The sequence below is a fragment of the Tursiops truncatus genome, chromosome 20 (assembly GCF_011762595.2).
Source record: "Tursiops truncatus isolate mTurTru1 chromosome 20, mTurTru1.mat.Y, whole genome shotgun sequence".
NCBI lineage: Eukaryota > Metazoa > Chordata > Mammalia > Artiodactyla > Delphinidae > Tursiops > Tursiops truncatus.
In genome coordinates, this window is record NC_047053.1 from 35,203,200 (window position 1) to 35,268,295 (window position 65,096).

Genomic DNA, 65,096 nt, shown 5'->3' on the forward strand with positions numbered 1-65,096 from the left:
ATTTATCTCGACAAACACTGGCCACCATTAGGAAAGTATCCACAGGGTTTCATTCCCATGTTTAACCACCTTAATTATTCCTGGTTTTGTTTTTCGGCCACACCTCAAGTGGCTTGCAGGATCTTAGTTCCCCGACCAGGGATCGAACCTGGGCCCCGGCAGTGAAAGCACTGAACCACCAGGGAATTCCCTAAGCTGCTTTTTTTTCCACCTTAATTATTCCTAAAAAAAAAGTCAGGGACACAATAAATATTAATCTCCTATATAAAGCTTAAACTAAGACTTGAAAATCATGTCCCAACATTTATCCAATTATTTGGGAAGGCACTATAACAGCAACACTAAATCTAGCCCAGTGACCTTCCCCCATCCAGTCACTTTGCAGAGGAAGAGGGTTAAGTATGGGATCACCATACTTAGCAAATATCCCTCACTGTCCCCTGTGGAAGTCAAGTTTTCACTGATCTGCTCAACATCCAGGGCTGCTAAAAAGCCTAAGTGGGAGGGACAGTCCTTAGTGTGTTCCTTCTACACCAGATTTCTGGGGGTAGCCGCATCTATTCACTCAAAAGATAACCTGGAATGTTTCTTTCAGTGTGGCGTTGCCCAGTACCATCATGTCATCTTTTAAGGAAGGGTGATAGAGTGGCAAAGGCTGGACCGAGAATCAGGAGAGCCAAGTTCGGGTCCAGGTTGTCACACAAGGCTGTCCCTCAACCAATCTGGGCTTCAAAAAAGGAAAAAAAAATAAGGGAGGGCAGGGTCACAGTAGATGATGACCAAGCTCCCTTCCAGGAAACCCCCCCAAAAAGCCATTGGCACCGTTTTTCTTAGGGCAGGTGTCAGGAACAGCAACTGCAACTCCTCTGCAGACGTTATCCAACATCTTCTTTAACGGTGGAGGCCTTACTCCAATATGCAAAGTAAATTAGGAGCAAGGCCATTTAAAAGCCACTCCTTTCTTGCTATCCTGTAAATATAAGGAAAACCGCCTACTTTGCATCTGAGTGGCTCTGGTCCCTGGAGACCAGAGCTCAGCCCCCCAGAAGTCTGAGCATCTCAGCTACCAGATCTCCCAAACCCTCCCTGAAACACAGACACAGTTCACAGCTTTCAATATGTTTCCTTTTATTTTGAAATTGAAACAGCGGAATGAAGTGATTTGTAGCTGAAACAACCTTCACAGGAAAGAAAACGGGAGCGCGCTCACCCAGCAAAAGAACAAACCCCAAGAGTCGGAGGCAGCCGCCCCACCTCCCCAGACCAAGCGCAGAGCAGGTTAAAGGGTGGAAGGAAGGGTACAATCAAAACCCGGTGGCGACGGGCCGGCAGATTCCCAGCCAAGTACAGTTTTCAAAGTGGCCGCAGTTACAGAATACGGTTACACATATCACAGGCGTGAGTCCCCCCTCCAGCCCCCACCCATGTTTCGCATTTATAAAAATACATTTTTCACTCTCCCACGTGAGTGATGTCTCAGGACCAGACACCAATTCACTTCGCCTCAGGGGAGGGAACTCTTTTATTCTGGTTTCTGGCACCAGGATCGAGATGCTGGAGAAAGGGGGAGACCTCAAACGGTGGCAGAGGGTTTTTATTCCTCCTGCTAACTCATTATCGGCTGAAATTCGTCTCGAACACCTTTGCACTGCGGCAGGTTACAGAAACTTTGCATGGAAGTGTTACAGGTGCTCCCCCAACCCCCGGAGGTTGAAATGGTGAGACCAGACTTCAGCACCCCAACATACACAAGCCTTGGTTCTTGGTGGGGGTGAGTGAAGTCACCTGGCTGAGAAGCAACAGGGAGAGCACAGGTAGGAACTCACTGGCAGGAATGGCGTCTGGGGTGGGGCAAGCCGGGGGGCAGATTGTGAAAGCTGAACCTGTTAGAAGAGCACATCATCTTAAACAAGTGGAGAAAATCGCCGAAGAGTGAAACTTATTTGCGGGGGAAAAAAAGAGAAAAGTTTGGGGAATTAAAACACTCCAGCAGTCACTGGAAAATGTCTCCCTCTTAAAATTTTTTTTTTTTTGGTTTTTTTGTTTTTTTTTTAAATTTTTTGGAAAGTATTTTTAAGGTAATATTTTTCTTTTCCTTTGGAAAAAGAAATCTTTTTCCCCCCCTAATCTAAGCAAGTGGAGTTGCCACTACCTAATTTATCTCTATTGTCTTGCTAAGAGGTAGATAAAACAAAAGTGAAATGGGGCTTCTATGAGGAGGTCCATTAGAGGGTGGGGAGGGGCTGGGATCGCCCAGTGGAACTCCCCGACTACAAAGACTCCTGAGTGACCAGAGGACCAGGCCCTCGGACTCTCAGGATAAGGGGTCCTGCACCACCTGTCCTTCTAGAGCCAACCGTCCCTGTGAAGACTGGGAAGGGGTACAGAGGAGGTGGAACATCTCCAAGAAACCCTGTTGAAGAGGTCTTAGCTCCGGCTTCCCCAGGCTTCCTGGCTTTGGGGCTGAGTAGCGGGTTCCAGGATGAGCCCCGCATCTCACCTCCAGGCAGCCCCCTCTGCAGGAAGAGAGGAGGCAAGTCCTCTCCTCACCCTCTGGTCCAATAAGATACAGCAGGTGAGGGAGGGACAGGCTGAGGGGAACAAGGTGAAGCATAGGACCCCGGGGGCAAGGAAGGCAGAGGGGGGGGCCTAATGGCCAGTCCTCCCAACCCAACCGATGAGTATCTAGCAGGCATGCCTGTTCCTCAAGGACAAACCTTTCGTGGCACAAGCCTCAGCTCACTCCTCCTGACTGGGATCCAAACCCTTACTCGCCAGTCCCAGCCCTTGGTTCTAATCTCTCTGTGAGGATTGAGGTAGTTAATGCGTTTATACTCCTAGCATCCGTCACCTGTGGTTACTCAGAACACATGCCCCGAGGAGGTTCCTGCTATTTCATTTAAGGAAAGAAATTCTCTTTTGTCTTGTCCATCCAGATGCAACCAGACTACGGCACCAGGAATGGTGCCCCCAAGGAGCTGCACGGGGCCGAGGGCCAGGGCTGGGGCTCCCGCCCTCACCCTCTAAATCCACCTTCGGTCATGAGGCCCCCTCCCTGTTCTGTACCCCGACAGAAAAGCCTTATGTATCCAAAGGAAAGAAACTGAAGTTTTTAGCTGGTGTTCCTCTAAGTCTGAACACAAGAGAAAAGTCCCGCATCTAAATCACCAAGAGTTTGGAGAGGAAATGGCTTTATGTCCCCTGGCATCGAGGATTCTCCTATCTTCCTGCAGCTACGGTGGCAGGCTGTGCTGTTTTCCTCCTACCAGTTTTCAACAAATAGGCAAAAGTTGGCAGGATCTGAACATCAAAAGCCACTAGGATCTCCCCACCCACACTTCAGGGGGGAAAGGGGACTCCCCACCCCTGAGCCAGGAGGAGGAGGGAAGGCTGGACTGGAGGCAGAAGCTCGGGCAGTCCCTCTGGGGCTCTGTGAGGTAGTTACGTAGTACTGCTGTTCCCAGTTTGGCAGAGGGTATGTCTGGGGTGGGAGGAGGGGAAGGCACCCTTGAGAGCTAACTGAGGCCCCTCCTCGTTGCCAGTCTGCCAGGCCTGAAGAGAACTCGCAGTGCTGCCTCTGCAGTGGGGTCAGGGGACAGAGCACAGCCCCACTCGGAGGAGCCCCGAACTTCCCCTCCTTCTCCAAAGTGCAACCAGGAGCCATCGGACCCCCTTCTCAGCTCCCGCCCCCTGGCACGTACCGCCCCCAATCCCCCAGGAGCCTCAGAAGGGAAGGGGCGGGTCTCCAAGCCCACGCTGCGTCCGGGAGCCCTCCCCCACTCAGACAGCCCAGGTCTACGTCAAAAGATGGTTATTGCTTCGATTCAGAAATGGCGTCTCTCAGCCTCTGTCTGTCTGTCTTTGGCACAGAGGAAAACGGACACACAGAACCAACTGGAGTGTTCCCCTCCAGTGTTCTCTGGGTTTTACACAGGGTCTTTTCTGCCAATCGTGAGGCATAACTTAACAGCCCCCAACCGCCCCCCAGAAGTGGAGAGCTCAGGGTAAAGGGAAAAAGACTGAGAAGGACCAGGTGAAGGGGAGGAAAGAGAAGGTGATGAAACTCCCTGTCCCTAAAAACAGCTCTCTCCTCCCCAGACCCCTCCCTAAGAGCCAAGTCCACAACCCAAACTGCAAAAGGCAAGCAGACCCTCGAGGGGATTCAAGCCATTGGGTGTCACTGTCAGATGCAGCTTCAAAGTCAGGGAATCAAAACCATTTTGGTTTTTTACGTGTTCCACAGAATTAAACAATATATCCCAAAGTGATGGTCCTTTCTTCAAAATATATATGTAGCTCACACACATATCAGAGCACAGAAGCTGTTTTTTCCTCAAAGTCGTTTTTCTCAAATCAACCAAACCTCCCAAGTGCGTTTCACGTTATCTCACCAAGGATGGGGAAATGGAGGTGATGTGCAGGCGGGCATGAGGTGCCCAAAGCCCTCGTCTATAGGTCAAAGGCAGACCCACCAAGACAGGCCTTTTATCCTGCTAAACCTTAACCACCAAACCATATTCCTTTGCTTTCTGGTAGCGTAACTTCCACCATTTTCCTGCTGGGCGAGTATCAGCCGTGCCTAATCCAGGTCAAGTCTGACAGTCCCTTGCCACACTCCTGGTCTCTTCTGGGAGCTGAGTCAGCGAAAGGGAAAGGAAGTGGGCTTCAGGTGTGAAGGGAGCCGGATCCCAAGGAAACTGAACACTGCAACAATCACATTTCAGGTACTGTGGGGATTTTATTCCGATGGTAGCGTTTGAACCGGATATCAAAGCATGCTTGCTGCCGGAAATTCACCTTACATCACTAAACGGCCGACGTCTGAACGTTATCTGCTTCATCTTGGAATAAAGCGTATAGAGCCAGAAAGAGAAGTTGGGAGACCCTTTTTTTTTTGTGGTTTGGACAGGTGGGAAGCTTAATTATACTGGCCTGATAGCATCCCTAAATGCTTTCCTGCCTCCTCCTCTTTGGGGTAGACAGTTCTGGGGGCTATCCAGGAATGTCATGGGGAGAGAGTGACAAGACACAAATGAGGCAGGAACGTGTCCCCAGTCACATTCCCGAATCCCCTGCCCCTCCTTGCCACCCACCACCCTAAATCAAGAATTTGGTAAGTTTGGGTCCACGGTTAAGAGTCCATCAGATCAATCGAAAGAAGACGGGGAGACAGAGGGGGCGGTTAACTGTTTGCCCCGTGGTCTGTTGATAAAAGACCGAGAATAGCAAGACGGGATTGAAATGAAATAACAAGAACAAAAAGTGAAAAGCACTGCAACAACAAATCAGGCGGACCTCTCTGAGGGCGAGAGGATGGCTTTGTCTCTTCCACTAATGGAATCTTGGCTCCCATATTTTTAGACAGAGAAGTATAGATTTTTTAAAGGGTATCTTTTTTTAGTTATTATTTCTCTCCTCGATAAAACGGAGGCAATATTTTTAAATATCTCAACAGCACCACTGGTGGGAAAAACCGACTGGGGTGCCCTTTAACCAAAGCAGGGAGGGGAGACCACAGGCCGGCCGTTGGAGGGGCTGTTGTTTCGCCCTTGGGGCCACAGTTCTGCTGGGCCTGTTAATCTCATCAGGCAGGATTTTCCTGGGAGAGGCTGGTGGCTTAGGAGATCAGAGCCTGGCCCTGGGCTCTCTCACACGCGTGGGCCTTCCCCCACTCGGCCCAGCCTCCGTCCAAGGGGCAGCTCCAGCTGCCTTTCCCACAGGGCCTGTTCTCCATAGAGAGTTGCTAAAGGGTTACACTGGCTCATGTTGTAAGAAATTATGAAACATAACTTTCTCGTTTTTTTTTCTTTTCATTAAAAAAATAAAATATTCAAGACTATCAGCTTCTCTTTTGCTTCTTTTCTTTTTTATATAAAATATCAGCAAGCCGCAAAGAAAAAAAAAAGATTAAAAAAAAAGAGGTGGGGGAACAAAGAGGAAAGTAATTGCTGAGGTAACTTCATACCTTGAGGTAGTTTACTTCGCGCACAGCATTACCTGACTGACTCCGCCCACATGTCAAGGTTGTCTGGTTGTTACTGTCGTTGTTGCAATGTCGGAAGGAGGGGAGTCCAGAGCATGGGCTCGTCCACATGCGGGAGGCCTTCCTCCCTTCCCAGCACACTTGATAGCATTGTCCAAGGTAGCTAAAGTGCACCACCTGGCTAACATGCACTGACGGTCAGTACGTCTGGAGGGGAGGCCTAACCTCATTTAACTGATGGCTGCTAAGTCTTCCACAAGGGCTGAACTGAAAACGGGATCTTGCTGAGCCTGGAAAATTAATAAATTAAGCTTGTTTACCCCTTTGTGCACAACGTTGCTGGTATTTTGAATTTTGTTTTTTTAGGCACACGTAACGTCATGCCAACGACTCGTGGAGGCAGAAGCCATCAGTTCAATAGGCCTCTAGGATAGAAACAGAAGCAAATTTTCTCTCCAATTTACTGAACAGTCATGAAAGATGCCAAATGATGGACTTCAGCTTTATCAGGAGCCGAGGGTCGGGTTCCACGTCCCACCACCACCAAGGGAACAGTGCCGTGGGGGGGAGTGCCCCGCAACCCCTGCTTCTGGGAACCAGCCCTTATGGGAGCACATGGGCTGGCGTGAGGGCACAGTGGCAGCCTTTGGGGCCACTCAAGTCCTCCATGGAACTGAGACTTTATCAAGGGGCGTTAGTGTCCCCTTCCCAGTGCTCGTATCCAATCATTAAAATAGACTTTAAAAAAATATAAAATCTGCCTGAGAATGATAGGAATCAGGGACAGTACAGTGGTCAGCCCCTATCCCGCTGAGCAGTCAGTACCACCCATGTGCACCTGGACATGACGTGGGACTTACATGGTTAGAGGGACATGAACGGGGCGGGAATCCTAGTGGGGAAGCCCCAACAGAGCGGGAAATTTGAACTGTGCCAATTTTTCAAGGTGGTGATCTGGAATCAATCAGCCACAAGGGCACTCCTTTTAAACGTGGATTACTGTATAGTTCAATCACCTTTCTCCCCATTTCTCCCCCATTCCTTGCCATTCCTACTGGCTGGTTAGGAAGGGATTGGAATTAATCTACAGATGCCAATGTGTCTTCTCCCTTCGAGTCAATAACGTAAGCAAAGCAATGGACTGGTTCTCACTTTTGCCAGTAGCAGAAAGGTAACATAACCAGCGTGAATATACGAAAAGGCTACGTCAGGGCACAAGAATAGAGGTATTTTCATCAATAAACCAAGTAGAAGGTTGGAAGGATCTTAGGGTCAAGAAGTAAACCATCCTTTGAGGTTGATTAAAACACCCCTCTGCGTGTTTTAAAAGCCTGAAGGAAATTTTCTTTCTCTTCCCACTGGGGTCTGACCCACCCTCTCGGTGGGACCTAGAGAACTTAAACGATCCACGTTTAAAAGCACCCTGAGCTAGAATTTCCATGGTGACACCCTCAGGGGTGGGCAGTGTTGGGCCAATCGGTTGGGTGTTTAGGGCTGAGAGATCAGGGTTCCTCACTGGAACAACTTCCTCAAGCAAGTGGGCAAACCTGATCTACATCCCGGCCCAAGTGTCCCTGATTCCCGCTCATTCTCAGGCCTGCTGGGGAGAACGTGCTCTCGATTTCGGCCTGTTGTCCTTGAGCCGACGTGATGGGTAGGGGCCGGTCACTTCCTCCGGGCCTGGGCCTGGTTACTCTGTCCCTTTTGGTGCAGCTGTTTGACTTGGGCCAAGATGTCTCGTATCTTCCGCTGAGCCATCTGCAGACAGAACAAACGAGAGTGAGGGTCTCCGAAGGCAAGGAGTTACAGCCTTACGTGCGGAGAGAAGCCATCGGGGTCTGGACACCAGCGGCAACCACGGGTCATGTTGGACTTGTAAGAAAGGTAAGAGAAGACTGAGGATTAGAGTGACCATAAGTTTCTTTGCCTCCGAGCAGACCCTGAGCACCCACTGGATTCATACAGAGGAAGGGAGGATAAACAGTAGTATAAACTCATTCATCAGAATTTAAAACATGACCAAGTTGACACACGTTACTGAACTCGAGGGGGAACTCCCAGAGTTTCCAGGAGCATGTGTCGTCAGAAGGTCGAAAAGCAGGAGACCTCGTCACCAATCCCAACTCCACTACGCATGTAAACATCCCAGGAAAGGGGATGAACTGGGATAACCAAAAGGCAGTGAAAGAAGCCCCACTGTAGAAATGGACAGAACACCGAAGGACCGGCATCTCTACTCTCTCCTTCTTAAACGTGTCTTCCCTATGAACAAAGTTGTCTAAGGGAAATCAACTGTAGAATGTGATTCTCTTGACAGAAATTTACCAGAATGTCTCCTTTCCATAAATTGAGTGCTTGACTTCTCGGTTGAAGAAAAAGTTGGTCTAGGTTGGGGAAAGAACGTGGAGTCGATGTTTACACATTAATTCTTACTCTGTCAGCCCTGTGCTTGATGTTTTACTAGTTTTTCACTGAGTTCTCATTTTAACCAATGAAAAATGTCACCACTTTGGTATTTAATACACCCTGGTTCTCTGCATCCCTGGATACATCATTTAAATCTCACATTCCTCACTTGTACGATGAGGTTGTTATGAGGGTTACACGAGTTAATAGAGACCACATAGAATGCTTGGTGTAGCAGCAGAACCCACAAATCTTAACTATTTCTGTGGCTATTAATGGCTCCCAAAGGGCTGTCAGAGAAAGTTGTCACGCTACGCTGGGGTCTGGGTTCCTGTCTTGCCCTTGACTGCGTGAGCAGCCTCAGGTGGGCCACAAGCCTGATGTGACGTGCTTATCCTCTGTGAGTGGAAGGGACCGTATCCAGTAGTCTCCACACCCCTTCTAGCTCCAACACTAAGGGGTTTTAGGAAAACCCCACTAGCTTCCAATCATCCTATAATTCGAACCCGATACCTGCCCTCCTTTCTAGACTCTGGGGTCAGTCCCAAAGCTGGGCACTGACTGGCTTTACTGGAAGCAGTGCAGGGATAGATGGTGAGTTCCAGGAAGAGAACAGGAGGGTGGAAGAACTGGAAGCAAGGACGGAGCAGTGGTTCTGGGAAAGGTGAAGGAACTGCACTGCAAACGGGCAACCCAGGATGTTATTCCATGAACAAGGCTGGGTGGTAGATAAGATCCACTTCTCTCCTTATCCAGTGCAAAAGAGAAGGACTAAGGTTAGACGACAGGGAAGACTATTAACATATAACGTGATACACCATAGTTATTACATAATGTAGACTACCTATGAAAACGGTCAAATCACTGTCCCTACAGCCTTCAGAGGGAAAAGAACATCTACACCTCACACCCTTACACCTGGAAGCAAAGAATGACCCAGCCCAGAGGCGGGCAGAGTGCACGGGATTTGTCGAGGTCATGCTCCCGGAGCCCTGCCGCCCTCCCGCGATGGGGGAGTGACATACGTACCTGGCTGGCATAGAAATGCCCAATGATCTTGACAATGACCTGGTCGTTCTCATCAGGGGTCTGGTCTCTCGGCACCACCACCTCAGCTGCTGTCAAATTTTGCAGCTCATTCACCTGGGGGCAGGGGCAGGGAGGACGGGTCAGAGAGGAGCTCAGGGCGCTGCCATGTCCAACAGGGATGGGACTGGAGGCTCAAGAGCGTGGTCACTAGCAGCTAGAACCTGGAGGAGTCAGGAGCTGGGCTTGGGAAGTGGAATCAAGTAAACGGGCAAATCGGGAGTACCCAGGCTGAGCCGGGCGGAGGAGCTGGGGGCCAGGGAAGAGCTGTTGGGTTTGGGGACTAGTGTCCAGAGCTTTCAACCTGACCCTCACGGCTCACCGTTTTGCCACCTTTGCCAATGACCCGGCCAGCTGCCGACGCTGGCACCCGGATGTGGGTCTCCAGCTTTACTTCCTCCTTGGGACCAAAGAAGTTCTCCTCCTTGAGTTTTCCATAAATTCTTCCCTGAGCCTGAGAAGAGGAGGTCATTGTTGTGTCAGCGGGCCACATGCATATGACGAAAGGGAAGCTCCCCAAGCCCCACCCCTTCCTCCTCTGGCCCACAGGCCCACGCCCGCTCGGGGTGGGTCACCATCTAGGCCAGGTGATAACAAAAGGTGCACAGGACTGACCTGCTCACTTGTAACACTGGGGAGCCCGGGCAGAGTAACTGAGTATGAGTACGTAGCTCCCCAGAGGAACACAGCACCTAAGCTACAAACCAGACCTATGGGGTCTGGGATGCTTGCGTGGATTTGGACAAGCTGTGGCTGGCAAGTCAAGGCCCTGAGTGGCAGCTGGTGGAAGTCACCCACTCAGAGGGCGGGCTCTTGGTCACTCCACACAGTCTAGAGAGTTGTCCCCGCTCTCCACCCCTCCCTAGGTCAGAATAAGCTATCAGCTCTTTGACTGTCTGCCCGGAAGTTCGAGAACCTCGGCACGTCATAGGGACATAAAGGAGAGAAGCGCCTTCCTTAGTCACTAAGGCAGAGGGCGAGGAAGAAGCCCTCAGACTGCCTTCTTTCCCACGTGCCTATTCACTCTCAGGAGGCAAAGAGGGAGAGCAACAGAGTTCCCGCCTGACGGCAATTTGAAAGCAGCCTTGCAGCCCTGTTTTGCAGGGAAGCTTAAAAACAGGACGCAGATTTGCGCTCCCATCCAAACTCGATTCCTCTGGGTCCTACTTGGAAAGACAATAAAGATCGGAACCTTGAATTGGGCCTCTGGGGGTCCAGTGATGATGACCATACGAAGTTTGGAGTCCGGAGTTTCAGGAGGAGCAATCTACAAAGCAAACGCCCGTCAGAGGTGCCCTCTACCTCCACCTCCTCCAGACCTCTACCTCCACCTCCTCCCACTCCCCACCTGGGACGGCCAGGGGAGGGGAGAACAGAGACCCCGAACCCCAAGGCTATTGCACCTGCATCAGAACTCTTATAGGAGGGCGTGGGTGCGTTCGTTTCTTGACGTATTCTAAGTTGGGGCGCCCCGCCCACACCCCATCTCCCCCACTCCCCAGCAGGTTTCAGCAGAGTCCTGCCAAGAGGGAGGGGCACAGAAATTTAACAAAACATCTGTTCACTGTGACAGGTTCTCCATGGCCAGGGAAGGTGGAAAGACGGCTGACATGTACTGAGCAACCACTGGGCACCAGGCACTGAGCCAGGGGCTTTGGCTGCATCGCCTCAGAGTATCATCATCCCTACTGTACTGATGAGGAATCCAAGGCTCAGGACCTAGAGCTCAGAAGCTGCGATCTGAACCCGGTCGGTCTTGTCTGAACTGAAGTTCTCTTCTGTGCTACAATACCACCTCCTCCCTTAGCCTGAAAGCCCAGGAGCCCTGGAAGGCATCCCCCGGAGGACTAAGCGAGGTCAAAAGCAAAGCGTCTGCCCAACGCTGGGCAGACGGGGTGTCTGAGAACAAAAGCGGAGGGTGATGGGAGCAGAGCGCTCTCCCAGCCCGGGCACCGGAAGGAGACAGGGCAGGTCACCTTGATGGAAGCGCTGGCGAAACGGGAGAGCTGTTTGATGTGCTGCCCCTTCTTGCCGATGATGGCGCCCACTGCCTGGGCAGGAATGAACACCTGCACCATCTCCTGCTCTGGAGCCTGCTGCCAAGACAGGACGTGTTATTAACGCAGGTCAATGGACACAGCCCGGAAGCCCTCCGTGGCCCTGCCCTGCATCCTCGAGGAGGGAAGGGTGCAGGCACCCAGCGGCCACCCTGGGCTACGTGCTCTGTAGCTCTTTGCAGCAGGGACAAAGGGAAGAAGCCGGGCCAGACAAACAGGAAGAGTGCTGCCAGCATCTGAGGCTGCCGTGCACAGGGCTGGTGCTCCAGAGGGTTGGCGCCAGTGGCTGGGAGCCCTTCCCTCTCCCCGCAAATCCCCAAGCGTCAGGCTGCCACAGAGTTGGACCCTGCAGCCGCATGGTCCCCTGTAATAAGACCCTGCACCTACCATAAAGGAGCTGTAGGGGGCAGCTCCGGTGACGCTGCTGGGAGGTGGTGGGACTGCACTGGAGGAGGCTGGAAAAAGGCCTACAGCAGCCAAGTTCAGGCCGGGGATGAGGTGAGACTGCAGCTGGGGAAGGAAGGTGAAGAGAGGGAGGTCGGCTCATTCTGACAGGACCTGGTGGCCCTTGTACGTGGCCCCGGCTGAACAAGAGGGTGAGTGGGCCTCAACAGCGGAATGACGTGCTTTTGCCCCAAACCTGCCTGCCCTTCTGGTTTTTACACACACTCACATGTACACCGAGGGTTCTCGCTGGACTAAGAACCGGCAGCTCTGAGGAGAAGGCCCAGCGTTAGACCCTCAGACGTCCTTCCTCTCTAGTGGTTTACAGCGCTCTGACAGAGACATACGTCGGACTCAGCCGATGACAAGGAAGAGACACATCTCTGACTTTCAGGACTCACCTTTTTGGTCACGTGCCCCACATCCTCACTCCCCTTTAAAAACCAGATGAAAATTATGGGCCCTCTCCCCACTAAAGTGCACGTAAACACAAACTTTACAGGAGGATCACAGACCCCAAAGCCCAAGACTGGACTCCCACTTGCACCCCAGGAATCAAATGAAGAATCCCTACTAATTTAATTTAAAAAGGATTCTGATGAATCGAGGTCCAAAAAGCAAAGCAAAAGCTCCAAGGCCCGGGCTTCCCTGGTGGCGCAGTGGCTGAGAGTCCGCCTGCCGATGCAGGGGACGCGGGTTCGTGCCCCGGTCCGGGAGGATCCCACGTGCCGCGGAGCGGCTGCGCCCGTGAGCCATGGCCGCTGAGCCTGCGCTCCGCAACGGGAGAGGCCACAACAGTGAGAGGCCTGCGTACCACAAAGGCCCCCCAGCCTGTGAATGCCCACCTCACTGGAGACCCACTTCTGCCATGGCTCAGGCTCACAGAAGGGCAAGCAGAGGCACCCGACACTCACACTCATGGCAGCCACGTCATTCTCATAGGCTTCCCGAACTTTCTTCATGATCTCCTGCTCGGCCCGGCAGCAGTTCTCGATGGCGCCCTTCACGGTGATGGTCCTCTCGGGGTTATAGAGGGTGAGGTCCTGTAGCCTGGGGCGGGGAGCAGAGCAGTGTCAACCTTCCACTGACAGGCCAGGACCGGGACACAGGTCCTGGCTGGGGCCGAGACACAACGATGCCATTTCTGCAGGCTGTTTAGTTTTGGGCAAATAGCTCTCTGCTTCTGGCCTTCGGTTTGTAACCGGGGCAAGGATTCCCCACAGGGAGGTGAGGATACTCAGAGCAGACTGGTAGGGCAAGGAGGATGCTCATAAGTGGAAGCTGGTCCCCAATGGTGCCGAGCACTCCACTTCCTGTGCCCTCAGGAACAGAGCAGTTACTTTGCCCACGGGTAAGTCTCTGACGACATCAAGAGGCACAGTGCTCACGGAGTTGCCAGTCCAGCTGCATGACTTTGGTTCCCCCCGCAGTGAGGCAAACCACCACGCACAGCAGGTGCTCAGGGCTCAGAAAAGGATCTGGGTCTGTCCACATCCCATGGCCTGGCAAATGCTCCCGAAACCCCAAAGCCCTGGCTCCTGGCCACAGGTTCTCTCCTCCAGATGCAGAGCAAGAGAGACAGGATGTGGCAGCAAAGGACTGAAGAGGCAGCAGGCTAACAGCAGCCCAGAGCGGTGACGGGCGCTATAATAAACGCTCCAGCCCTTACGGATAAACGCTCTTTACCGCTGCTTTGATTCTTCTTCTTCAACAAGCAGAAACTGCATCCAACTTAAGGGGCAGATATTAAGGCTCAGCGATGAGATACTGCCACCCCAGGTGCCCAGGCATCCCACTCGTAGAGGGAAATGAGAGAGTGCCTTACGAAGAGATGGTGATTTTCGTCTCTGTGTCCTGCTCCACCTTCTTCAGGTTGCGCCCCTCCTTGCCAATGAGACGCCCCACGAAATTATTATGGGCCAGGATCTTCAGGGGAACCTCGTCAGCCCTTGGGAAGAAGCGAGGGACAAGAGCTTCTTAGATGGTGGGCCACCGCAGACGAGGGGTTTCCAAGGTAAACCCCGAGACAAAATGACGTTTTCAAAGAAAACCAGCAGATCAGTGGTTGTTTAGGGAGAGAAATGGGAAGCAGGGATGGGTGGCCAAGGGCACAAGGTCAATAAGGGCGATGGGTATGTTCCTTATCCTAACTGTGGTGATGGTTTTATAGATGGAAAGAAGCGAACTGTAGGACAGCGTGTTCATTATGTCCTATTTGTGCTAAAATACACGCACATACACACACGTGCACACACCTGTGAGGGCACAGCGTTGCTAGGATACACAAGGCGTTATTTACATGGAGGATTCATTTTCTCAGCTTTTATCCTTTCGTACAATTTCTGTGTCTCCTATCTGTCTCTATTCTTGCTTTTAAAAAGTCTGCGTTAGGGCTTCCCTGGTGGCTCAGTAGTTGAGAGTCCGCCAGCCGATGCAGGGGACACGGGTTCGTGCCCCGGTCCGGGAAGATCCCACGTGCCGCGGAGCGGCTGGGCCCGTGAGCCATGGCCGCTGAGGCTGCGCGTCCGGAGCCTGTGCTCCGCAACGGGAGAGGCCGCGGCAGTGAGAGGCCCGTGTACCGCAAAAAAAAAAAAAAAAAAAGTCTGTGTTATAGTCGAGGAGGTGGCAGTCCCCATGTGCCCAGAAGCTGAAGCCTTACGTTTTGGTGTCCTTTGCCTCCTTGTGCATAATCTCCAAGATCATCTTACAGGCAGAGGAGCAGCCCTCGGGGGTCGAGTGCACGCTGATGGCCTTCTCGGCAGCGCCTGCGTTCTCCTTCCTGTGCACGTCGATCCTGAGGGCCACAAGCACACGGACGTTAGCTAACCCTCAGCCGAAGCTACAGTCCGGCTCCTTTTGGAACAAGGCCAAGTGCAGAGCTGAAACGGGCAGAGAAAAGGGCCAGCCTGTTGCTATGGATTCTGTCTCAGCCAGGAGGTGGTGGCTGAGAATGGTGGCATCTATCATGGGAATACAGGGTTGGGGGATCAACAGTCCTCAGCTCTGAAGCTGCATTTCCCCTTGAATTCTGGATTTCCCCCTTGAAAGAACTATAAAGAGAAGGCACGCTGTCCCAAATTAAAAGTAAATAATAAAAGGATGCATTATGAATAAGGACACGACGTGACCTGTTCTCTTTCCACAGAGCACACGACGATCAGCTACAAAGATCAGCGAAGAGGGGTGGCTGTGGTGGAATGGGAGATGGGTCAGAACTGTGACCTCTTACTAAGGTCCCTGACGGGCCCCATCCTGCTGCCGCCAGTAAGCGGTGCTGAAATCACAGAGCACTAAGGAGTGGCCGCCTTACCGAGACTAGGTTTGCTCGGTGAGACTTTCTACAAGAAACAAACCCTTCTTACTAACGAAAGTGTGTGGCCCAGCCACTGCTACCAGATGGCACCCCCCAGGCTTCTTCTACCTCCCCAACGTTTCCTAAGAGGTTAAGTTGAGTTGAGGACCCTCAGCGTGCTTCCAGGAGAGGCTTCACCTCCTGGGCGCCAGCCACTGTTCCCTGGCCCCACCTCCCCTTCCCCTGCAGCCAAGACTCACTTGGACTGGGTCTGTTTCGTGATGTTGCGGATGGTAGCGCCCTCCTTGCCAATGATGGCGCCCACGTACTGGGTGGGCACAAGGAGCCGCAGGGGGATGTCCACTTGCTGTTGCTTGGCTGGGGCTCCCGCTGCCACAGGAGAGCCCTGGCGGGGCTGACCCCGAGAGCCAAAGCCGCCTCGGCGCCCGTTCTCGGGACCCTGTGCTGTCTGCTCATCAGGGATGTAGGAGACCTTCAAGGCGTGGTTCTCCAGCTGGTGGCCGTTCAGCTTCATGATGGCTCTGAGGACAGAGGGGGAATCTACTGGTCACTCCAATCCATGCCAATCACACCCAATGCCCTCCAGGTGTACAGCACTCAGCTGGGTTACAACGCGGAACATGCCAGAAGAAAGGGAGATGACCACCTGTGCACCACTCCCACCTCCACCTTAGAGAAGCTTCCAGTCTAAGTAGCATAAGACATCAAGTAAGGTAGCGTAACACAAATAAGTTATCTCCACTGAATTCTGGAACTGGCTTGGGAATTTCGACCAGAGCTGCCTATCACATAGGATTCACAGGAGAACCACATGTGATTCGCGATACGTGAATAATAAATAAAACATGCCAGAACAAGGTTTGTTGTGTCACCTCTTGAGAATGATACTGTCCATGTTTAAGCAAACTCCATGGAAACAGAAGAGGTGGAGACAGAATGGCTTGCAGGAGTTTAAGTCTGTCTGGAATGTCTGAAAAGCGGGACTGATGAACACTGGAGGGAGGGGGCAAGCGCCGTGCATTCCCAAGGCTGATGCTGGTTAGAAATGTTAACAAGGCAACAATACGCAGTAGGAAGGAAGCAAGTGTTGACTTAAAGCCAGGTCAAGGCCCATAGATCAGCCACAGGGACCTCCAGAAAATTCTGAGTCCAGCAGGCATCTAAAAGAAAACTGAATGGCTTGAGAAAGTGGGTGGATTTGACACTAGGTTGGAGGAAACAAATATGATAGAGGCAACATGCTGAAGGGACAAGAAAGCCATCAAAAGCAAAATGGCCTATAAGTGAGCATAAATGAGTACACAAAGTATACAAGTCTGTCAGTACCAGTGGGTGGAGAAGTGTGACTCAACCAAACAGGCTAAGGAGCCAGAAACTGTGGGTGTGATGGGACTCAAGGCAATCCCCGAGATAAAATGTCTGCCTCCGCCACATCATAACAAACCCTTTAGGTCTTAGTTCCTCCTCATCACCACTAGATGGCGCCATCAACACAGCAAAGGACCCCATGGGTTCTCCCGCAACCAGAGACCTATTAAAAGCCAGTATCTTGTCCTAAAAAGGATGTCCCACCTTCCCCGGGAGATCTTTGGGTCCCTCCCTTCAAAGTATTTGCTATCAATCCTGGTGAGGTTTCTGAACCTGAGATTCCTGAACCAAAAGACAAGAGTCTGGATTTGGTTGCCACAAAATCAGAGGCTAGGTGTGGACTCGTGCCCACCTGGACCCCATCCCTGCCCAAGCAGGGGCACCTGACTCCCACCACTCACAAAGACCCTCCTTTGCCCCACTTTTGGGTCCACTCACTGCCTGGTCTGCTCGCGGTTGGAATAGGTGACATTCACCACTGCTGTCTCACTCTCGGTGTTCACTGGGGAAGCAAAACAGAGGTCAAGGTTAGAGCAGCGAGATCTGGAGACGGCACCAATGGTGTAAACATTGTAGAAAGCTCATCTTTGATGGTTACGCGATCAGGAAGGAAATACATGAATGATGAAGCCTTTCCCCTATAGACCACGTTCACCACAACTCCTGGAAAATTCAAATTAGACTTTACGTGCCTTCCTTTGATTCCCCTACCAGCCCTCAAGAGAGACAGGAATACACAAGGGTATGCAGTCAACACATTCAGCAGTTATGCAGCAGGGAGAAAAGACACACACACACGCACACACACACACACACACACACACACACACACACACACACCCCTAGTTTTTTTAACTAGTTAAAATCACACACCTAGTGAGACTGGACCAAGAAATGGTCTGCAAGGACACGGCTGAAGAGATTTGGGGAAACACCCAGAAGCATTTTAGAGTATCCTCCAGGATATACGATCAAATGTAGGTGTATCATGACCTGGCTGAATGAGCTGACAAGGGTGGCTGCCACGGAGCCCGGGGGGAAGGACGTGGGAGTGGACCTGGGTTGGACATTAGAATTCCAGGCGATCTGGGCACATACTCTTCCCCCTTTTGGGACTGATAAAATTAACCGCTTATGCCTCGTCTTGTGATTATGGGTCGCCTAGGCCTGCTTAGCCCCTGGCATGGAGGACTTGGATCAAAAAAATCAAGCCGCCGCCCGAGGACACTGAAAGCACTTAGCCACAAAACTGCAACGCAGACCACTCTCAGCCCTTCTGACCTCAGCGGTACAGCTCTCCCACCTCAGTGGAGAGGAATATTCTGAAAGAATAATCTACCAGAGACCTCCCTGGTGGCTCAGTGGTTGAGGATGTGCCTGGCCAATGTAGGGGACACGGGTTCGAGCCCTGGTCCGGGAAGATCCCACATGCTGCGAAGCAGCTAAGCCCGTGCGCCACAACTACTGAGCCTGAGCTCTAGAGCCCGTGAGCCACAACTACTGAGCCCACGTGCCACAACTACTGAAGCCCGCGCACCTAGATCCTGTGCTCTGCCACAAGAGAAGCCACTGCAATGAGAAGCCCACGCACCGCAACGAAGAGTAGCCCCCACTCGCCACAACTAGAGAAAGCCCGCACGCAGCAACGAAGACCCAACGCAGCCATAAACAAACAAATAAATGTAAAAGACGGTGAGACAAAGGACTATTACACAGCCATAAAAAAGAATGGAATTCTGCCATTTGCAGGAACGTGGATGGACCTAGAGAACATTATGCTTAGTGAAATATCAAAGAAAGACAAGTAGTGTGCTATCACCTATATGCAGAATCTAAAAAATCCAAATGAATGTATGTGCAAAACAGACACTCAGACAGAAGGCAAACTAGCCGTTACCCAAGAGGAAGGGGGAGAACCTTAAGGGTGGGGGGGTATGGGATTGACAGATACAAACTACTATGTATAAAATTAGACAAGTGATGGGAATTCCCTGGCGGTCCAGTGGTAGGGACTGCGCTTTCACTGCCATTGGCCCAGGTTGGATCCCTGGTCAGGGAACTAAGATCTCACAAACCGCGCAGTGTGGCCAAAAAAAATTTTTAAATAAAATAGACAATTGAGAAAAAGATATTGCACAGGGAATTATAGACATTATCTTGCAATGACTCTGAATGGAGTATAATCTTTAAAAATACTGAATCACTATGCTGCACAACTGAAACTAATACATTATAAATCAACTATACTTCAATTAAAAATAATAATAATAAAGTCATTCTCTCCCTGAAAAAAAGTAAAAGGGTGGACAGAGAGGACTTTGCTTAGAAAGTGGCATCTGATGGGACTTCCCTGGTGGCGCAGTGGTTAAGAATCCACCTGCCAAGGCAGGGGATACGGGTTCAAGCCCTGGTCCGGGAAGATCCCACGTGCCGCGAAGCAACCAAGCCCATGCGCCACAGCTACTGAGCCTGCACTCTAGAGCCCGCGAGCCACAACTACTGAGCCCATGTGCCACAACTACTGAAGCTCGCGCGCCTAGAGCCCGTGCTCTGCAACAAGAGAAACCACTGCAATGACAAGCCCGCGCACCGCAACTAGAGAAAGCCCGTGTGCAGCAACGAAGACCCAACGCAGCCAAAAATTAATTAACTAAAAAGTGGCATCTGAGCAGCCTAGAAGACTTAATTTTTACAAAATCAAACACTTCCCATTCTGTTCTCTCCAGGTAGCAGGTACTGCCCCCGGATTCGGTATGCTATAGCTCCCTGGTGAGCCTCTTAACCAGCGGTGACTCCTGTCGGGCACCCCCCGTGAGGCTCTCCAGTGTGCTCCCAAGCCATTGCTGTCTCTTTGTCCAGGAGTAACGGAGTCATCAGTCTAAGCTGTAAGCAGGACTGGGTGATGGTTATCAGCGCTTCCCGTTGTGTCCTGGCGTTTATGATAAAAGGCAAGCTTCGGGGTCAGCAGGAGAGAACCTGCCTGATGGATTCAGTACTTCATACCTTTATGCAGGCAAGTATTTTAATCATTTATAATGATTTACAGCTTGCCCCTTTCCACAAAGAATTCGGAGATGAATACTTAAGTCTTGTCTAGGTTTCTTAAAGGTCTGCAAACTCAAACTATTTTGTCTACCTAACGACCAAGCTCTGCTTTAAGTCCAACCCAAATCACTCCACATTTTATTTTAGCTTATTTTCTCTGCAAATCATTTATAACCTTAAGCAATAAATTCAAAACTCGTACCAAACTTCTTATGATCTAGAATAAATAAATTAAAATAACTTATAACCTTAAGCAATAAATTCAAAACTTGTACCAAACTTCTTATGATCTAGAATTCTTTTTTATTATTTCTCCTTCTTGAAAGAGAAGTGATAAAAAGAACTTAATAATAAAAATAAGTTCTTCTGCACTCTTGAAAGATTTTGCCTGCCCGCTATCAATATGTACAAAAATCCTGTTATTTTTTTTAATTGACCAAAGACATGTAGCTCACAATCAGAGGTTCTATAAAAAAAAAAAAAAGACAACCCATTGATTATTCCAGACAAAAACAAAGAATTGTGAAGCTTTTAAAGTAAAAGGGCTACAGATTTGCTCAAGCCGCGTGCACAGTTTCCATTCTTAATCTATTCCTAAAATCTTGGGACGTCTATTGCTACCTTGGTTGACCCCAGGAGCCTGGGGACCCCGTGCTTGGAATGAGTGACTTTGTTGAGTCTCTCATTAAACAGAGGAGAAACCTGTCCCGGAGAAGCAGCAGAGCTGAAGCTGGAACTCCATGTCCCAGCCCCCACCCCAGCGTACCTCCCTCCACACCTTCGGCCGTCTGCCCCTCTTCCTCACCCACGCCCCCGCCCCCAACTCCAACACCCACCCCTACCCCACCGCCCCACTCCTCTGCCCACTCTTACCTTGCTCGCAGTTCTCCACTGTCCCATACTGAGCCAGCAAGCTGTCCAGTACCTGGGAGCAGGGAGAAGGGAATACGGCTGCTCTGGGCATCCCAGGAACTCACAAAGCATCACTAGACACTCCTCACCCCAAAGCACCGGGGTACAGGCAGAGCCTTTGGTGGGGATTGAGCACGTCACCGGCTCAGTTTGCCCTTTCTCAGGTACTAATGCTGACGGCAATCCGTCGGGGTGTCTTCACAGAATGTACTTGAGCTCAAAAAGGCATTTAAGGGCCTTTTTGGAAGCAGACCTGTGCCACCTGAGTCCCTAGCTGATCCTCTGTCATCACTAAGTTTGGGGTTCAGGGGATACCCTTCCCACCTCCCTAATGCCTCTCACGGTAGGGACTGCCCAAAGGACTCATACTGGAAGTCTTAGGTTAAGGATGCGATCCAACCGGCCTCCCCTCAGCTCCAGCTTCTCTGGCCTAGCCCCAAACACCCAGGACACCTCCCAGTCATCTCTGCCAGCTCAGGCTGACCCAGACTTCTTTCCCAGTGCCACTGACAGTTTCCCCCAATCACTTACTTCCCATCGAAGCTGGGGTGGAATATTTCGGATCTGTATTTTTCGACTCCTGAAATTAGAGAGAACAGCATCAGTGACAGCTCTGGATACTTTAGGCGCCTGTGACCTTTTGCATTTTTCAGTCCTGTTCCAGTCCATCTTCCTAAACTTCTGCTCAACACCAAAGACTTAAGAGTCTGAGAACGACAACCTTTGGGAATGGAGATTTATTTTGCTGCGTTTTAGAAAGCAAAATAGAGTGCTACCACAGATAGGAAAGCCAAAATCAGATGCCCTAAGCACTGGGATAACATAGTTTCCCCCCTCCACATACCAGTCACATCTGCTTTGTCTCTCCTAGGTTCTCCTCACCAGTTCTCTTACTCAGCAACCATCTATTACCACCCACCGTGTTTCAGGATCTAGGAATACAGAGCTAGCTGTGTGAATTATTACATGAATCATTAACCTGATACCTTTTCAATCGGTGTCTACTCCATGCTGGACTTTGTTCTGCATGCTGGGGACACAATGATAAGCCAAACAGACAACGTACCTGGCCTCAAGGTGCTCACAATTTATTAGGGGAAACATATATGCAAACAAATTACAGCGGGATAATTGGCAGCAGCTCGGCTCCTTCTCGGTACAGATATGGATTTAAACCTGTGCTCCACTTAACAGCACTGATCTTTAAAAGGTTATTTAACTTCTTTGAGGCTCAATTTTCTCCTTTGTGAAACAGGGATAATACCTATTCACAGGGAGGTATAAAGTAATGTCAGATAATATTATCAAGAGCTTAGCAAAGGGCTTGGAGTAAGTACTTAAAATGTAATAACAGACACATGTGTGGACGCTAAGATGGAGTAATTAACACACACGCAACCCAGCATTAGGACCAACCCCTTCCCTCCTCCCAGTTTACTACGGTTTCTCCTTTCCATCTTTCCAATACCTCTTAAAAACGTAATTTTCCCTGAGGAAGGCTTTCAGGTTCAAGGTTGACTCCCACGGTGATTAACTGCTCACCACCCAAATCAATGCCCTAATCCCTGGGCTTAAAACATTTCAACTGACTTGATCTGCATTGGTCAATGGTCACTTATGTCTTTGCATATCCTTGATCACAAACTCTTAGTTCAGGGACATGGTCCAACAAAATTCTAGTGGCACGAGGGAAAATGAAACTAGGAAGCAAGAAAATCCAGTTCTAGCCCTTAAACTGCCCCCGATTGGCTGTTCTGACTAAGCCACTCAAGCTTCAGGCCCCCGTATTCCTGGCTGACATGCAACAGGGCCCAAGGCAGTTCTTGCCAAGCTAGGGGGAAGGGGTACTCAAAACACACGAGAGCAAGGGAAGGGGTGCTAAGCTCTAACTGTAAATGTTTTTGATCTTGGCTCTGTCCTCAGCCAGGTCACTCATTTCATCCCTGTGACCAAGTATCTTGAGATATAAAATGGAAGCAGAAGGGTCTTTAAGATCCCTTCTAGCTCTGCCGCTTTGAGGGTAGAAAGTCTTTATCAATGAAATCTTTTCCCGGGTTAAAATAACTTAAGGGAAGTGGAAATGTAGCGTAAGTGTTGGAGAATCTATGTCCACGGTTTTCTACTTTGGTTGGTTCATGAACCTGATCTAAGGAGGTTAGATTATAGGAGGACAAAAGAACAAGGGTCAGAAACAAGTCCAGTTCCAGGTCCTCGGGTCCCACACCGGGCCGGTTTCTTCTTGGGATCCAATTCACTGGCCAAGAGGGAGGAGCCTCGTGGCATCTGCATGACATGGTGTACAGGATTACCCACACACAACACATTTCGTGATGAAATGGGCAAAGAAAACGCAGGGGCCCTCCCATGAGGAAAATCAAACTCTTGGTGAACTGAAGAGATGATTATACCGTCGGAAGATTGAGAATACTGATCTACCTTAATGCTAGTGACGGGGGGGTTACCTAAGCTGAGGGAGGACCTCCCTCAAGCAGAGGCTTCTGGAAGGACTGCAAGGAGATGGGCGGTGCCTGCCTGGAGTTCCAATCAGTAAGAGCTTAAAGCAGTCCCCTGCAAAAGTTCAGTTTGAAGAGCCCTCTTTCAAGATGGTCCTATAGATTACTATAATCTCAGGTCAAGGGTCAAAAATACCCTCTTCCTACTTGAAACTCCCAGTTTTAAGGGCTTCCTCTTCAGGGTAGGGAGGAATTGGGAGGGGATGGGGAGGTGAAATCAAATCTCAGTTTGGGATGTTAATCCATATCCTGAAAGCAATGGCAGTCTGGAATGTCTGGAATGTTCCAGGAGGGGGAGGAGGGCAGGGACACCCAACCAATGGAAGAAAAGACATCCTGGCAACCCTCCCCCACCCCCAACAGGCAGGGACTCACCCAGCCCTCCAGGGCACACACACCCAATCCTGGGAACCTGTGCCAGGTCCCTTGAGGCCTGCAAACCTGGCCAGCAAAGCCCCCAACCCTGACAAACATACAGAGACCAAGAAGAACCTTTGTCTTTTAAGCAGTTGGCCTGGTTTGTGTGAAGTGTGGTGCTACCTAATTTCTTTCTGGCCCAAAGCACATGTGACCATGCTGAGAACTGGACCCAGTACCCCCTTCCAGGAGCCCATGGGTAACTCACTCACCCTACAGGTATTTCTGGATGCCTAGCTCATACTGGGCCGGGGCAGTGTGCTGAGGGCTTGGGGGAGCAGCATGGACGCTAAGAGACCCTAACTGCTTACTTCTTTGCTCAGTACCTTACTTTCCTGTGGAAAGCTGACTGGGCTTTTGTGAGGGCTTAAAGCAGGCGGGCTGCGGGGGCGGGGGTGTGCCTGCCAGGCCGTGGTGCTCAGTCCCAGTCCCCAGGAGCCACTACCTGTGATAGTGAAATGGTTAGGCTTCTGCGCTGGTGGGGAAATAGCGGGAGATACCACAGCCTAGAGAGAGCCCCCGCGCTCCCACCTCCCGTGACAACCAAAGGGCCCCACTCCAGCACTCCTGAGGATGGGCTTCCACTAGGCTCCAGGGGAGTCTTCGCCCTACAGGCAATAGGGCGCTGCACTCTGCGCAGGACCCTCAACTCTAGCACCCGTTGTTTAGAAAAGCAAGGGAACTCCCAGAGGTTCAGGAGCCACCACCCACCCTGGAGCTGACAAAACCTGTTGAGTGAAAGAATGAAGCCTCCAGCCCCTGGCAATTGAAGGCAATGGTTGCGCCAGTCAAATGATTTCCCCAGTGGCTGATACCCGGAGGCTTCTTACCCTCTCTGCCTGCCCCGACCAGCAGGGCAGTTACCAGGTCCTGGGGCAGCTCCCCAGATACAGAGCAATCACAAGGGATGCTCCTTTCTAATGTTGCTGGGGACAAGCAGGGGACATCAGGGCCACAGGGACCGAGTGACCATTCAAGCCCAGGGGAGATTCCAGGAGAGAACGGAGGGAGAGAGAATCTGGGCAGCAGCGTCGTAAGGAGTTAAGTAGGAAAACAAGAGATTCAGGAAGCACAGGAGCTAGAGGCACCCGGAAGGATGGCTGGGAGTGCTCCCTGCGCAGGAAGCTCTCGTCCTTTTCACCTTTTCAGAGAAATGTCATTGACTTAGACTGAATGGGAAGGAAAACAGTTCATTAAGGAAGAAGCTAACATGTGAGGAGTGCTTACCAGATGCCAGGCTCAGATTCAGCACCTCCTATAAGCCTCCCACTACCCATAAGCACGATAACCACGGCTCCACTTTACAGACTGGGGTCCTGAGATTGAGGGCTTGAGTATCTGCCAAGTTACACAGGTTCTAAGAGCCAGAGCCAGTATTTGAACCCAAAGACTGTCTGGTTCCAGGCTCTTTGCACAGTCCCCTGCGCTGCCTTGACGATGGCAGAAAGCCTTCGCCAAAATATATTCAGGTTTTCGCTTGAGTTTAAAATACTCAGAGTTCACACAACAGAGTGAAGAGCGGGCCTGCTGAGTGGGTGCTGCTCTCCAATAAGTCGAAACATCCCACCTATAACTCCTTAAGACTCATACTTCCATTGTTAGTGGAAAAGTGATTCTGTGCTTATTGAACACTGACTAGACATTTGATAATATTGTTAATATTTTAAAATCAGGTAATTCCCTGGCAGTCCAGCGGTTAGGACTCTGCGCTCTCATTGACGAGGGCGCAGGTTCAATCCCTGGTCAGGGAACTAAGATCCCACAAGCCGTGCGGCACGGCCAAAAAATAAAATAAAATAAAATCATACTGATTTCTAGAAATACATACTGAAATAGTTACAGATAAAATGGCATGTCTAGGACTTGCTTTAAAGTAATTAGGGGGAAAATTAATACAGACTGGATACGATTTGGTAATTTTTAAAGCTAGGTGATGAGTACGTGGTGGAATTATTTAATTATCCTTTCCCTATTTCAAAGTTTTTTTTCCATAACAAAAAACTTTAAATAAAAAGATAATTCTGAGAAGATGTGGTACTTATATACAATGGGATATTACTAAGCCATAAAGAGGAATGGAATTGGGTCATTTGTAGAGACGTGGATGGACCTAGAGTGTCATACAGAGTGAAGTCAGAAAGAGAAAAGCAAATATCGTATATCAACGCATATATGTGGAATCTGGAAAAATGGTATAGATGATCTTATCTGCAAAGCAGAGACAGAGACACAGACGTAGAGAACAAACGTATAGATACCATGGGGGAAAGGGGTGGGGTGGGAGGAACTGGGAGACTGGGATTGACACGTATACATTATTCATACTATGTATAAAATGGACAACTGATGGGAACATACTTTATAGCACAGGGAATTCTACCTAATGCACTGTGGTCGCCTAGGTGGGAGGGAAGTCCAAAAGGGAGGGGATATCTGTGTGTGTGTGGCTGATTCGTTTTGTTGTGCAGTGGAGACTAACACGACATTGTAAAGCAACCATACTCCAGTAAAAATAAATAAATAAAAATAAAAAGATAATTCTAGCTCACCCAATTTTAAAGTCATCACAGATTCAAAATGAATGGGTCTAAGCCAATGAGCTTTTCCTCTTTTATTTTTATTAGCAAGAATCCAGGCCCTGGTGAGGAGCCGGCTGAGGGCAGGGAGAACGGGCCTCAGGTCCAGCGGAGAGCGAAACAGATGCATAGATGGGACACTTTTCAGAAGGGGGGTCCCCATATGACAGAATGCACACCTGGACGGAATGCACCCTGGAAACGGTCTTCAGGTCTTCCGGAGGACAGCTAAAAACTGCCCCAGGGAGTCTTCTTTTTCTAAACCTTTGCAAACCAGCTCCTTCCTCTTTCCACCCCCATTCCCAGAAGGTAGCGTGCTGTCTTGATCACGCTCGTGGGCCTCACCCTGCCCGAGAGGGAAGCGTTCCTTTAAACCAGGGTGGGGCAGACCAGTTGTGAGGACAGAGGCAATAGTAGGTTTTGGAAATCTTTTCAGGCTTGGGGCCTCAACCCCCAGAGGCCACTATCAGAGTCAAACCTGGACTTTCATCTCTCCAGAGAACTAGGATTAAACCAGGATCTCCAGATTAGACCCTTTACCTCCACCCCTCCCCCGGGCCGTGATTCTCTGACTAGCAGTCTGCTTGCTCTAGGGCAAGTTAGGCCTTCAACTCCCTAGACCTCAGTTTCTCTCACATGAGGGACCAAAGGATTAGGATTAGTCCTTTTTACTGGATCTTGTGTCCCCAGACAGAGATCAACCCTGTCCACCTATAGCGATACACTTTCTTCATTAGAGTGATTTTCTGTGCCTCAATGGTCTGCCTAAGTGGTTCTTAACCCCCCTTTTTTTTTCCTGGAGACTAGGTTCCCATTAGGAAATATGATAAAAGCTAAGAACACTCTCCACCAGAAAAATGCAAAATTCACTCCAGCCTGCAGACATCTCCTCGAAAGTGTGGGAAGAAACTAGCCCAAGGCAATTAGAAAGCTAAGCTTGACTGGGGATGGAGTTGGGGTTATTACCTGGCAATTTTAAGAGTGAGCAACTAGGATTTTTCAAACTTGCAGTAACACCATGCTCTTTCCATTCTGATCGGCAGTCAAGAAGGTCACCGCCACTCCCCCAAGGTTTCTGGTGTCCAGCTGACGTGGCATCATTCTAGATTTTCTTGCCACCTACTAGGCACTGGGCCTGTGTTGTCCACACTACAGTAGCCATTAGTCTAGTCACGTGTAAGCTACTGAGCACTTCAAAGCAGCAACTGAATTTTTTCTTAAAATTAAAATGTTTGTATAATGTAACTTTTTCTTCTGTATATTTTATGAACTCTAAATACAGATCAACTGTTTCCAATGAAAATTTAGCATGTGAATTGGGACAGGCTCTAACAGTAAAATTAAATACACACTGGGTTCCTAAGACTTAGTAGCCCCCCAAAAGTAAACGATCTCATTAATCGTTTATATTGATTCCATATTGAACTAATAATCTTTTGAATTAACTTTAAAAGTAATTTTGAATTAATCTTCTACATTAATTTCACTTTTTTCTTTTTTAATGTGGCTATTAGAAGATTTACACTTACACACGTGGCTTGCCTCACACTTCTACTGGACAGTGCAAGGCACTACGCTGCAGTACACAGCATGGAGGGATGAAGAAGCCAGGTAAGGCTCCTGCTCTCAGGAGTTTACAGTCCAGCAGGGGACCCCAGTTTGGTTTTTTGTTGTTGTTGTTGTTGTTTTGTGTTGTTTTGTTTGGCCATGTTGCGGGGCTTGCAGGATCTTAGTTCCCCGACCAGGGATCGAACCCATGCCCCTTCAGTGCAGGCGAGGAGTCCTAACCACAGGACTGCCAGGGAATTCCCCTCAGTTTGGTTTGGGATGGGAGAAGAGAACAGACAAGGTTAAGTGGGTTGGGGAGGTGGGCTGGCCACAGTACCCTTTCGCAAGTGGGTGATCCTGGGACTTCCCTGGTGGTCCAGTGGTTAAGATTCCATGCTTCCACTGCAGGGGGTGTGGGTTCGATCCCAGGTCGGGGAAGTTCCGGGTGCTACGCAGTGCGGCCAAAGAAAAGAAGTGGGTGATCTTGTTGACTCCTCAACAAGAGTCCCATGCGGCTGACACCGGAGAATAAGCACCGCCCCCCCCCCCAAAGCTGGCTCCCATCCCAGTTTTCTTCCCCCAGCTGGAAATCACACATAAAAGATGTCCTAACGTGCCAACCTCTGCCCTTTCCATAAGATCACCACTGACCTAGTCCTTCCTCTCCACCCTGCCTCCTTATCCCTGTAGAGTGGAGAGGTGGAGAAAAAAATAATTGTCTAGGAAAGCTTCTGAAGGGGGCGGACCTGGCACGCTCCAAGCATGGCAGTAGCTGAGAAAGCGGGCCAGGCTGGGGAGGGGAGGAGGAGCTGGCCCAATGCCCAGGGCTCCGTGCCAGGCTGATCCAGAGGCAGGGCAGCCAGACAGGCAGGCAGTCGGGTGGGTTGACCAGCAAGGTAGGGGCTGGAAAGGAAAACACTGACCTACTGGAAGGTGCAGGACCAAGCAGGGCAGATGCCACCACCAAGGGGTCAAGGTATCGGGGGGAGGAGCTGGAAAGCAGGGACACCACTGGAATGTATCTGTGGTCCCACGAACATGGTCTTTTAAAGGTATGAGGCACACACACACTGTCCCACATGTGCTCCTGAACCAATTCTGAGGATAGGAAGGAAAAGCAAATCTCGGGGAGAAACTCTGGGATGGACGACATTCCCTCTCTGGCAGGCTCTTGTGCTGTGTTTAATGTGCTCTTGGCCTACCTGGAGTCACGGAAGAAGAGGGGGATTCACTAGGCCTCTTACATGACCAAGGACACACACACCCCATGAACCTGGCAATCGGAAGTTCCAATTGAAGAAAATCAGATTCCTACATTGAGGGAATAAGATTCATACACCGAGGTCTGAGAGGGTCTTAAATAGTCACCTTCATTTCATAGATGGAGAAACTGAGGCTCAGGAAAAGGAAAGAGACTTGGCAACGTTGAGGTAGGACTGGAACTCAGCTGGTTTATGCTGAGCTCTAGTCCTACCTGGTTTATGATGAGCTTATACCAGCCTCCTCCCAGGCTGGTTTATGCTCATCTCACCAAACTTCGCTCCTTTCTCTCTGACAAGAAGTGTTAACACAGCAGAAGTTGTATAGCCCCGATGTCAGCAGCAGGAAAAATGCCCATATCCTGTATGGCTAAGTGCATGCCAACTGGCTTTTACTGCATGCGGCTCCAATTTGGGCACAGGATTTAACTTGCAGAAGAGCTAACTGTACTATAATACGGCTGGATGACTGTCAGAGAGATTTGTTAGCAGGGAAAAAGTGTAGTCACCAAAAATTCTGTCTAGAAAAACTTCACGTTGGTTTGGGATAGGCAGGGCTGCAAAGGTGAGAGGCCGGTGGGAGGCGCCACCCGATGTTGGAAAGCAAGCAGAAGAGGAATAAATCCTTTGCTCAATTCACTCATCTCGGAAATACACCGTTTGACTAGAGAGAGCTCACGGGTTTTTTTTCTTGCCCATCTAGGCAGTGCCAGAGGAAGCCAAAACAGAAGCTGAGACAGTGGAGCTCTTTCCAGTCAAATTCCAAGTCAGCCTGGGCCAACTGCCACTCCCTCCCTCCACCGTGCTCTCTCTGCCTAGAACCGTGCTCTTTCACCTGAGGGGCTCCTAGAGCCAGAGCTGGCCTCCTGAGCCCTACACAGTGAGAAGTGCGAGGTGTGATGAAGCCATCAGATTCAACCTCATGCGTGGAGACAAACAGGAGAAGTGACCCAGTGTAAGCAGTGCAACCCTGTTGGTGCAGGCAGCGATGGTGTGGATAAGAAATTAACCACTGGGGACACTGCTCACCTGCCTTCTCTGGCTAGCAGTGGGAAGCATTTCCAGGATCTTCTTCGGGGGGTGGGGGGGTGGGGCAGCGGCACGGGTGTTAATTTGCTCTGACAGAGGGTAAGGTGGAGGGGACCTAGAAAGACCACTTCCTGCCCCAGCCTCACTAGAGACGTTGGTTTAGCTCACCCCCCAGTGGAGGTGTCAGCATCTCTCCAGAAAGCTTAAGAGACAAAAGGTCTGGCACTCTGGGGCCCAGAGACCTGGCTGAGGGTGGAGCTGACACCCCCGAGGAAAGCCCTGCGGGGCATGCCTCGGAAATGGAGCAAGAGGCTCTCTCCTCAGGAGGGACCGGCAAGCTTGGAAGCACAGCTCCAGGCTAGGATTTGGAGGCAGGGAAGCAAAGAAAAGGAGACTAGACCAGACTGAAGAGAAATCAGTTTTCTGCAACTCACAATTTGCACTGAGAAAGACCCTAGTGGCGTTTGGGTACTTCTTGGAATTGTCAGTGTTCCTGCTAAAGGATGAGAATGCATGCCAGCATACGTTGAAAAATACGAATTCACCCTACTAGTGGAAAGGCGCTCTGGTGTGACCCTCCAACAGGAGGTTTAACAACCTCACGGAAGCCTTGTCTCCTCTCCACGGCTGCCAACACAGACCTGTTGGTGGCCGAAAACTTCAGGAAGCTGCTGTTTGTTTCTTTCCAGCGTGTAGGTCTTCATCAGAATAACTCTCTTCTGACATGGACACCTACCCTGAGTTCTGCCCTCGCTTGTGCGGGAGCAAAATGCCCTCTCTGTAGAGGTCTTTCTCCCCAGCCCCAGCCTCTGCCAGGGCGTCACGACAGCACCATTCGAGACGGTTCTCATCCATCCTGGGGGGAGCAGGGGCAAGGTCTCTAACAGCCCAAGGGACGGCGAACACGGCCTTTCAGGAGGCCGGCGGAAAGCAGGCGCGGGCAGGGCAATTGAGAAAGAGGTGCCGGGGAAGGGCGGCAGCAGCTGAGAGTGGGGGAGGGCTGGCAGCAGCTGGGGGGGAGGAGGGGAGTCCTCATGAACGGGCAATTGAGAAGGGCCGAGCAGCTGAGCGGCCGGGCTGGCGTCGCCGGGCCTGTGCCCCACGTGGGCCGGCCCCTTCCCCCAGCCCCTCTCACCTCACCCAGGGGAAGCTGAACGCCCGGCCCCGCACCCCGGCCGCTGGGTGGGCCGAGTCGGCAGAGCACAAGGAGGGGGACAGAGGATGTCCCCGGGGGCCCCCTCTGCTGCGGGGCCCGGCGGTCTAGAACGTTCTGCCGCCAGAACCCCCTCGGCGTCCCGACTCTCCCCAGCCCGTCCCACCCGGCCCAGGGGGCCCTGGGCTACGCGCGCAGGGCCCGGAGGGGGAGGGGACACGCGCCGGGGGCTGCCGGGTGGGGGTGGGGACCAGGACTTTGCCCTTTGTCTCTCTCTCTCCAGAGCCACCGGCCGAAACCCGACCCCATCAGTGAGCCAGGCAGCCAGCGAGGGGCAGGCTCCCCCTCCGGGGTCCTTTAGTAAATCCAGACCCGACCTCCCCGTGGTCAGGGCTGACTGAGGTGGTCCTGTGGGGGAGGGGGCTTCCCGCCTGCGAACAGGCCTGCAAGCATTTAAGTGGGAACCGGCTGGGGGCAGGGGGCTGGGAGGGGGCTGGAAGTGGGGCCGCAGAAGCAGAAGGGGAGAAAATGGCCCGGGAGGCGGCATTCCTTGGAGACCTCGGCTGGGCTGTGGGAGGAGGCAGGACCCGGGCGGGAGGCCTCCCACTGAGAAGGCAGGAACTGAGGCCTGGGAGTGGGGTGGGCTGGGGGCGCGGAACCAAGACGCCTTCCGGGCCTCGAAAAAAAGACCCTCCTCTCCCAGGGCGTTCTGGGAGCCGCTACAGAAAATTTATAATCGAAGAGTCACACCTCCATGCAGAGTAGGGCATTTGTCTGGGGATGCGAATGACCTTCTTTTGTCTGCCCTCTTGGGGTGTCATCAATTACTGATAGTCTTATTAATAACTCACGTTTACACAGTACTTTAAGGTTTACAATCCACACTCTCCTATGAGCCTAGAACACAGGTTGATTTGAGCCTCTAAACCACAGAAGGTTGAGAATATTTTTATTTCCATTCTGCAATTCAAAAAGAAGCTCAGAGAGGTTAAGTGCCTAGTCCCAAGGTGACACTAGCCAGCCACTGTCACCACACCATGAAGCCGGCTCCTGCTCCTCAGGGAAAGGTAACTGGGTTCTCGCTCCTCAAAAGCATGTATGAGCTATGAATTATGATTCTGCAGGCTTGTAACAAAGGTCAACTCTTTGTCCCTTCCTGCTAGGAGGAGGGGGGATGGGAGGGGAAGCCACTCGATCCCTGCGCCCTTCCCCCCAACCTCTCATTTTCCCCAGGTTTGAACCCAAACAAAAGGAAAGGGGAAGGGAAAAAAAAAAAAATTAGCCCAAAGCGCCAGCCCTGGCACCTAGAGGAATGCCAAAGGATGGAAGCTCTTAGAACTCAAAATAGCTACCAGCTTTTTTTTGCGGGGTTCATGGAGATGGGGAGGCTTCATATGAGGACACGAGGCCCAGGAAGATACTGACCCCAGATCCCACAGTGTGCACACATCTGGCAGAAGGGCAAACTGAGGTTGACGCCTGAATCCTAAACCACTCAAGTCCTTCTCCACTTCATTCAGCCCCCTTTCCGTGGTTTTTCACTAAAAGCAGAATTCCCATCTCCCATGATAGCTGCCCAGACAAGGGGAGAATGTTCTTAGTTTTCTTCAACCATTCAAGATTGCCTGAACATCGCAATGGTGAGAGGAAAAATAATGCAAGACGAGTATGAAACACCTACGGAGGAAGGAGGCTCAGAGCAGGGAGAAGTTAATGTTGGGCATGTTTTTATTTGCTAGCCTTATGCTCTCCCCCGCAAAACATTCAACTTCTCTGAATGTTAGAGGATCAGCTATTCCCACCTTCTAAGAGAGCTCGGCCTTGAAGGCAGAAAGGCCTGGGTTTGAAACCCAGCACCAGTATTCAAGGTATGACCTTGGCTAAGTTACCATAACCACTCAGAGTTCCAGCTTCTTCTTCTGTGGAATGAAGACTAATGCCTGCAGCGTTCTTAGGATTCAATGAAGGAACAGTGCCTAGCTCTGAGTAGATAGATACTCAATAAACGCTCCCTATTATTTTTTAAAGCATTTTTTAAATATTTATTTATTTGTTTTTGGCTGCGTTGGGTCTTTGTTGCTGCACGTGGGCTTTCTCTAGTTGCGGTGCATGAGCTCCTCATTGCGGTGGCTTCTCCTGTTGCAGAGCACGAACTCTAGGTGAGAGGGCTTCAGTAGTTGCCGCACGTGGGCTCAGTAGTTGTGAATCGCGGGCTCTAGAGCGCAGGCTCAGTAGTTGTGGCCCACAGGCCTAGCTGCTCCACGGCATGTGGGATCTTCCCGGACCAGGGCTCGAACCCGTGTCCCCTGCATTGGCAGGCGGATTCTTAACCACTGCTCCACCAGGGAAGCCCTGTGCTCCCTATTATGGCAGAAGGAACTCGTCTTTTGACCCACAGCACGTCACACAGAGCTCTAGAGAAAAGAAGATGCTCAATAAGGGAAATTACGGACATCTGCCATACTTACCTGGGGGCCTCTCCCCACTAGGATGCCATCCCTCTCTTCCAGAAGAGTTGTCTTCCCACAAACATCTCCCTGCCTGTCCACAGTGCTCTCCTGAATCCACTCCTATTTTTTCTGCCTGTCCTCCAAAAACACAGCTTAAGCTCACTCAAAGCCTACCTCCTGTTAGTTCCTGAGGTTGTGTGCCTCTCATTGCAGTCTCTTAGCCTCTGCTGTCCCACAGCTTTTCCTGGATCTAAAGTGAAAACACTGGAGGGCAGGAATTTTATCTTGCACCTCTTTTGTGCAGCTCCTCCTCCCTATGTCTCCCTTCCCTGCCCTGAAAGAGACCCAATAATGCTAAATAAAAACCCAATAAATAATCAAATGTTTAATTCAGGAGAGGGGTCAGGCAAAGACCCCCATTTTATACAGAATGAGGAGGTGGCCACCATGTAAGAAACAAAATTGGTGATCTTTAAATATGGCCAGAGGGAGGCGGGAATGGGGTGTTACTGTTTACTGGGTACAGTTTCAATCTTGCAAGATGAAAAGAGTTCTAGAGACGAACGGAGAGGATGGTTGCACACCACTGTGAATGTTCTTAATACACCCGACCTGTACACTTAAAAATGGTAAATTTTATGTTATGTGTATTTTACTAAATTATTTTAATTATTTCATATTAATTTTAATTTTTAATATAAAAATTTAATTTTAAATTTAGGTGGGTTATTTTTTGGCTGTGACATTCAGCTTAGCAAAATAAAGAATAAAAAAAGAAAAAAGGATAGAGGTGGAAACCTAAAAGCTCCTGGAGAAAAATGATCTGATAAATTGTATTTCTTTGCCATCTCCACTGTAAAGACCAAGGTCTTTTGTTTGTTCTTCATTATATTTCTATAACCTGGCAGAGGGCATGTCAGTAGCAGACTCTGGGGCTTCTCTGGTGGCACAGTGGTTAAGAATCCGCCTGCCAATACAGGGGACACAGGTTCGAGCCCTGGTCAGGGAAGATCCCACATGCCGCGGAGCAACTAAGCCCGTGCGCCACAACTACTGAGCCCACGTGCCACAAGTACTGAAGCCCTTGCGCCTAGAGCCCGTGCTCCGCAAAAAGAGAGCCCACCGCAATGAGAAGCCCGGGCACCACAACAAAGAGTAGTCCCCACTCGCTGCAACTAGAGAAAGCCCGCCCGCAGCAACAAAGACCCAACACAGCCAAAAATAAATAAATAAATACATTTATTAAAAATAAATAAATAGTAGACTCTGAATAGATAAAAATAAGTGGGTGCACGCATACATGTGTGAATGAATGCATGATCAGAAGTACCAAGCTTTGGAGCAATATGCAAGCTATCAAATGTCTATACCATGTTAAATATTTTCTTGCATGATTTAGTTGTAAATATATATTTTTAAAATTAACACCCCACTCCATCTCCAAAAAATGGCTAATGACTGACTGGCAAGAGCCCCACACACCCAGGCTAAAGTGGCTGACCATGTGATGTTCTGAAGAGGAGAACAAAGGAACTCAGGCCTAGACAGGCATCATTCCTCTTCTAGTTAGAAGTGTAGGGAATTCCCTGGCGGTCCAGTGGTTAGAACTCTGCACTTCCAATGCAAGGGGCAGGGGTTCGATCCCTGGTCGGGGAACTAAGCTCCCCCATGCCGTAAGGCATGCCCCCCACCCCCGCAAAAAAAAAAAAAAGTTTAAAGGAAACTACTCAAGATGGTCAGGGGCAAGGGTGGGAAAGTGAAAGAAAGATGATCCGAGAGATCTGTGAGGTTATGAGGTTCGTGAAGATCATTTTATTCCACCTCTTGCCTCCCACAGCTTATTCTGGACAGATATCACTCCACTCTATTCTAAAAAGTCAGCAGAAGCGGCTTTGAATCAAATGGTAATAAACGTTGGGAGGAAACCTCTCTATATAAAATAACTTCAGTCAGCTAGATTTTCCCTTCTACATTAAATAAAAGGTTGCTGGAGTGGACACTCTAGAAAAGTGAAGAGACTGTTCTTCTTAACCCTGCCGTCTCCGCAGCCAACATCCTATTTACATCTCATCCTCGCTCAGAACACACTGGCTGCAGCCACCAACAGCCACGTCTGTGAAGGATCATCTTTGCCCTTTAATTTAGGGTTCTGTCTCCAAATCCTGCCAAAGCAACTGCTCTCTATTACAGTTGGACTTCTCCTCCCAAGCAACTCAGAGACCTGGAGGAGGAAGTGGCATAAATACGTCTAACTCTGAATAGATAGCCTCACCAAGCTTACTCCACCCAACAGCCCCACTCCAGTTCCTCTCTCCCCCCATTTTCTCCTCCTCAGAGTACCTGATGGAAAGGTGACAAGCCCCAAGCAATCCCAAATGCCACTCCAGAAAAGAGGCAACACACATCATTCCGCATAAACTAATTGTAAAACCCTTTATAGTAACTGAATAAAGTCACAAGCCTGTTAAATGGCCTAAAACCACATCCGGATTGGAAGCCCTTCTCCCCACCCCACTAAGAGAAGATTCAACCTTCATTCCCTGGACTGAGATGTGGAAAGGGGCTATATGTCTGTGGGTTTGTGAGTTTGTACCTTTGGGGCAGGGAGGGCTGAAAAAAGCAAGTGGACATCAAAGTGGGTCCTGAGCACCCCTTTGGGGACTGTTTCCAGACCAGGTAGAGAAACTGAGACCACTGTGGCTTTGCTATCTAAGAGGCACGGGAAGGGGAGCCATGGCAGTCACTTCCTCCGCATCCAAGGGTCCCCAACTCCTGAATGCCTACTTTGTTAGCTTAAGCAAGAAGGGAACTTCAAGACAAACATGCCCATCTCCTACCAGATAGGGGAAGCTGCCCATTTCTTCTTCCTCAGACCCCCAAAAGGACTTACACAGTCCCCTTCATCCTGAATTCTTACACCACCTCATCTGCAGAATTAGGATAGTTCTCCTCTCATCAAAGTCCTACCCTACATGCACTTTTGACAGGAGCACCAAAAGTGTGAAATTTCAGCGAGGAACCTGGCCCAGGTTGAGGGCATCAACGTTGCAATGTATGCTCCATTCTCCTAAGAGGATGGTTAAGAGACAGTGGTAAGGGGCTCTTGAGGGTTGCCCTGATGAGCTTCACCTCCTTCTCCCAAAAGGTGGCCTTTCCTTTCAGCACACAGGTGATCAAAAGCATCCTGCACACCAATCCCCCTCAATATGCCTATCCATCATCGTTCCACATAAACTACACGCCATATTCACAGAAGTGTACCTGAACACCGTACCTGTTGCCTTAGATATATGGCCAAGCTGTTACACACAGTCCAAAGACAGGAGGCACAGGTCCACATGGGAAACAAATAATAGCTAATGTGTAATAGCACCAGCTTACAGTTAAGGCAATGACGGCTCAAGGAGGTTAAGTAACTTTTCCAGTTTCCCGGTCATTGCCTGACTCCAAAACTCTTGTTTTTGAGCACTGAGCTCTCCTGGAGAGACCTTTCCTCCACACTCCTGTAGGACTGAGTGAGGGACCTAGGGTAGGTCATGAGACTCTGACCTAATAATAGAGCTTCCTCCCTCCTTGAGCCTCAAGAATTCTGAAAATGATTCCTGTCCTCCCTGCTCCTGTTGCCAAAGAACTCAGACTCCACAAACAACCTTTACACAAGACAATTTTTTTAAAAATTTCTAAATTCTCCGATTTCTCCTCTTAAAGATTCTAACTATATCCAATCAACTAAACTATGCAATCACACCTCACTTAGACTTAACATTTTCCATTTCAGGTGGCCAAAACATCTGGATGAAGGACTAATTTTTTAACTGAAACTAACGCAAAATGAATAAAAATTGAAGCCTTCCTTAACCCACTTTTCCTAAGGAAACGGTGAAAGAACTGACTGGAATCCACAAAACAGATACATTGGAGAGGGAAAGAGAAAATGAAGAGAGATCCTCCACTTCTCCTGTCTCCACAACCTTCCCCCTAAACTATGGCCAAAATTCCCACCCATCCTGATGGGTCACTTATACGCCTTTAGCCACCAAAATGCCACTTGTCTAATAATCAGACTTGTCCTAGGGGTGTTGAAAATATCTGGACAATCCAGTCAAAAATTCTTTTACTCATCCAGCTTCTTGCTCTGTATTTCATACAAAAGCAGTTTACTGGTGGGCTCGCCATGCTCTCTGCTCTCTGCCACACGACCAGAACATCAAATCCTGGAAGCCTGGACTTCTGCACTAGGACTGCATTTCTGGTGGTGTTTGTTCTGTATACAGTTACATTTCAGTGTTTCGCAATCAGGTTTTCTCCAACTATATTAAAATGATGAGGTCCAGACCTACTTTTCTCCTGTGATTTACCCATTATCAACACACGTTTGATTTCAGCAGTCTGCGTTTAGGGTGAAAGCTTGTTCCAGCCTGTTGTTCCTTCATTCCATGACTATCTATTGCAAACCTACTGGCTGCGAAGGAGAAGCAGGTCTTACAAAGCTGGCTCTGCTTGTTCAATACTAGGATGACCCCTTGGACCCACTAAAAAGTACAGAGCCCCCTTTGAACAAACTCAAGTTCTTCTACTAGAATGCAGTTAACAAACTGGGGACTGGACATCTCCCTGCTGGCGATGCGCCCTTGAAACGGTTTGTGTTGTCACAGGCACTCTCCTGGTTGATCATTTTCTAGCTAAATCAAACTTTTATCAATAACCAAAAAAGCATACATTTTGATTCCACGTTTTTTGAGGAGAGACCTTTTCTTATTTGTTTTGACAGACATTTAAAAAGGTGTGGACTGGGCCCAGGTGGAAATGGTATTATGCAAATTTGACATTAACATGGAGTCAAACACTGACTGAGACCCTGAGAAAGATCTTCAAAGCCTCACCAGTGGCCAAATGGAAGACCTGTTGTCAATCTTTTACAACATAAATAAAACCCATCATAGAACCTCTGGTTACTATTACTCCCTTTGTTATTGTTTCAGTCAGCCTTTGGAACATGGGGACACACAGTCTATCTACTGAAGATTACAGATTATGCGACGCTGTTAACTCTCCAAGGTTCTATGCCCCATGGCCAAGGGGCCTCAGCTCCTGGGAGAGGGCAACAGTTAACATGGACTTCCATTTTCTCTCCACCTCTCCATCCTCTTACTTTCCCCTGACCTGCTCTTTTCCTCCCTCCCCTGACTCTTCACTCCACAATCACCCTCCAGCCTTTAGCTTTTGCCTTAGAATGTAAAGGGCTTGAGACAGCGCGGGCGCTGGAAGGTCTGCACCGCGGGGCCTGGGACCTCTCCCAGTGGGGAAGGCTGGGGAAGCCGCGGCGAGGTTTGGGATCTGGGGGCTCCCAGGACGAAGGCGAGGCTGTGGGCCGGCGCGCCGCAGCCAGGGGTCTCGGGACCCTGGGAAAGGAAGCCCTCGTCGGAGACCCAGGCCTGCGGATGTTCCCGGGTAGGGGCTGGTTCAAAGGCAGGCGAGGGCCCCTGCGCGGAGCGGGCAGAGATTGCGAGGCCGGGGCTGGGCTTGGTCTGCGGCGGGCGGGGAAGGGCAGCGGGGCCGGCGCGGGCTCTCCAGGAAGCGCCTCCAGCGCCGCCGCGACTTTCTCTGTTTTTTGAAAAAGCGAAGGGAAGGCAGGCAACTCCGAAAGCAAAAATCGCCTTGCCCTGGTCTGAATCTACCACCCGTCTTCCAAACCTGGTGTCTGCGACCCCCTCCTCCCGTGGGTCGCTGTGCGCCTCTAGCCGCTCCTCTTTAAAAGGGAAGCGGGCAATCCACCCCAACCCCCATCTCCCTCCCTCTCCCTCTCCCTCTCTCTCTTTCTTTCTCTCTCTCTTTCTTTCTCTCTCTTTCTCTCTCTCTCTCTCTCTTTCGCTCTCTCTCTCTCTCTCTCTCTCTCTCTCTCCCTCTCTCTCTCTCCCTCTCTCTCTCTCTCTTTTTTTCTCCCCGTCTGGAATTTCCAACCCAGGACTAACTCGTCTGATTTTTCCAGTCTCCCCTGCTGCTTTTTTCCTCCTCCTCTTTTCTCTCCCAAACACTCCCATCCCAAAATCTAAGCTGCACTTTCTGGAAGGCATTAGCCACATTTTAAGAATCTTTTAAGAGGATGGGGAGCGAACAAGACTGAATTTAAATTCTAACAGCTGGCAAAATGTCTGTTCTTCAAACGCCTTTGCTTCATACATTTATTCTAATAACAACATCACCAACACTACCACCCCCCCCACACACACGAAAACCAACACAGGTACAACCAATACATATCTCTTCAACACAAAAACCCTTAGACTTCCACAAATAGCACTTAGGTCTCCCTCTTTTCACTTAACTAAAATTTTAATGTTTTAAAATTTTATACTCACTAGCCAATCTCAATGGTATCTTTGTCAACTGGCTGTTACACATTATAGAATAAATAAGCTCAAAAAATAAGCCTTAAAAGTACCCAAACACATAAAATATGATTCAAATAACATATATTAAGGTAATTTAAAAAGATTAGAAGCTCTGGACCTTTGAATCAAGATTCTTCCAATGGGAATGTCATGTATTTTGTCTCTAAAACATAATTACAAGAAAGAATGTTTTGCTCTTGTTCCAGCAAAATCTATGCCATTAAAACTTTACATTTGAAACAGCTAACTATACTTTGAATAAATTAGTGATGGGAATTACAATTCTTCCCCCTCTTTACTCAAAAGTTCTCCATCTGGGAAACCACTGGAGTAAAATTTCATCTTTCTACTTTGGGTTAGAAAATAAAGTGTTCTGGAAACCTACAACTCTTCCAAAGGATAATCATATACCACTGTCTTTAGGAAAGTCACCTTGAAATACTGAGCACTAAATAACAAGTTAAAGATTTCTCTAGCAGTGAAAAAAACTTAATTTATGAATTTGTAAACATTTATTTTCTAGGTGAAAATTAAAATGGGTAAAGTGAATTGATTTCCACCTTTCCTCCAAAGAACGCAGAAAAATTAAGAATCAACTTATTTAAAACTCAAAAACTTGGTATTAGTAAGAAAACCTTTTTACTAAAAGTGTCACAAACCGTTTCTACTTTAAACTTACTAGTTGATTATCTGGTCAGACGTATCTTTCAACCATAACCACTAAGGCAAAAGTGCCTGCAAGTACTCCCACCCTAGTACTTGTCCTCCTTTACAGTTGTTTTTTAAAGACATTCCCTTGTTTCTTAACAACGCCCATAATTAATTTTCAGCCCATAAGAACAATTTTCCTTAAAGGCAAACCCATTTCTGAAGGCAAAATTTTTGTCTGTTTTGAAAACATTTAGTGATCCAATTATTTCTTCAGAGTCTCCGCAAATCACTTAAAAATATTTTTGCCACTTACGAGACATCCCTTTGCAGAGATTTTTAAAGCAACTAACTTCAGAAAATTAAACCATAAAATCAGAATTAAGTTTGAATACTTCTCTTCTGAGAGTTCTCACACTTATAGGGCTAGGAGACCAATTTTTGTGTGCTTTTTGATATTTAGAAATTTAAGGGAAAGTGTTATTAGCCCACCTCATTTTAAGTCAGAGAAAACAACCATTAATCTGCCTAAGGAAATCAAAGTCTTTAACTTGAACACATTTCACCTAGAGAAATGCAGTACATCTCTTCACTACTTTTCTTAACAGCAACAACTTTTATTTTGATGACACCAGTGGACAGGAGGTATGCTATCTTTAGGCCACATTCCTCTAGAAAAAGGCACACACAGTGGCAAATGAAACAAAAATTTAATTCCCTTTTAAGGAATTTTCTCCCCAAATACCCAAGCCTCACTAACATGATACCCCTCTACCTTAACTACTCAAGTGTCTTAAAAACAAACAAACAAAAAAAACATACAAATCCTTTTCACAACTGTCTTTAAAATGCTTTTGGTTTTCCTCCTTTGTCCTAATACTTGACAGTGAATATATACAAATTCTCAACAATAAGCTGAAACTCTTGACCAAAATTCCAACACTGACTAAGAGGGTATTTGGGAAGGTGATCTCAGAGAAATTTAACGCCACCCATTTTAAAAATTCAACTTAATGTTTTCAGTTTTTCAACTTAAAGTTCAGTCTCTTGAGTTCTTAAAAAGGAATAAATTATATTTAGCAAATAGATACAAGGTTAAAACAACATATATTAATACTTCAAAATCAGTTAGAGTTAACTGCTAAAAAATATTTTATCATTTTCTTGATAACCCCCTTCTTAAAAAAAAAAAAAGAGGAACATTTAGGTTGCCAGGTTTTTATGAATCTCTTAGAAATGTTTAAAAAGTCATAATTCATTTGGAACTGAGTACATCAAGAAGATGTACTATTTTAAACAGTAAAAACAATATATATATACACAAAATATATATATGCACCATTGTTCATTTTGCTTAAAATATATTAGTCATAATTAATTAACTAGTTCCTGTTCTATACATCATGAGACTGAAAACGCCAGGAACAAACCAACTGAAGAAATACTTTCAGACAGACTAAAAACACACACCACAACATGCTTCCTCAAAGAACACAAAATGATAGAGAGCAAACTGACTTCATGAAAACAAACTTTCTTTTTTTAAATCCTAAAACTTCAAAAATTGATTCATTCTAGAAAAATGAAGTGCCTTACCACCACTCAGAAAAAAAAAAAAAACACAACTGACTCAATGTTTGTGCTCAAAAATTATTTCAGGAAGGGGGGGAGAATACACAAAAGATTGAATATGGGTGTGGAAGGGAAGATTTTGTACCCACTCCTCACAAACCCCACCCCTTCCCAACTCAAAGGAGCCCTCAGTAATACATTTTGGAGGGAACAAGAAGGAGCCTAAAAATGGCTTTAAAGCAAGCAGATGGCTTAGGGGAAAAGATCCATAAACACTGTGCACCATGAAAATTAAAATATAAATGTTTTGCGTTCCATTTCATCACATTTTGCTATTTTCTTGCTTATCACTTTATTCCCTTTAAAATTTAAACCATCCTTTAGAGCAAAAGAAAAAAATTCCATATATTTCAGAATTCCAGTTATTCTGGTTATTGTCCATCAACATGTTTCAAACACTTAGCTTTCAGGTCAAATATCCACTATCTTCTCAGTAGATCTACTGATGTCAGTGTACATAGCTCTCTCATTCCCATCTCCAGGAAATGCTTCCAAATAATAAATAAGACTTTTTTTCTTTCTTCCGATTTTATTGTCTCTTTACTCCTAACTCTAATTGCCTTTCCAATAACAAAGTATTTCAAGCACTTGAGGTTACATCACAAGCTCTATAAACATAGTTACAAGCCATATTGATCATCTATAGAAACAATAGTTCCAAGTTACTTAAGTATCTCAAGCTAAACCACGGAACAGATTTTTCTCACATTAAACTTTCTAGACTCTCTTAACTGCCTTCAGAAAAACACAGCCACCCACCTCCACCTTCCCACCCAGAAAAGGCCAGGAACTATTCTAAAATGTAGCAAGTTTCCAGTTGAAATGAGGGGAGAAAGCGAGGAGAAGATCAAAGACTTACTGGGGGCTGCAACATGAGAGAAAACTCTGCACTGTCAACATGTTTAAAGTCAGGTCTGAGAAAGCAGAAAGACTGCCCTTATACTTCCCAGCCAGAGTTCAATGAAAGATCTGAACCATGAATCAGCTTTGGGGATAACATAAGAGTTACCCCCTTTGCTGAAGTGAGGATAGGAAGGTATTGGAACACACTCTCTCTTTCTCTCCCTCTCTCTCCCTCCCTCTCTCTCTCTCTCTCTCTCTCTCTCACACACACACACACACACACACACACACACACACACACACACACACACACACACACACACACACACACACCCCCATTCATCCAGGGAGTTCTAGACCCTCCAAAGAGCCCCAGCTCACAGCCTGAACACAAAGCTCTCACCCCAGATGGTCGGTCCCCTTGCAACAATGGACTGAAGGAGTGGGGGTGGGGGGCTCAGAAAGGATAGTACAGCCAAAGCATATTTGCAAAATCCAGTTGGGAGGGGAGGATGTGTGATGGGAGGGACTAGAGATAGGTGTCTGTGAAAAAATAATGTCTTTGCCTGTTGCAGAAATATAAATAAAGCACAGAATTCTTTGGGTGGCAGGAATTCATTCCACTTCCCCTAGGGAGTCAAAGGGGACCCCCTCCCAATCCACTTAAGAATTATGGTGAGGGAAGGGGGGGAAAAACAGTCCTGCTAGAAACTTGCTGAATGTCCATGAGTCTCAACTCTCTAAAGATTTTTAGCTTCCCCACAAAAATGGTCCCACACACCATGAACAAACTCCACAAGGTTCCTCCTCTATTGATTTTTCTCGCTTTTACTTCTCCAAGTAACATCTCCTAGCCCACCCCAGCCTCAGCTTTTTTTTTTTTTTTTTACAAGCTGTAAACCACCCATTACAAGATCTTAGCCAATCTTCCCTCCCTGCCCCCAACATCCGGAGTTGGGGGTGGGAAGGCCAGTAATGGGTTTCTTCCACTGGAGACACTATGGACCCCTGAACACAGCCTCTCAGCGCCCCCAGGCTGACCCCCTCCCCAGAGAAGAGCTCTTTCCTACCTTTGTTTTTTGGGGACGGAGTGTTCAATCTCTAGGCGTTTTCCTTGCAGCTCCACTTTCCCTAAAGATTAAATTGAAAAAGACAACATGAGAGCTTGGACGGCGGGGGGGGGGGGGGGGGGCGGCAAAAGGAAGGAGAAATCAGAGTAATTCAGGAGTTACTGGGATTTGAGATCTTCCTAGGAATCCAGGTAGTGGGTTCCGCAGCCGGATGCGAAAAGGTCGCCTGGGGAATGGTGGACTCTCTAAATTCATTACCGTGTTTTCTGAATTTTTGTTTTGTTCTCTCACTGAGGTAGCCGAGTAGTGGACGGCTCTGGGAGCCGGATCTGGGGGAGGTGCGAGGGCGTCCGTCCGTGTGGGCCGGCTGCCTTTACGGCTCCCAGATGTGGGGAGAAGGGGCCGAGAAAGGGCTCCCCCGTTTTTCCCAAAGTCTGTGGCGGGGGGTGGGGGTGGGGCTGCAGAATGAAACTTTATTTTCCTGTCGAACCAGGGAGAAGGGCTTCGGGCGGCGGGGTGGTCACCTGTCGGGGCCGGCCGGTTGGCGAGGTCCGGGGGAACGGAGCTGGGCCCCGCGAGGAGGGTCCCCGGCGGCCGCCGCGCGCTCCTCTCGGCCCAGCCTGGGCGTCTCGGGAAGCAGCATGGCGACCCGCCGCCGCCGCCGCCGCCGCGCCACCCCGCTCACGCCCCACTTTCAAATCAAAATGGCTCAAGCCCCGGGCCCTGGGCGGTAGGCGGGACCCCGCTCCTCTCAGGTCAGGCCCGAAGGCTGCCGTCCCCACGGAAACCCTGGAGGTCGGGAGTGGAGCGGGGACCCCTTCCCAGCCCGGAAAGGCCTACGGCGGAGGAAGGCGAGGGGGTGCGCACGGGGTGGGGGCGTCCAGCCTCGGACACCGAGGGACTGACGTAGGGCGCCCAGACTGAGTTCGCCTCGGTGGCGAGCCCCCCCCAACTCCTGCCAACAGGGGCTCCCGCCCCGTCGGTTGGGGGCTAGGAGAATCACCTCACTAAAGCCTCCAGCTCTTCATCTCGGGCTAAGAGGAAGGGGCGAGGAAAGACGGATATTTCCGCGCGAGGGGCCAGCGAGGGGACGCAGGGGGCGTCGGAGAAGGTGGATGGGAGTCGGTACCGAGGCCAAGCCCCGCAGGCCGGGGGCAGAGAGGAGTTGGCGGGCAAGGAAATAAGAGGAGCAGGTCCCCGTAGTTTAGGCATTTCGCGGTGCTTTTTCCGGGGAGGTGGGTGCACTCTTACCGGAGAAAGTTTCGATGGCCTTCATCGCCCAGTGTTCGTCGGGGCAGTCCACGAAGGCATAGCCGGACTTGACCAAGAACTGGCCGCTGTAGGAGATCTTGTGCTCCGCAAACACTTTCTCCAAGTCCGCGGGGGTCACGCTCTCGTTGAGATTGCCGATGTACAGCTTGTTCATGGTGGCGGTCTCGGGCAGGACGCAGTCCTGGGCAAGGCCGAGCGGGCGGGCGCGGGCGGTGAGCCTCCTAGGCCGAGGCGGGAGGCGGCGGCAGCAGACGCAAACTTTCTTTGCACCCCACCCCTGAAGTTGTCCGGAGCCGAGGAGGGGAAGGCGGCCGGAGGGCGCGCAGAGGTCGCGGGAGAGTTCGGGGAGGCCCGGGAGAAGTGCCCGCGGCGCGCTGGGAGGCGGACGACGCGGCGCGGCTCCTTCCCTTCTGTCCGAAACCCCTCCAAGCGGGCTGGTGTGTCACGTTTCTCCGCGGCCGCCCTGGCGCCGCCTCTAAATAAAATCGACTTGAAAAAAAAAAATGGAGCGGAAAAAAAAAAAAAAAAAAGGCGAAGCCACGTGGTGAAAGCCCCCACCCACCCTGCAGGGGAAGACCCCCGACGCCTCTGGGCCCTTGGGCCCTCCAACACGGCCCAGCCCACCAAACTCCCGGCCGGGGGCGGGGGGAGGGTGCCTCTCAACTCACCCCCCGGGTAAGTTGGGCTGGTGGGGGCTGTTTTCCCGAAGCTCTACTTGCCCCCACCCCCTTGCAAGAATCTGGCCCCTAGGGAGGCGCCCCGCCCCCCACCCATCCCCCTACCCGGGCCCTAGCTGGGGGGAGAGTGGTCCGGCCCAGAATCTCCCACCTCTTAATGGGTTGGATAAAATGTGCGGTTATTTTTTATTCGAGTGGCCGGGAGTGGGGGGAGTTTGCCCACCCTACCCCAGCTAACTGCTAGCGACTGACAGGCGGGGGACGGCCGAGAGAGACAAAGAGAAGCCGAGGACTTTGGGGTCTTCAAGAGGGGGTCGCGCGAGCCGATGATTTCAAAAGAAAAGCGCTATTCCCCTACATCTTTAAGTGAGGGGGGGGGGTCTCGGCCTTCCCAGCCCCAGCGCTAGGAGAATCCCTCGCCTCGGGGGATACAGGATCGAGGGGCCCGGCGAGCGCGGGACTGGGAAGCTGGAAACACGGGGGATCGTGGCTGGAAACCAGGGATCCACAGGAAATCATGTTTCGGGATTCCCCCGGGGTTCATACCGGGGGTTCGGCTGTTGAACTATAACGTCTCGTGGTCCTGGGGGAAAGCGCGGATCCGGCCCAAGATGACCCCGAGAGAGAGGGAGGGGTGGAGAGAAGGAAGAGGAGTGGTCGCGTGAGCGGACCCGGGCTAACCAAAGGGGGAGGTCTCAGGCAGGGAGTGACAGGGTGGAGATCTAAATGATCCCTTTCTCCCTCCCTGACGCGGGGGCAGACAGGTGGAGTACCCTACCCCCGTCCCACCCGCGACAGCGACGGCAGCTTTCCCAGCGCTGGGTTCGGGTCTCGGAACTTTGTTTGGGGTGCGGGATTTGGATCCCGGCGGGAAGGCGGGAGAGGCGCCGAGGGCCGGGGGCCGAGCTCTAAGCCCCGCCCACGTCCCCAGGTCAGACCCGCAGGGGGAGGGGGTAATTTCCGCTCGGCGCTCGGGGAAGCGAGGGGCGGGAGCTGTGCTCGGAGGAGGGGGCGGCGGCCCCTCCCCCGCCCGCCTGGGGAGGGGGAAGCGGATCCGCCCTGGTCCCTTCCCTCGCCTTTGACCAACTCGTTCCGGATCTTCTAGCCCCGGGAACCCGAGGGATGGACCCGACTGGGCAAGGGGCGAGATGTGGGCGGTCGCACCCCGTCTCGGCGGTGGGGGAGGGGGCAGTTGGCCGCGCGTTTCGGAGTCCCGGCTACGCTACGCAGAGCCGGGCGTGCGGTCCACGAGCACCCGGGATCCCAGGCCGAGGGGCGAGCGAGGCCAACGAGTTTCTAGCGGCGGGGGCTGGGATGGCGCCAGCGGGTGGTGGAGAGCGCGGCCAGGGGACCCTGGAGCCCCCTTACCCAGCGAACCAGGGAAAGGGGCGGGGGTGGACCCCCAGTCATACCAGAGTCTCTTCGAACTGGGCGGAAGCTGGGGTTTTGCTCTGGGTTTTAAGGGAGGGAGAAATAATTCTGTCGCGGGCACGCGTGCTGCGAGGGCAGGTGAGGAAGGGGGTCACTCTCCCTTTCCCGGTGCCCGACCCCATTGTCTCAGTCGCCTGCGGCCCGGGCCGACTCCGCAACACGTGTTGGCTGCACCGATATGAATGCCTTAGATTTTTTTTTTCTTGTTATTATTTTGTGTTTGCAGACTCAGTGAGCCGATTCCGACTTCGGCGCACCGCCCTTCTGGCAGAAGATTTTCTACCGTTCAAAAGTCAGGAGTTAACTGCACGCTCCACCTTTGTCCCCCTCCCCGTTTTCCCCGCGCGCTGAAAAGAAATGGGGCTTGGGGGTGGGGGTGGGGGAGGGCTTCCAACTCGGTTTCTCCATCTCCACCACCTTAAAAACCCACCCTCCAAATCCGCGTTTTGTTCTTGCCAGCCACGTGTTTGTCGGATTTTTACTTTTGTGATATTCTTTCTTGCCATGGGTCTGCAGAAATTAAAATACCATAAGCCATCAGTTGCTGAGCAGACAAAAAATGTTTTCTCTCCAAGAAGGTGGGCGATATCTCTCTTCCACCCCCCACACCTCCTCCGACTCTACCCCCTGTTTCTAAGTCTTCATATTCAGTCAGCTCTTGACCATAAACAATTTTAAACAAACCAACGAACTGGAAACTGCCTGCCACATAGTAGGTATTCAAGAAGTAATTTCTTAAGTGAAAAGCAAGCTAATACAAATGTTCTTTGTACTAGAGCAAAGAACATTCGGAGGAAAATTAAGAGGCCAGGGGAAAAAAAAAATTATCTTGGCGAGAATGTGTGGGTCTGTTGCCCGGGGACTCTTCTTGGTGCTGTGTGTGTACTTTTGAAAGGGCTAAAAGATGGTCTCAGAAAGGCTGTTGTGTTCCTTGGCCTTTCCCTATATAGGAACCCCGATCTCCTGAAACCTTTTCTGTTATATCTGGGAACAAGGAAGAGGGTACTTGGGAGGGCATTCCAGTTCCCAGAAACTTTAAGTGCTGTTTGCTTCATTTAATTTAAATCTTTAGGAATTAATAGAAGCACCTCTCAGGTTTTCTCCCTGGGGAGCATGTCCACTACTCTTTATTCCTAAAACAAAAGCAAGTTACACCCCACAAAAATCTTCATTCAGATCTCTAGACGCCTGTAAAATGCAGCCCACCTTTTCTTATCCTAAATTCAAAGGGAAACAAATTTAAGTTAATAATTGAAATCGGTTCACTTTTATGTTGATTTTTTCCATTTAAAAATAGAAGTCTAAATGTTAGCTGAAATTACTCAGTTTCTTTAATGTTTTAAAATGACAGAGGAAAAAATATAAATGTATTAAATTAAAAATTTACCAACTACTGATAAATTGAAACTGATTAGTTCTTTTTAAAAATCAGCTGTTCACTGAATTCTAATCCTCCCCCCACCCCCGCCAAGAGCTTCTGTGTATAGTCAGAGGCTGCAAGAACACAAGAGAGAGGAGGCAGCTGGGGCTGAGATGCAGACCCTTTCAGCCCCCAAATCAGTTTTGCCTCAGTGACCTGGCTATTTTAGGCTGAGGTTGGGGAGACTGAATGATGTTGATTGGTGCTTCATCTCTCCCCTCTGAGTGAGTCCAGCTCTAAAATTAACCTGAGAGAAGGGCTATTTCTTGTCAAGACTCACATTCCCAGGTTAGGGATAGGAATGGGATGACTTGGGATTCCATAATTTATCATCATTCTTTTCTTTGGCTTTTTAAAAATTAAAGACAACTACTCAACACTTATTTGTTAATATTTTTTTTTCTACACAACTTCTTTGGGAAAATTTAATCTTCAGTGCAGAGTTCAACTTAGTTTGTGAGAGTTAAAAATATAGCTGCAGGATAAATTGTTTTCTTTAAGAATAATGATTTTTAAAAGTATTATCATTATACTTCTTGTTGTTCTCCTCCCCCCTTCCTCCTTCTTCTCTATTTTTTCCTGGAGAACTGTTTGGTCTAGTTACATAATTCAATTCTCTGAATTCAGAAACACTGAAACTTGACTCCATTTTAAAGATGGGATTCTGATCCATTTTCCTTCAGTGTGAACATACAAATACATGCAGAGAGAAAAAAAAGAGAATAAAACAACTTAAAAAATTTAAATATAAAGTAAAAAAAAATCAATGTCTACCATTGTCATACAAAATTAATTTTAGTATTTCTTTTCAGTTGTTTTCCATTTGTAATAGATTTATATTTTGTCATCTTATTTGTATATCTTGATTTTTTACTTGCTGTTGTGCCGTATTTTCCCATGCTGCCTCCAAGTTTTGATAATGATCATTTTTAGCCAGCATGTTCTCATCAGTCCAATAGATGTAAGTTAATCATTATTCTTAGATATATGTTACATCAAATTTTTTTTACTTTTGTTAGTGCTGAATAGGTATTTGAGGGCATATAACTTTTTCCTCTTTTAGATTAGCTCCTTTGGATAAATCCTCAAAATATATATTGCATTTTAAATCTAACAGTTATCAATGACTTTCTATTTTAAAAGGTTCACATGTTTTACAAAAAAGACACACACACAAACTGGAAAGCAGTTAGGAGGAAAATACATTAAAATATAATTTTTCCATTTTTTGTTTTCTAATGAATCATAATCAATATTGAAATAAACTTATGGTTTCTATGAAATGTAGAAAAAGAAAATTTCACATTTACTGATATATGGCCACTTTGACTTCAAAGTGTTTGAAAGAATTTGTCTTTTGTTTGCTTGGTTTTTGTTTATTCTGTTGTTGTTTGCTTGTTTTTCATTGTTACTGTCTTCAGATATTTTATTTCTTCCTGCAACTTGAAGTCTTAGTGTGGTTCTTTTAAATGCCTATACACTTTGAAAAAGTGTAAATTTGTCCCAATTTTAAAGCACATTCAGCATTTTCTCCTGTCAAATAAATAAAGATAACTATGTGTTTAAGATAACTCATAAAAGGTAAGAGAATTCTAAGCAGAAAAGGAAATTTCCTCCTTCAAATTATTATGTAAAAGTGTTCAATGTTTAAAGCCTTAAATAGAAATGTATTTATTCCAGAGATAGAAGAGATTCAAGGAGGAAAAAGAACTTGAAGAACAATCATTTGTTTTTGTATGGGTCACACAATGTGTGTGACAAAGCTGCTCAATTTTTGGTTTTGGCCCAGGTTTACAATGTAGAAACTTGGATCAGGCAGGGAATCATTTATTTTATTAACTTAAAAAAAAATGGATATTTCCAAATTCAATTTGTTAGTCAATTAAACTGCACCACACTAGCCCCTATTGACACATATGAAAGAGATGGTCGATAACATTCCTCAGATTACAAATACTGCATTTCACTCCAAAATCATTTGGTTAAAAGATAATGAACAACTTTGTTTAGTCCCTATTTTGCACAAAATGTAAAATAGATTATTGGTTTGTTTGGGGGGAAATTGTACAATTGAAGAAAAGACAAGGAAATAAATGTTACTTTTCAAAATAAAACAAATTGTAAAAAGCAACAAAAGTGAGGGAATACATACCTCAATATTATTTGGGAATAGTAGGAAGACAATTTTGTACTTGAAAGCTACATATCTTCTAGGTATTTAAATGATTTTAATTCAAAATGAATCAGTTACAACATCAAACTGCATGGAGTTAATTTGACTTTAGCTGCATAACTTCTATGTTTTTTAAGACTGAAAGAATTTTTCTATCTGGAAAGCAAAATATTTTTGTTTGCTTCATTAAAAATTTACTTCTGATGATGAAATTAATTGATTTTACTCCTGTTTCTAGTTAGGACTTTTTTTTTCACGAGGTGTCTTAAATGTTACTGAGTGCTTAAAAGGGGATGCTACTATTTTTTATTAAGTTGAAAAAAGTAATACATATACTATTTCACTAATATTTCATCAGCAAAATACTCATTAAAAACACTTCAATCTGTCTTTGTAAAACAAACCTTTCCTTTGTAAAAGGAAAGGGACCCAGCCTAACAGTATATTATTTTTTAAAAACTGTTTGTTTAACTAAATTGAGATACAATTCTAAAAGTGATTTCAATTTTCATGGGTTAACAATCTAGAAAGAGTTTTGGTCCACACGCTTCTCCCATAAATGCTGAAAAATTTTTTAGAATTATTATTAACACAACTTCCATTCTTAAACATAACTGGAAAGTATTTGATTAGCATGTGTATGATAAATGATTGAATAATTTTTATGAATTTCTTTTCATTTCTAAAATCTGCTTACAAAGTGTGTAGGAAGCAATATTAGAGTTATTTCTAAATTGCTTTGAAATGAGGTTCAGGATCTCTTTCCCTATCTTCCTCTTCCTCCCCGCCCCTCCCCCCGCCCCTCCCCTTTTTCTTCCCCCCTCCTCTCCTTTTGTTCCTCCATTTTTCTTCCTACTCCCGACACTGTCAATTCCTTTCCTCCTCCCCCTTTACCTTTACCCTCTTTTCAATTTTTCTTTTTTCTTTGTTACTTCTCTTCCCCCTTTTATTATTCTCTGACTCTTCTGCCCCTCAACCCATTTCTTCCCTCAGTTTAATCGGTGTACCTATTCAAACTTTCTATGCTTTTCTTCACTCCTTCCCTCTTCCTTCTTCTCCCACTATCACTGACTTGTTGTCATTCAAACTGTTATTTCCGGTGAAGTGGAAGGATACAGAGATGCTTGAATTATTTTATACACCAAAACGGGAAACTTGTTACATCTTTGAGGAGAACTCCAGGGTAATTCAGACCCCAGAGCTCCTCCATCCTGTACTCCCAGCATGTGTTGTCTGAACATTCACTAGACACTTGTACTTCTTTGCATCATTTTCCTGTGTCTTGTGTTGCTTATAACTAATTTGGTTATTAGCATTTTATGTTTCAAATCCTTGGGGGTAAAGACTATCACCCAGGGAGTCAGACACAGGTGACTGATATATATATATATGTATATGTATATGTATATGTATGTGTATGTGTATATATATGTATATGTGTGTATATATATATATGTATATATATGTATGTGTGTGTATATATATAAAATAAGTATCTTTTGATACTACCTGAGAAGAAGATGAGGTCAGTGTGATTAGATAAAATGCTGTGCTCAGCCTGTAAGTGCTTTTTCTTTCCTTCCTTCTTTCCTTCCTTCCTTCCTTCCTTCTTTCCTTCCTTCCTTCCTTCCTTCCCCCCACTCCTTCCTTCCTTCCTTCTTTTCTTTCCTTTCATTTCCCCTCCTCTTCTTTTCTTTTTTAAATACAATACTCAACAATCATCAGATGAACTACAAGTAAATGCAGCCATCCAAAAAACTGACTGGTCTACATCAAAAATAGCAACCAAGGGGTATCTCTGGGCTTGTCGCTCCCTAGTCTTGTGCCCATGACAGTACCCATTGCCCACTGAGGAACATCCTCTCTCCATGTCTGGTCAAAGGAATAGCCTCGGAATTATTCTCAACTCGGGGTTTCAGGCACTCATTGGCAACCATCAGAGTTAGTTGGCACATCTCTTTGTCATCCTGATCTCCCTTGATGCCACACAGCCAGCATGACAATCTCAAGGGACAGTCTACGTGCACCTCCTGCCAAGAGCCCTCTTAGGGTCTTCCTCTGGGAATGCAGCTAGCACCCCATTAACCATGTAATGATTTGTTATTTTGTATGTCATCCAAAGCAAAAATGTCACTCCAGGACAGCCTTCCATCTTGATGACTATCTCCCAGAATGTCTGGTAGAGTCACCCACCCGTAGTAGATGTTTATTGAATATCCTAGCTATCAATACAGCTATGAACCCTCAAGGAGAAGGCAAACCAATTTTTATAGCAGGTTAAATTAAAGAAAAAATTAAGCCGGTCATGAAAATAGCAAAGTGCTTTGTTTTGTTTTTAATTTATAATACTCATTACTAGCAAGAATATAGCGAAATAAAACATTCCATGTAACTGTGGAGGAAAACAAGTTTAAAGCAACAAAAGACTTTCAAAATTCATACCATTTGACTAAGAAATTGCACCTTTGAGTAACACTTCTACCAAAAGTCCAGTATATAAAACTTTTTTTTCAGCCTTAAAAAGAATTGAAATGAAATTCTGATACCTGCTACAATATAGATGAACCGTAAAAACATTACACTAAATTAAATGAGCCAGATACAAAAGGACAAATATATGATTCCACTTACATGACATACCTAGAATAGTTAAATAATTCACAGAGACAGAAAGTACCAGGATTTGGGAGGAGCAGGTGGGGTGGATAGTTAATGTTTGTGGGTACAGAGTTTCAACTTAAGAGGATAAGAAAGTTCTTGAGACAGTGTGATGGTTGCACAACAATGTAAATGTACTTAATGCCACTGAACCTTACATTTAAAATGGTTACAGTTATACATTTTATGTTATATATATTTTACCATGATTAAAGAAGGCAAAAAATATCTTTTTCAAAATTAAAAAAAAATGAACATGGATGTGTTATGTGCATGTCAAGAAAAAAAACGTTGGCAATATAAATGCTTAAAAGTAGTGGAATCTTCAAGTAACTTTAACATAGCTACTTAGTAAAATATTATGTAGCCGTTAAAAGTTATGTTCAAACAAGGCCAGTGGAGCTTGTGTTCGGGAGAGCTGGGGGGTTGTTAGAAACAGAAACTCTGCTCCTGAAGGACATACACAAAATTCCACACTCTCTGAGTCACATTCTTGAATGGGGTTGTGATTTCCTGGGTGTATACATGTGTCAAAACTTATCAAATTGTACACTTGACCTATATTTTATATTTCCTACCATCCTTCACAATAAACTGTCAAGAGTTCCAGATCAAGCCTGAACATATATAATGCAGAGGAAGAAACGTGATTTACATTGAGTTTAAAATTCAAGTTTTAAACTAGACTAAATTTTAAAATAAAAAATTTTTAAATTATTACATTTGATCAGTTTTTCATGAAGTGGTGTGAAGATGAGATTCCATAGATCATCACTGATGACTGTGATTAGAGAGGCATAAAACTATCTCACGTTACACTCTGCTTAGTTCACAAACTGGCCACGTGAATACAGTAATGGATGTATGTCTGTATGTTGTTTCCTTGATTAAATACAACAGAGGTAATATCATTTCAAAGTGTAACCTCAGTAATATTAGTTTTACTGACAAAATAGATTATTTATTTCATTTTATTTTTTTGGCTGCACCACACAGCATGTGGGGTCCTAGTTCCCCGACCAGGGATCTAACCTGTGCCCCTTGCCTTGGAAGTGTGGAGTCTTATCCAGTGGACCACCAGGGAAGTCCCCAAAATAGATAATTTAGCACTTGTTATAGAGTTAAATTGGGGGATATTGTTTGGACTCAGTATTTTGTATAAAATTCCTTGAATACATGTCTTATTATTTTGAATTTTCTCCTTTATCTTATTTTACCTGAGTATGTAAATTCTTAACTCAGTTACTAGCATAAATCTTTAATAAAATAAAACTACATTTGTGTTAAAACATCAAAAAAAATTATGTTCAGAATTTAGAAAAACTTGGGGGAAGCTTACAAAAAATGCATGTCACAAAATTGAGTATTTGTGCTCATATAGTCTGTGTGATTGAAAAAAAAACTACATGTGCATAAAGACTAGAAATTACCTTACAGCAACTCTTGCACGTGGGTACCCAGAGACATGTGCAAGAATATTTTACATCAGCGTCGTTTATAATAACAAAACCTAGAAACGCTACAAATATTCATCAACAGGAGAGTGGGTAAGTAAAGCCAGGTATAGTTATGCAATGGAATACTAGGAGCAGTAACAGTGAATGAATTTTAGCAATGTGTATCAGCATGGGTGAATTTCGTAATGTCGATTGAAAAAAAGAAAAAAAACAGAGACTGAGTAATATACACATTATGGTTCCATTTATATAAGTTCAAAAAAATATGCAAAACTAAACAATATATTGTTCAGAGATGCATCCAAAAGAGGTTAAACTTTAAAGAAAAGAAAGAGAATGATAAGCAAACTTCCAGAATGTGGTGAATTTTGGGAAGTAGCACAGGGATGATTGTAGCGAGGCTCAGGGCACTTCAAAGATATTGGGAATGGATGTCCGAGTTCTTAATCTGAGTCATGGCTATGCAAGTGTTTGTTTTATTCTTGAAACCGTACGTATATAGTTTGCATTATTTTCGTTAAGTATAAATATTTCATAATAAAAATTAATGGAAATAATAAAGTTTGGAAAAATTGTTAACAATACTTTTTTTCTTCCAGTTTTATTAAGATATAGTTGGTATACAGCACTGTATAAGTTTGGGTACAGTGTAATGACTTAATGTACATCATGAAATGATTACAAGTTCAGTGAACATTCATCATCTCATATGATACAAAATTAAAGAAATAGAAAAAAATTGGTTTTCCTAGTGATGAGAACTCTTAGGATTTATTCTCTTAACCACTTTCGTATATAACACACAGAAATGTTAGTTATATTAATCACATTGTACATTACATCCCTAGCACTTCTTTCTCTTATAACTTGAAGTTTGTGACTTTTGACCACCTTCTTCCAATTCACCCTCCTCTCACCCCCCCATTTCTAGTAACCACAAATCTGATCTCTTTTTCTACGAGTTTGCTTGTTTGTTTGAAGTAATGACATACAACAGTACGTTAGTTCCTGGTGCAGAACATAGTGATTCAGTATTTCTATACGTTTCAAAATTATCACCACTAACAATAACTCTTTGGTTTTGAGACTATGAGTGGATTTCTTTCTGTTTCCTCCCACTCTCTCCCTTTCTCTCCCCCCTGTCTGTTTTGCTGTCTCTTGACTCTGCTATATTTTCAAGATTTCTAGACGATTACATTTTTACAACAAACTTTTAAAAAAGGTAAAAGGGATATTCAAGTTAATCATCCCCAAATACCTTTAAAAGCTAGGGAATAGCTTTGGCTCATCCGCTCTTCCAAGATTTGATGCAGCCAGAAGTTCTTTTTCCATTAGCAGTCAGGGTTGAGGGTTAACTGCAACTCACCCTGATCCATCATGGATGTGGCTTGACTTTAGCTAGAGGTCTGATTAATTATACATGTATTCATAATAAACTGAGGTGGTATGTGCTAAAACTTAGGACCAGCTGGTGAACAACAGGAAGCAAGCACCCGGATTCACACCTGCCCAGTCTGTCCTGGATCTTGCAGACACATTGCTCCTTTCAACTCTCAGGCTTGAGTCATTTTCGTTCTCATTTGCATTCACTGGAAACCTGTAAGACTGAAGCTTATTTCTTCCTCATTAGTCTCGGAGTTTCTTGCTGAGGGATCTCATGTCCTTCAATACACTGGAAACCACATGGCAGGATCCATGTTGCTTCCTGTCTCTAAGTGAGTGGCTTCATTATTTTTACCACCTAAGATCTCCTTTATTATTCCCTCATAAGCCCAATATTTTGAAAAACGTTGCCTATCAAAAAATTCCATCGATCAAGTAATATCAAATATTGAGTGGCTAAGCAGAGCTTCCACACAAGTGGCAAGAGGTTATACTATTTCCACCAAAAGCAAAGGGACTTGGCATTGGAATTTACCCATAGAGCCTTGCCTGGAATAATGTTTGATTGGTTTGATGTCCTAACTGGCTGAAAATAGTTCATGGGTATACTGTACCCATTATACCTTCCTTCCTTCTGTCTTAGAGCCCTGGATCTGAGGACCCTAGGGTTTAAGAAACATTAGTCAGAACGAGCTTTCCTAATTCCAGCACTTTGCCTGGGAGGAGAGCAGAAGAGGAAAGAAGAAATGCAGAGAGAACATTGTAAAATGTGGTAAATACCCTGAGGTGGTAGGATCATTGTTTCTATTCTATAGCTTAGCTAGGCCACAGATAGGTAGCAAGACCAGGAGTCTAACCCAAATATGCCTGGACCCAAGTCCTTGCACTTGCCATTATACTAGTGAAGCATTTAAAAATCTCAATGCAGGGCTTCCCAGGTGGTGGAGTGGTTAAGAATCTGCCTGCCAATGCAAGGGACATGGGTTCGAGCCCTGGCCTGGGAAGATCCCATAGGCCGTGGAGCAACTAAGGCTGTAGCCACAACTACTGAGCCTGAACTCTAGAGCCCACAAGCCACAACTACTGAGCCCACGTGCCACAACTACTGAAGCCTGCGCACCTAGAGCCTGTACTCCGCAACAGGAGAAGCCACGACAATGAGAAGCCCGCGCACCACAACAAAGAGTAGCCCCCACTCACGGGAACCAGAGAAAGTCCGCACACAGCAACGAAGACCCAACGTAGCCAAAAATTAATTAATTAATTTTAAAAACAAGACAACTCAGTGGGGAAATGATAATATTTTCAACAAATGGTGCTGGAACAATTGAATATCCATATGCAAAAAAATAAATATCCTTCCATACCCCAACCTATATACAAAAGTTAACTCAATCATATACCTAAATGAAACCGCTTAGGTCATGTAATTAACTGTAAAACCCAAAACTATAAGAATTCTAAGAGAAAATCCTTGTGACTTTGGGTGAGGCAAAGCTTTGGTATGACACCAAAAGCAAAATTCACAAAAAACCAAATTGATAAAGTGGACTTTATCAAAATTTTTAAAAACTGCTTCTCAAAAGATACTGTTAAGAGAATGAAAACACAAGCCACAGTCGTGATCATCTTGCAATGTACAGAAATGTTGAAACACTATGTTGTGTACCAGGAGCTAATATAGTGTTGTAGGTCAATTATACTTCCAACAAACAAACAAATTCACAGAAAAAGATCAGATTTGTGGTTACTAGAGATGGGGGGTGAGAGGAGGGTGAATTGGAGGAAGGTGGTCAAAAGTTACAAACTCCCAGTTATAAGAGAAAGAAGTGCTAGGGATGTCATGTACAGCATGATGAACATAATGAACACTGCTGTGGGTTATAGATGAAAGTGGTTAAGAGAGTAAACCCTAAAAGTCTCAACATAATGAAAAAAATTTTTTCCTTTTTTTAAAATTTTCTATCTTTATGAGATGATGGACATTCACTGAACTTACTGTGGTAATCATTTCATGATGTATGTAATTCAAATCATTATGCTGGACACCTTGAATTTATTCAGTGCTGTATGTCACTATACCTCTAAAACTGGAAGAGAAAAATAAAAATCAAAAAAAAAAAAAAAAAAAGACACACCACAGACTGGGAGAAAATTTTTGTAAATCATATATCTGTCAAAGGACTTGTATCCAAAGAACTGTCAAAGGAACTCTCAAAACTCAATAACAAGAAAACAAACACCCCTCCCCGCAAAAATTGGCAAAAGATTTGAGCAGACATTTCACCAAAGAAGATATACAGATGGCTAATAAACCCATGAAAAGATACTCAACATCATTAGCCATCAGAGAAATGCAAATTAAAATCACAGTGAGGTACCACTACATACTTATTAGAACGGCTAAAATTTAAAAGACTGACCATATCCAGTTTTGGCAAGATGGTGGAAGAACTGGAAACTTCATGCAGCTGTTGGGAATATAAAACGTTACAACCACTTCAAAAACAGTCTGGCAGTGTCTTAACGAGTTAAATATACCCTAATCCTAGGTATTTACCCAAGAAAAATAAAAGCATTATGTCCATACAAAGACTTGTCCACAAGTGTTCAGAGCAGTTTTTTTTTTTTTTGCAGTACGCGGGCCTCTCACTGCTGTGGCCTCTCCCGCCGCGGAGCACAGGCTCCGGACGCGCAGGCTCAGCGGCCATGGCTCACGGGGCCCAGCTGCTCTGCGGCATGTGGGATCCTCCTGGACCGGGGCACGAACCCGTGTCCCCTGCATCGGCAGGCGGACTCCCAACCACTGTGCCACCTGGGAAGCCCCTTTCATAGCAGTTTTATTTGTAATAGCCAAAAGCTGGAAATAACCTAAATGTCTAACAACAGGTAAATGGATAAACAAACAATTATAGCCATACGATCGAAGAATATTACTCAGCAATAAAAAAGAATGAACATCCTGCCACAATGTAATTGAATCTCAAAATAAGCATGCTAAATGAAAGAAGCCAGACAAGAAGAGTACATACTGTATGATTCCATTTATATAAAATTCAAGAAAATACAGACAGATCTACAGTGACAGAAAGCAGTTCAGCGACTGGACAGAGTAAATAGTAAGAGCGAGAGGCTCAAAGAAACTTCTGAAGACAGCAGATATGTTCCTTACCTTAGCTGGACTGATGGTTTCATGGGAGAAGACACATGTCAAAACAATCATTTGTACACTTTAAATTAAATATGTGAGTTAATTATGTGTCAGTTTTACCTCAACAATGCCATTAAAAAAAATCCCAGCACCGTGGAGGGAGTGGTAACTTGGAAAAATGACCATTTTCCATCATCATAGTAAAGATAAGTTCACACAAGAATCATCAAAGGTGTTAAATAAGTCTGAGGGTGGGGGAAGCCTGATGAGGAAGAGGGTATGTGCATTGTCCTAACATGTCTCCGTGTACACTGCTTATTAGTTATAAGGAGAAAAATAGTAACTGTACAGTGGGAAAATCCAACAAAACTTTGGGTGATCAAAATTATCATCAGTTATGGGAAGGTGGAAGGCGGAAACATTGTTCCTCCAGGTGCAATGCCTCGAAAAGGACACACCTTCATTTTCTAGTGTTCTGGTCAGGATGCATAACCTGAATCTCAGACAAAACCAAATGGAGAAACATGCTATAACGTAACTGGTTTATACTCTTAAAAATGTCAGTATCATGAAAGAAAGAAAGGCTGAGAAACTGATTAAAGGAGAATAAAGAGACATAATTAAATGCAATACATGAGCCTGGACCTGATCTAAGAATGGAGGAGAAATACCTGAAAGGATGTTATTGGGATAACTGAAAACATTGTAATATGGACTATATGATTTATATCAATGTTAAATGTCTCGAATTTCATAACTGTACTTATTGTGGTTAGATAAGTGAATATCGTTGTTTGTAGGAAATGTGGGTGAAAATATTAACTGGTAAAGGAGCATGATGGACATAACCTACTCTCAAATGTTTAGAAGATACATAATAGAATGATAGAAGAAAAGTGGCAACATATTGAAAGTTGGTGAATCTGTGGGTATATTGGAGTTCTCCATATTAGTTTTGCAACTTCCCTGTAAGTTTTAACTTATTTCAAAATAGAAGGTTTTAAAAATCTCCAGACAAATGACACAACAGAGTCTCTGGGAATGACACTGAGGCACTAGGATTTTAAAAATCTTTCCAGGTAGGGTTGCCAAATTTGGCAAATAACAGTACAGGATGCTCACTTAAATCCGAATTTCAGATAAACAACAATCTTAACATTTTTTAGCATAAATACCTCCCATGCAGTATTGCTGCCTACCCAAGGAAGTACCCTCTTGGAATGCAATTCTTCTTTTATTTCATTTTATTTTTTTTATTTGGCTGCGCCAGGTCTTAGTTGTGGCAAGTAGGATCATCGTTGCTGGCATGCAGGATCTTTTTAAGTTGTGGCATGCGGGCTCTTAGTCGAGGCATGCAGGATCTGGTTCCCTGACCAGGGATCGAACCCGGGCCCCCTGCATTGGGAGCGCGGAGTCTTAACCACTGGGCCCCCAGGGAAGTCCCTGAAATTCATTCTGATACCTGTCCTCTGCTAGTCTTGTAGCATATCAGAGACATTAACTTGCATTATCCTCCTTCAATATCTAACATCATCTCTGTTTCTACTCTTGCAGTGAGATAGGGACTGAGATAAATATAAATAGATATTAAATGGCCAGAGTTTATGATGATGAAAAGAAACACTTAATGAATCTGGCATCTTCTATACTAATGATAATGATGGTCATCATTTTTTAACGTTGATTATGCACATGGTAGCCAACCTCTAAGGTGGCCCCCAATGACCCCGCCTCCTGGTATTCACAGCCTTGTGTAATCCCTCCCACATTGTGCCAGGGTTGGTCTGTGTGACCAATAGCATACAGACGAAGCGATGGTATGTTGCTTCTGGATTTAGGTTTTAAAAGACACTTAGGCTTTCATCTTAGGTGCATGCCCTGCCTCTGGGGGAAAGAAGCCCTGCGGTGAGCAGCCTTCAGGAACTGACGCCTTCAGCCTACAGTCACGGGAGTGAGCTTGGAAGGTGATCTACAGCCCCAGATGAGTCTTCCTTTGAGACTGCAGCTCAACTGACATGAGAGACCCTGAGCTAGAACCACCCAGCTAAGCCGCTCCCAGATTCCTGATCCCCAGAAATGTGAGAAATAAATGTTCTTTGTTTTAAACTGCTAAAATTTGGAGTAATTTGTTACACAGCAAAAGATAACTAAGGTATCAAGATATAATGTAACATAATGTATCATCTAAGTATACATGCTTCCCAAGATAATTCTTTGAAGCAGGAACTATTACATTCCCCATTTTGCAGGAAGGTAAACTAAAGCACAGAAAGGGCACGTTGCTCCAAATCACCCTACCAGGAAGTATAGATGGATCTGTCTCCAAAGCCCTCCCTCACCCCTACTCAGGAATTTCAGAGCCTTCCACGATTCCGATGCTGGGCTGAATCAGGCTGACCTTATTATTTCATCTTATTTAATTCTCACCATAGAGTGAGATAGGGGAGGTAATTCCAGAGAAAACCACCAGCCAACACTGGCAGGAAGCCCTCAAGTTAACAGGACACACACTTTACACTTACCTATAAGCTAGGCAGAGCAGATTTTGTTTTCTTAACCCCAGTTTAGAGACAAGTAAGCTAAGACTCTGAGTGGGTAAGGCCTTCGCCCAGACAAAGCCAAACAGCCCCGGGAGTGGTGAGCAGGTAGAGCTGGGCTTGAATACTTCTACTCCTCTCTCCATCCTACCAGGCTACTCCCTAATCTAACTAATGAGGGGCATGTTTTCTGAAGTTGCAGAAGGCCCTCCCCATACACACTGCAGGAATGTGTGTGTGTTGTGTTGATGGGAGGGTGGGGGGGCTCACTGGAGACCCTGGAAACTACTTCATCCTTCATGTCCCCGTTCAAGGAAAAGGAAGGGAAAGCTCTCACTTTTCACCCCTCTCTTCACTCTTCACCCCTCTCTTCCTTTCCCTGGGGTGTGCTCCCACCTGGGAGAGAGAGGGAATGCTGCTCTCCCTGGGAGGGCCAGTCCTTTGGCCTTTTACCTAAATGCCAATCCTTTCCCTCCCCGGAACTGAGAACCTGTGGCCACCCCCTCCCAATTCTAACTCTTCACTGCTGTTCTCCCGTGGATTAGGCTGCAATTACTAAGGACTGAGCTCTTTTCTCGACAAACAAAAGCAGACCAAAAACAAAACAAAACAAAAGACAAAACAAACATACAAAAAGCAACCCTTTGAAAACAGCAAGAGGGACTGGGGTTAAAGCTAAGAGGGGACTTCCAAACCGATCCCCTGTAGCAGATGGTCAAGAGAGGCTGTAGGTAGTATTAGGTTGGCCAAAAAGTGCCTTTGGTTTTTTAAGTAAAAATAAAAGACACATTTTTCATTTTCACCAAGAACTTTATTGAGCAACGTATTCACCCTTTTGTTCCACTACCTTCTGCCATTTTTCAGGCAACTTCATAATTCCATCGTCCCAAAACTTTTTATTTTATTTTATTTTTTTTTTGCGGCACGCGGGCCTCTCACTGTTGTAGCCTCTCCCATTGCGGAGCACAGGCTCCGGACGCACAGGCTCAGCGGCCATGGCTCACGGGCCCAGCCGCTCCGCAGCATGTGGGATCTTCCCGGACCGGGGCACAAACCCGTGTCCCCTGCATCAGCAGGCGGACTCTCAACCACTGCGCCACCAGGGAAGCCCAAAACTTTTTATCTTTTTGAGCAAAGAACTTTTCCAGGTGCCTTTTACAGTCTTCCAGGGAACTGAATTTTTTTTTCATTAAGAGAAATTTGTAAAGACCTAAATAAATGGAAATCTGAAGGCGCAAAGTCTGGTGTATGTGGCGGATGAATCAGAACTTCCCAGCCAAGCTGTAACAGTTTTTGCCTGATCATCAAAGAAACATGCAGTTTGTGTTATCGTGATGGAAGATTATGCGTTTTCTGTTGACTAATTCCGGATGCTTTTCGTCGAGTGCTGCTTTCAGTTGGTCTAATTGGGAGCAGTACTTGTTGGAATTAATTGCTTGGTTTTCCAGAAAGAGCTCATAATAGAGGACTCCCTTCCAATCCCACCATATACACAACATCACCTCCTTTGGATGAAGACCGGACTTTAGTGTGGTTGGTGGTGGTTCATTTCGCTTGCCCCACCATTTCTTCCATTCCACATTGTTGTACAGTATCCACTTTTCATCACCCGTCACAATTTGTTTTAAAAATGGAACGTTTTCCTTACATTTAAGTAAAGAATTGCATGCGGAAATAGGGTCAAGAAGGTTTTTTTCACTTATGTGGAACCCAAACATCAAAGTGATTAACCTAACCAAGGCGGTGCAAATGATTTTCAACACTTGATTTCGATATTTTGAGTATGTCGGCTATCTCCCGCGTGGTATAGCGTTGATTGTTCTCAATTAATGTCTCGATTTAATTGCTGTCAACTTCAACTGGTCTACCTGACCGTGGAGCCTCATCCAACGGAAAATCTCCAGCATGAAACTTCACAAACCACTTGTGACACTTTCGATCACTCACAGCACCTTCTCCATACACTGCACAAATCTTTTTTTGCACTTCAGTTGCATTTTTACCTTTCTTGAAATAATAAAGCACGATATGCCAAAAATGTTGCTTTTTTCTTCACACAAAAATTCACCAATTTTGATGTCTTTTTTTAAAAGCACGCTGATATGACAGCTGTCACATAAAATCTAACAAAATTGTTTTGAATGAAGTTAAAGACAATTAAGCACTACTAGAGCCATCTTATGGAAAAAACTGAATGAAACTTTTGGCCCACCCAATACATACTTTCTTTAAGATCATTCTGGAAAGTATCTCTCTTGACCGGAGTGGTACTGGAGGCTGAGTGGGTAATAATGTCTGGGACTACCCCTGTGTTTGCGATGTGACTGGGGAGGAAAGATGGAGGTGGTCCTTCTAGGAATCAGGAGAGACCAGATGACTCAGCAGAGTTTGTCAGGGTTCCAGTCACCTCTTGTCTCCTCTTCAGGAGAAGAATAAAATCTGCCACCTGGTGTAAGTGAGCTCTGAGAGGGATGTCTGCTTTCTGAGTCAGCCGGTGAGCTCGAAGAGCAAGTGAACTTCTAAAGCAGAGTCCACGGCAGGGAGGCTGCAGCCAGCCCTCTGGATCACCTTGTCTTGGCTTCGGAGACTGGCCTGGAATGTCTGTGGTGGCCCTGTGGGCCTTGGGGAGATGGTGAGTCACCTCTGTGAGCTGGAAGAGCCAGCAAACCTCCAAAGCTCTTCTGCTACTCCAGCTCCCGGGGCGCCTCAGTCCAGACGCCAGGAGGGTCTGGGAAGCAGCACCCTGGGTTCTCCTGCAACAGGACTGCCATCACCCCCTCCTGCGCTGATTCC

The 65,096-nt window shown here is 47.0% G+C and overlaps 1 protein-coding gene across 2 annotated transcripts; it reads right to left on the bottom strand.

Annotated features, from left to right (window-relative positions):
• Window positions 1–1,113: 1,113 nt before the first annotated feature.
• Window positions 1,114–46,114, bottom strand: IGF2BP1 (insulin like growth factor 2 mRNA binding protein 1). 2 transcript variants are annotated; one of them, XM_073798493.1, is made up of 15 exons: window positions 45,396–46,114; window positions 44,145–44,205; window positions 21,146–21,194; window positions 20,576–20,627; window positions 17,096–17,159; window positions 15,529–15,810; window positions 14,636–14,770; window positions 13,802–13,924; window positions 12,891–13,026; window positions 11,920–12,042; window positions 11,452–11,568; window positions 10,668–10,742; window positions 9,798–9,929; window positions 9,419–9,532; window positions 1,114–7,741 (listed from the first exon to the last, which is right to left on the bottom strand). In XM_073798493.1, exons 1-15 carry the CDS (start codon window positions 45,568–45,570, stop codon window positions 7,649–7,651), a joined length of 1,731 nt encoding a protein of 576 aa, XP_073654594.1. In that variant the 5' UTR covers window positions 45,571–46,114; the 3' UTR covers window positions 1,114–7,648. The 2 variants fall into 2 exon arrangements, with proteins under 2 accessions (XP_073654594.1, XP_033703548.2); XM_033847657.2 differs by having other exon boundaries at window positions 11,452–11,571.
• Between the last annotated feature and the right edge of the window lie 18,982 nt (window positions 46,115–65,096).

Excerpts from the sequence above, each read along its gene's own strand:
- IGF2BP1 (XM_033847657.2), bottom strand. The coding sequence starts at position 45,570 with ATGAACAAGCTGTACATCGGCAATCTCAACGAGAGCGTGACCCCCGCG. Across the intron at positions 15,811-17,095 it reads AACCGCGAGCAGACCAGGCA|AGCCATCATGAAGCTGAACG; the intron begins GTGAGTGGACCC and ends CTCTGTCCTCAG. Across the intron at positions 12,043-12,890 it reads ATGACGTGGCTGCCATGAGT|CTGCAGTCTCACCTCATCCC; the intron begins GTGAGTGTCGGG and ends TTCCTTCCCCAG.